Genomic DNA, 71,388 nt, shown 5'->3' with positions numbered 1-71,388 from the left:
CTTATAAAGTTGATTTGGGTCTTTTACAAACATTTCCCATGTCTCTACTAACTTTGTGAGCACAGGCAATAGTTACAATAACTTTTAATATCCTTGTCTACTAATTTTAACATTTGTGTCAGCTCTGGGTCAGTTTATTGATTGATAGACTATTCTCAATTGTGTCCTGTTTTCTACTTGGGAGGCTGAGGCGGGAGGATCACTTGAGTTCGGGAGGTGAAGACTGCAGTGAGCTGTGATTACGCCACTGCACTCCAGCCTGGGTGACAGACTGAGACTGCATCTCAAAAGGAAGGAAGGAAGGAAGGAAGGAAGGAAGGAAGGAAGGAAGGAAGGAAGGAAGGAGGTAGGTAAGGGAGGGAGGGAGGGAGAAGAAAGAAAGAAAGAGAGAGAGAAGAAAGAGAGAAAGAAAGAAAGAAAGAAAGAAAGAAAGAAAGAAAGCAAGCAAGCAAGCAAGCAAGAAAGAAAGAAAGAAGAAAGAAATACAAATAAGAAATATGCCAATGGGCGTTTATTAACAAGAGTTTTCAGTGGAAGTCATCTATAGGTGATATGTCAATGTGCTTATTTCTAAATGGGGAGATTTGTTAAGAGAGGTCATGAATGGGATATTTTGATAGATGTTTTTGAATGGGGTGCTTTTTTTTCCGCAACAGGTTCATGAATGAAAGATTTGCCAATGGGTAGATATCTCTGAAAGGGGAGATTTGCCAGTAAGGGGGTCATCAGTGGGGATATGTCGGTGGGATATTCATGAAAAGGAAAGGCTCAGAAGTGGCCATGGTAGGCAGAATTGTAGGAATGTGCCCCTATATCCCTCACCCCTGTATAAACTCCTTGATTGTAGGTAGAATCTATGAATATGATGAGATCTCACTTTGGTTATATTACATTATATAAAAAAGGGATCTTGCAGATATAACTAAGGTTGCTCATCAGTTGACCTTAAAATAGGGAGATTATTCAGATGAGCCTAATATAAGCACATGAGTCCATCATAAAAGCAGAATTTTCTCCTGCTAGCAGCAGAAGAGGAAGTCAGAGAGATTGGAAGCATGAGAAGCATTGACACGTCCTAGCTGGCTTCGAAGATGAAGAGGCCCACACGGTGAGGAACTCAGTCAGCCTCTAGGAGCAGAAAACAGCCACTGGCTGACAGCCAGCAAGGAAATGGGGACATCAGTCCTACTTACTGCAAGGAGCTGAAGTCTGCCAATAACCTGAACAAGGTTAAAAGTGGGTCCTTTCTGAGAACCTCCAGATAAGAGTCCAGGATAACAAATACTTTGACCTTGGCCTTGTGAGACCATTAAGGAGAGAACCCAATACAACCTGCCTGGACTTCTGACCTACAGAATTGTGAGATAATAAATGGGTATTGTTTTAAGCTGCTAAGTTTGTGGTAATTTGTTATACATCAATAGAAAACTAATACAGTTGGTCAGGCGAGGTGGCTTATGCCTGTAATCCTAGCACTTTGGGAGGGCGAATCACTTGAGGCCAGGAGTTTGAGACTTGCCTGGCCAACATGGCAAAACCCCGTATCTCTAAAAATACAAAAATTAGCCAGGTGTGGTGGTGTGCACCTGTAATCCCAGCTACTTGGGAGGTTGAGACATGAGAATCGCTTGAACCTGGGAGGCGGAGGTGGCAGTGAGCTGAGATTGTGCCACTACACTCCAGCCTGGGTGACAGCACGAGACTCTGTCTCAAAAAAAAAAAAAAAAAAAAAAAAAAAGAAAGAAAGAAAAAAAGGAAGAAAGAAAGAAAAAGAAAACTAATACAGTTAGTATTTGCCAGTTGGGTATTTGTAAAAGAGGACATATGTCACGCTGAGGAGAGGGGGCTCTTTAAGATAATGTTTACCAAGGGCTTAGGGATTTGCAAGTTATAGTCTTGGCAATAGTTGGCAATAGTACAGATCTTTATTTATTTACTTTTTGAAGAGATGGGGATCTCCCTATTGCCCAGGCTGGTTTCCAACTCCTTGCCTCAAGCAATTCTCCCACCTTGGCCTCCCAAAGTGGTGGGATTAGACTGTGCCCACCCCAGTAGAGATTTTTAAACCTGGAGACTTATCATGTGAGGACTGCATACTGAGGAACTGTTATGGGTTCAACTGCGTCTCCCCAAAAGATGCATTGAAGTCCTAACCCCCAATACTTTAGAATGTGAAAACAGGCACATTATCACCGGGAGAATAACTGTCCTCAGAAGTCTTTGAAATGTTGCTACTTGTCAGTGGGGAGATGTTCACACTAAAAATTAGTGTACAAGCATCATAATAAGAATGAAAACATTACAGGCTGGGCTCGGTGGCTCACTCCTGTAATCCCAGAACTTTGGGAGGCCAAGGTGGGCAGATCACTTGAGGCCAGGAGTCCGACACCAACCTGGACAACATGGCAAAACCCCATCTCTACTAAAAATACAAAAATTAGGCCAGACGAGGTAGCTCATGCCTGTATCCACAACACTTTGGGAGGCTGAGGTGGGCAGATCACCTGAGGTCAGGTGTTCGGGACCAGCCTGACCAACATGGAGAAACCCCATCTCTACTAAAAATACAAAATTAGCCAGGCGTGATGGTGCATGCCTATAATCCCAGCTATTCAGGAGGCTGAGGCAGGAGAATCACTTGAACCCAGGAGGCGGAGGTTGCAGTGAGCCAAGATTGTGCCATTGCACTCCAGCCTAGGCAACAAGAGTGAAACTCCATCTCAAAAAAAAAAAAAAAAAACAATAATTAGCCGGGCATGGTGGCGTATGGTGTATGCCTGTAATCCCAGCTACTCAGGAGGTGAAGGTTGCGGTGAGCCAAGATCACGCCACTGCACTCCAGCCTGGACGACAGAGTGAGACTCTGTCTCAAAAAAAAAGAAAACATTACAAATGAACATATTAATTTGTGACATCTTTGGGAGAGATTGTCAAAATCATTGAGTTAAAGTTGTCAATGTGAATAAAATTATTGCTACAAATATCATAAGTTGCCATTACTAAAATGTATCACTACTAAGTTATAAATTATATTTGCCACTACTACTACTAATAATAATAACTAATACAGAGAGCTGGATACGTGCCTAGCACTATTCTAAGTACTGTACATATATGACTTCACTGTCCCTCAGATTTAGGCATCATTTTTGTCCCCATTTTACAGATGCAGCAACTGAGGCATAGAGAGGTAAATATTATTTCCCCAGGGACACATAGCTAAGACAAGGCAGAAACAAATGTTTTTCCTAAAATTTAATGCAGGCACTAATTAAATTTTTTCTTTTTTCTTTTTTTTTTTTGAGACAGAGTCTCGCTCTGTCGCCCAGGCTGGAGTGCAGTGGCGTGATCTCGGCTCACTGCAGCCTCCACCTCCCAGGTTCAAGCGATTCTCCTGCCTCAGCCTCCCGAGTAGCTGGGATTACAGGAGTACGCCACCATGCCCGGCTAATTATTGTATTTTTTTTATTTTTTTGAGATGGAGTTTCGCCCGGCTAATTATGTATTTTTAGTAGAGACAGGGTTGCACCATGTTAGCCAGGATGGTCTTGAGCTCTTGACCTCGTGATCTGCCCACCTTGGCCTCCCAAAGTGCTGGGATTGCAGGCATGAGCCATCGCGCCCAGCCTAAATTTTTTTCTTAATGAGGTGGGGTGTGGTGGCTCACACCAGTAATCCCAGCACTTTGGGAGGCCAAGGCAGATGAATCATCTGAGGTCAGGAGTTGGAAACCAGCCTAGCCAACATGGTGAAACTCCGTCTCTACTAAAAAAATAAAAAAATTAGCCAGGAGTGGTGGCACACACCTGTAATCCCAGCTACTAGGGACGCTGAGACAGAATCACTTGAACCCAGGAGGCGGAGGTTGCAGTGAGCCGAGATCACGCCACTGCACTCCAGCCTGGGTGAGAGAGCAAGACTTCATCTCAAAAATTAAAAATAAAAGTAAATAAATACATAAATAAATTTTTTCTTAAAAATAATATTACAGGCCAGGCGCAGTGGCTCAAGCCTGTAATCCAGCACTTTGGGAGGCCGAGACGGGGGATCACGAGGTCAGGAGATCGAGACCATCCTGGTCTACACGGTGAAACCCCGTCTCTACTAAAAAAAAAATACAAAAAAAACTAGCCGGGCGAGATGGCGGGCGCCTGTAGTCCCAGCTACTTGGGAGGCTGAGGCAGGAGAATGGCGTAAACCGGGAGGTGGAGCTTGCAGTGAGCTGAGATCCGGCCACTGCACTCCAGCCTGGGCTACAGAGCGAGACTCCGTCTCAAAAAAAAATATAAAAAAATAAAAAATAAAAAAAATAATATTACAAAGACTCAACTTTTAAAAATACTGACCTAGTTCATATCTTTATTTTTATAATTTCCTATTTTTAAAACTTTATTGAGATGTAATTCACACACACACAATACAATTCATCCACTTAACATGACAATTAAATTAGCTTTAGAACATTCAGAGTTGTGCAACCATCACAATAGAATTTTAGAATATTTTCATCACCCCCAAGAGAAAACCAGTACCCGTGAGCAGTCACTCCATTTCTACCACCTACCCCCACCCAGTCCTAGACAACCACTAATCTACTTTTTGTTTCCCCAGTTTTGCCTATTCTGGACATTTCATATAAATGGAATTATACAATATGTGGTCTTTCCCGACTGGCTTCTTTCATTTAACATGTTTTCAAAATTCATCCACATTGGCAGAATGTATCAGCACTCATTTCTTTTTATTACTGATTAATATTTCATTTTATGAACATACCACATTTTGTGTATCATTTGATGGACATTTGGGTTGTTTCCACTTTTTGGCAAGCAGGAATAGCACTGCTATGACTGTGTTCAGGTTTTTGTGTGGACATATGTTGTCATTTCTCCCAGGTAGATACCCAAGAATGCAATTGCTGGATCACATGATACATTTATTTTTCACATTTTCAGAAATTGTCAAGCTGTTTTACAAAACAGCTGCACTATTTTACATCCTACCAGCAATGTAGAAGGTTCCAATTTGTCCACATCTTCTCCAACATTTGTTGTTATCTGTCTTTTGGATTCTAGCCATCCTGTGGGTGTGTAGTGTTATTGTGGTTTCAATTTCCATTTCCCTGATGGCTAGTTATGTTGAGCAGTTTTTCATGTGCTTACTGGGCATTTGTATATCATCCGTGGAGAAATGTCTATTTGAGTCCTTTGTCCATTTTTGTTTACAGTTATTTATTTATTTGAGATGGAGTCTCGCTCTGTCAGCCAGGCTGGAGTGCAGTGGCATGATCTCAGCTTACTGCAGCCTCTGTCTCCTGGGTTCAATCGATTCTCCTGCCTCAGCCTTCCGTGTAGCTGGGATTACAGGTCCACGCCACCACATCTGTCTAATTTTTGTATTTTTAGTAGAGATGGGGTTTCACCATGTTGGCCAGTCTGGTCTCGAATTCCTGACCTCAAGCGATCCACCCACATTGGTCTCCCAAAGTGCTGGGATTACAGGCACGAGCCACTCCGCCCAGCATTTGCCCATTTTTTAGTTGGGTTATTTATGTTTGTTTTTGTTTTTGTTTTTGTTTTTTTAGCAAAGTTTAAGTGTTCTTTGCGTGTGCTTTTTGTCCCATATCTAAGAAACCATTAAGGCACAGGATTTGAATGCATATCTGGCTCCAGCATTCATATTCTTAACCATTACACTACACTGCCTATCTAGAAACTAAATGGCTGTTAGTAACATTGCACATTAAGTTATTACAAGGGTTTCATGTTTTGAGCTAAAAAACACCCATGGGGCAGACACCCTATATTCATCCTCCAACATCAGCACGGACTTCTGAAGGATTCTGGGCTGGAACTGTGATGCCATGTATTAGGGAGAAGGAATGAGTCTCGGGTGAAAGCAGGACTGGTCCCCATGCTGCACACCGCACACCACTGTGCTCTCCATGTGCTTCCTCTCGGCCGTCACAGTCTCTCCCAAACAGAGATTCACACACAGACACCCCTAATGCTGGGAGGTGTTCACTTTAACGAATTTTCTAGCAGGGTGATGGAAGCAAATCTAGTGACTCTAAGGCTATAGATATCCTGCCAGGAGGCCACACCAGGGCTCTGAAGCAGGCAGCCTCTCTGCGGGGACTGTTTCCCCAGGGCAGCCACAGCTAAAGAGGTCTACCTGGAAGGAAGGTGCTCCCCTGCAGCCTGCCATTCCCACTGCTGTTTAATGCCCCCCAGCTGCATCCAGGGTGTGCAACAGTCCTTGGGATGGAGAAACAGTAGGAGACCAGAAAAGAGGCAAGAGGAAGCCTGAACATACCCAGGATGGAGGTAGCAAGAGGGAGGGTAAGGTAGCCTATTCCAGGCTTTGGGGAGTCACTAGAAGCAGCTTGAACAGTCTGGTTCCAGAAAATAGCTCAGGGCTGAGCAAACATGCCAGGACACTAGAAAACAGCCACAGGGACTGAGAAAGAGTCTTGCAGTGACATGAACAGCCAGAGTACAGTCCTTGTAGTTGGGACAGGTAAAGACTCTACAATAGTCAAACAGAAGAGAAAATTGTCACCACATGTCATGCAACAGTGAGAACTACCTTGGAAACAGCCAGAGAAACAAACAAACAAACAGCCGGAGGCTTAAAGGAAAAGTGTCTGGCCTTGAAGAACAGCAGGATTGTTGAACATCTGGAGACCACAAACAGTCCTTGCATTTGGAAGACAGAGGAAAAGGGGATAAGACTCCACAGCCAAAAAAGACCAAGGGACAATCCCTGACGCTCAATAAACAGTCAGAAAAAAATAAGAAAATAGCCTGAAGGCCTGGGGAACTGCCAGAGTTGAAGGAAGCATTGCTGAGATTGAAAGAACAGTCAACAAACCAGTGTAAAGAGATCAGGGAACAATAACTGCACCTCATAGAGGGTCATCAGAAACTATAGTGTCATCACAGAGATCAAAGCCACTATATTGATGACCAATGGGGATTCAATAGACAGTGTTGGCAGCTACTGTAGCATCAGCAGACATGGCTGTGGGAACACATGATGGTCAAAGACACTGTACCGGTAGCTAATACAGGATCATCTGAAACCATGACATGGTTTCATGAAGGGTAGGTTCTAATGAACCCCAGGCACTATGCCGGGGCTCATGAGGTCAGCACACTGTACTAAGGAACAATGACGCATCAGTGTGGCAGGGATGGGGCTGATACTGTGATGGAGACAAAACCACTTTAGTGGTGGCTAATCAGCAGAGTGACTAAGGGCTAATGTGGGGAGAGCAGACAATAGGCTGATTTTTTATGAAGATTGAAGACGCTGTACTTGTGACCAAGATTAGCAGACACATAGCCGGGCATGGTGGCGGGTGCCTGTAATCCCAGCTACTGGGGAGGCTGAGGCAGGAAAATTGCTTGAATCTGGGAGGTGGAGGTTGGAGTGAGCCGAGAGTGCGCCATTGCACTCTAGCCTGGGCAACAAGAGCGAAAGTCTGTCTCAAAAAAAAAAAAAAGATTAGCAGACACAGTGATGACACTAAGATAGGATTGACAGATACTGTGATTGAGAAACATGAGGCAGACTCCATAGTGGTGTCTAGTAGACGGCAGACACAGTGCTGAGGCTCATATAATCAGATTACCGGACATAGTGATGGGCTCCAATGCAGGGCAGCATGTGCTGTGATGGGGCATCATTGCATTCAAAGACATTCTATGCATGGTTGACAGAGGATCACCAGGCAGTGATGGTAGTCAATATAGGGTCAGCAAACACTGTGATTGGGTCTTATGAGAGCCAAAGCCACTGTATTCATGGCCAATGGGTGACCAGAAAGCCAAAGCTAATGTGGAATTGGCAGATACTGTACTGGGAGTTCATGGAGGTTAAAGTCTCTGTTCTTGTGACTAAGTGGGGATCAGCAGAGTGATAGTTGCTAAAGTTGGGTCAGCAAAGACATTCCTGGGGTCTCATGGGTGCTGAAGAAACTGTACTGTTGGTTAATGGGGGAGCAACGAACAGTGATAAGGGCTAATCTGGGGTCAGCAGACTCCACTGGGGCCTCAGTGGGCCAATGACACAATACTAGTGGCTAATGGGGGGATTCAGCAGACAAAATGATTGAACTACGGGAAGGACAAAAATATGGTGATGGGCCCAAAAGCAGGGCATCTGTGCTGGTGGCAAGTAAACCAGAAGACTTTCACGTACGGTCAGCAGATATACTCATGGGCTGTAATATATGGGCAGTGGACACACCGTTAGGGGCTATTTTAGGGGAAGCAGACACCACTGGGTCCTCAAGCTTAAAAACCTTGCAACCCGATAAGGGGAGATCAAAAGACAGTGACATGGTCATGTGAGTTCTGGAGATATTGTGTTGAGGCCGAAGAGGACCAAAGTCATCATTGGTAGCTAATTGGGGAACAGCCATTGGGTGCCATTGTGCTGTGCTGAGCCCACTGTGCTGTGGGCTCATGTGGCAAAGACACTGCACCCACAGCTAATAAAAAATCAGCAGAGGCCCAGCACAGTGGTTCACACTTGTAATCCCAACACTTTGGGTGGCTGAGGAAGGAGGATCTCTTGAGTCTAGGAGTTTGAGACCAGCCTAGGCAACATAGCAAGATCCTGTCTCCACAAAGAAATTTAAAAATTAGCCAGGCATGGGGGCGCATGCCTGTAGTCCCAGCAACTTGGGAGGCTGTAGCCAATGGGGAATTAGCAAACAAAATGGTGAAGCTAACATGGAGTCAACAGACACTACATTAGGTCAACAGGAAGACAAAACACAGGGCTGTGAGCTAATGGGAGTCAGCTGTCACCATGCTAAGTCTAAAGGAGGGAAGTAAGACATGATACTGACTTAATGGAAGATCATCAGACACTAAGCTGGGGGTGAAGGTTGGTGATAAGACATGATGTGAGCTAATGGTGGGTGATCAGACATCGTGCTCTGGCTTAAAGGGGTGGTAAGAACTGCTGTGAATTAATGGAGGGGTTAGTAGACACTGGACTGCTGACTCAAGGGGGTAAAAACTACTATGATGGTGGCTACTGGAGGATTGGCACAGACTATCCTTAGGCTCTTGGAGTCAAATCTACAGTGCAGTGTTGGCAAGTGAGGGAGCACCACAGATGGTGACAGTAGCTAATGAAAGTCAGTATACCCCAGACTGGGGCCTCAGAACATGTCATTTTCATGGGGCAAAACAATTTCTAAAGCCTTAGGAGGACCAAGTCGCCCACTGCCAAGAGTCTTTTATTTGCTCTAGCAATCAGTATTTCTGTTTTCCTCCCAGGCAGCCCAGACATGACTCCTGAAATGGGAACAGGGGAGTTTTATTGCTTTGTTTTCACATTTCAATTGAGATATAATTATATACAATAAAATAAATAAACTTTAAGTTTACTCACTTGATGACTATTGTATTCACACTCCAATGAAGATATGGAGTATCTCCATTGCCTCAGTAAGTTCCCTCCTATCCCTTACAAGTCAATTTTCACTCCAGAGGCAACAACTGTTCTGTTTTGTGTCACTATAAATTATCTTTATTTATGTTTGGCATATTCCATAATAAAAATTTAAAAACATCAACCAGATGCAGTGGCTCACACCTGTAATCCCAGCACTTTGGGAGGCCGATGTGGGCAGATCATCTGAGGTCAGGAGTTCAAGATCAGCCTGACCAACATGGTGAAACTCTGTCTCTACTTAAAAGACAAAAAATTAGCTGGGTGTGGTGGCACACGCCTGTAATCCCAGCTACTCAGGAGGCTGAGACAGGAAAATCACTTGAACCCGGGAGGCAGAGGTTGCAGTGAGCAGAGATCATGCCATTGCACTCCAACCCGGGCAAGAGCAAAACTCCATCTCAAAAGAAAAAAAAAGGACCGGGGGAAGCAGTGAGCTAAAGATTGGAAGTATTGATGACATGGCATCTTGATATAGTTAATTAATACTTAATAGAGTGAGGGCATACTGCACAGAAAATACAAAAAAATGTATTTTATATATATTCAAATATATGCTGTATTGTGGGGTAGCTGATGAGTAATTCAAATACCTTGGGTCGCGATAATCATTAAAGGATACTCAGGAAAAAAGCAAAAAAGTACTTAATTTTTAATTTTTTTTTTTTTTTGAGATGGAGTCTTGCTCTGTCGCCCAGGTTGGAGTGCAGTGGAACCATCCCAGCTCACTGCAACCTCCGCTTCCTGGGTTCAAGTGATTCTCCTGCCTCAGCCTCCCGAGTAGCTGGGATTACAGGCATGCACCACCAAACCCAGCTAATTTTTACTAGAGACGGGGTTTTGCCATGTTGGCCAGGCTGGTCTCGAACTCCTGACCTCAAGTGATCCACCTGCCTCGGCCTCCCAAAGTGCTGGGATTACAGGTGTGAGCCACTGTGCCCAGTCAAGTACTTAATTTTTTATCAACTTACTGTGACATAGTGCAGTGCTACCAAATAGTTAAGGTAAAGGATTCACTTTTACTTATCAAAAAAGGTATAGAGTCCCAATAAGATAAATAAGCAAGAAGGTGGGGAAGAACCATTGTTCTGAGAGATGACTAATCTAATCACAAACAACCTGCTGGCACAACAACCTGTTCCCAAATACCTTGTTCTGTGCAAAGCCCCAGCAGCACAAACTCCTTCTTCACATAGCACAACCCTATACAACTCCCTCCAGCTCTTGCCTCTTTGCAGACAGCCCCTTTCTCTGCTGTGCTGCCCATTGCCTCCTTGCAACCTACTTTCGCTCTAATAGACTTAGTTTCTTTAATTCATGACTGTCTTGGTAAATCTTTTACCACCCGCGATGCCGGCCCCAGTCACTGACAAAAGGTACAATGAAAAACTTTTTTTTTTTTTTTTTTTTTTTTTTTTTTGAGACGGAGTCTCGCTCTGTCACCCAGGCTGGAGTGCAGTGGCCAGATCTCGGCTCACTGCAAGCTCCGCCTCCTGGGTTCACGCCATTCTCCTGCCTCAGCCTCCCGAGTAGCTGGGACTACAGGCGCCGCCAACTCGCCCGGCTAGTTTTTGTATTTTTAGTAGAGACGGGGTTTCACCGTGTTAGCCAGGATGGTCTCGATCTCCTGACCTTGTGATCCGCCCGTCTCGGCCTCCCAAAGTGCTGGGATTACAGGCTTGAGCCACCGCGCCCGGCCCGAAAAACATTTTAAGACAAAACTGAGAGGCTCACCACTAACAGACTCTTACTAAAGAAAACTCTTTGGAGTATTTTTCAGGCACAGAAGAAAATGATCCTGGATGAAACGCAGAAAGTAATGAAGTGCAATCAAGGTGGTAAATATTTGGGTAAAATGAAATGAAAACTGCCCACATCAAACAAAAATGTTGTGCGGGGAGATGTGTGTGTGTGTGAGAGAGAGACACAAATATTATATATAAGTACATATATATATAAACCCCACAACATCATTATATTTAGAAATATATATGTGTATACCTGTATAAATGCAAAGCTGCTATTAAAAAATTAACTTTCATAGACAATTTCTTGGAGAAAACCATAAAATACTACTGAAGGGTAGGAAAGATGAGTTGAAAAATAAACAAAGACAGGCCAGGTGCAGTGGCTCACTCCTGCAATTCCAGCACTTTGGGAAGCTGAGGCAGGCGGATCACTTGAGGTCAGGAGTTCAAGACCAGCCTGGCCAACACAGCAAAACCCTATCTCTATCAAAAATACAAAAATCAGGTGGGCGTGGTTGTGTGCACCTATAGTCCCAGCTACTCGGAAGGCTGAGGTATGAGAATCACTTGAACCAGGAGGCAGAGGTTGCAGTGAGCCAAGATTGCACAACTGCACTCCAGCATGGGTGATACAGCGGGACTCTGTCTCAAATAAATAAATAAATAGGCCAGGTGCAGTAGCTCACGCCTGTAATCCCAGCACTTTGGGAGGCTGAGGCGGGCAGATCACCTGAGGTCAGGAGTTGAGACAAGCCTGGCCAACATGGTGAAACTCCATCTCTACTAAAAGTACAAAAATTAGCTGGGTGTGGTCATGTGCGCCTGTAATCCCAGCTACTCGGGAGGCTGAGGCATGAGAATTGTTCCATCCCGGGAGGCAGAGGTTGCAGTGAGCCGAGATCACGCCATTGCACTCCAGCCTGGGCAACAAGAGTGAAACTCAGTCTCAACAAGCAAAAAGAAAAAAGAAAAGAAAAGAGAGAGAGGGAAACAAAAAAGAAAGAAAGAAAGAAAGAAAGACAGAAAGAGAGAGAGAGAAAGAAAGAAAGAAAGAAGGAAAGAAGAAAGGAAGAAAGGAAGGAAGGAAAGAAGAGAAGAGAAGAGAAGGAAAGAACAAAAGAAAGAAAGACAAAGCACACTCATGGGAGCCAAGGCTCAAAGCCATTTCATACCTTTCAGATTGGCAATAATTTAAAGGACTGATAATAAGTGCTGCTGAATGGCAAAATGAAAACTTTCTCAAACTGCTCATGGGAATATAAATTAATACAATTCGGAAAGGAAATGCCAATACTTAATAAAGTTTAAAAAAAAAAACCTTCTGTATCAATCAGAGCCAACAAGGAGACAAAAACCACACTAGTTATTTTAACAGAGAGAACTTATAAATAATTTTAACTAGTCATGAGGTTGTAAACCAAGTAAGTGAAGAGACAAAAAGAGAACATTAAAGTTATCAGGGAGGTAGCAACTGCAGAAAACAGCTGGGCTGGCATAACAAAGGGAAGAAGTGACAATTTTTTTGGAGACAGGGTCTTGCTCTGTTGCCCAAGCTGGAGTGCAGTGGCACAATCATGGCTTACTGCAGCTTCAACCTCCAGTCTCAGACTCCCAAGTACCTGGGACCACAGGTGTGGTCCTATGCCTAGCTGATTTTTGAATTTTTTTTTTTTTAGAGATAGGGTGTCACCATATTTCCCAGGCTGGTCTTGACTCCTGGGCTCAAGCAATCCACCCACCTCGGCCTCCCAAAGTGCTGGGATTACAGGTGCGATCCACTACACCCAACCATAAGTTGAAATTACTAAAACTTAGAAGGATGGAGGAGGGGTCCCACGTGGCTAGAATTCACATCTCTAAGGAGGTGACACCAGCCAGCTGATACTTGTGTCTCAGAGGGGATGGGCTACCATCTGTGAGTGCTGGAAAGCTGCAAACTAAATTAAACCGCTGCTATGACAAGGAACTGCTGGTGTCTGAGTGAAGAAGCAATGCTGAGCAGACACTCCAATGACCAAGAGCTAATAAGAATAGAAAAAAAGGGGCCGGGCGCGGTGGCTCAAGCCTGTAATCCCAGTACTTTGGGAGGCCGAGATGGGCGGATCACGGGGTCAGGAGATCGAGACCATCCTGGCTAACACGGTGAAACCCCGTCTCTACTAAAAATACAAAAACTAGCCGGGCGAGGTGGCGGGCGCCTGTAGTCCAGCTCCTCGGGAGGCTGAGGCAGGAGAATGGCGTAAACCGGGAGGCGGAGCTTGCAGTGAGCTGAGATCCGGCCACTGCACTCCAGCCCGGGCGACAGAGCGAGACTACGCCTCAAAAAAAAAAAAAAAAAAAAAGAATAGAAAAAAAGGATCAAATCCCTTCTTCCCTCTCCAGCCCCAAAGTGTGTATCTAGTATCTCTTATTGGCAAGGCCCAACAGGGAGCAGTTGGCAAGGCCAAAATGTAGTTGTAGAGTCACAAAGCACAGTCAAGAAGGGTGGGTTTGGAGCTGGGACACAATAGCTTAATAACCAGCACATTGCCTAAATCCTATGACCCATCAGTTCCACTTCTAGATTTAGACACTAAACTTGAAAAAGATACAAATGTCTTTTGCTACGGGAATGGAGAGATAAATGACTAGTCAGACCTATACTTATCAACAAGGAAAGATGTTGGAAAGCTAACATTACATGAAAAAAGCAAGCTGCAGAACTTTAAATACAGTGTGATCCCATTTATGTAAAATTATATAAAGACAATATAGTAGTATGTATTGCACACTTCATGCTATACCAAAAAAACTCACAGGAGATTGAAATTCTAAATGTTGAAAGGAAAACCTTAGAGGAAAGTATAGGAGAATATTATCATCTTGAAACTGATAATATTAAAAACATAAACTTTAGCCAGGCACAGTGGCTCACACCTGTAATCCCAACACTTTTCAGAGGCCAAGGTGGGTGGATCACCTGAGGTCAGGAGTTAGAGACCAGCCTGACCAACATGGTGAAACCACATCTCTACCAAAAATACAAAAATCAGCCAGGCATGGTGGTGCACACCTGTAATCCCAGCTACTCAAGAGACTGAGGCAGAAGAATCACTTGAACCCGGGACGCAAAGGTTGAAATGAGCTGAGGTCATGCCATTGCACTCCAGCCTGGGCCGCAGAGTGAGACTCCATCTCAAAACAAATAAAAAATAAATAAATAAATAAATAAAACTTCAGCAGAAGAAAACAGATGACAAAATTTAAAAACCAATGACAGTCTGGGAGAAGATATTTGCAACACACATGACTGGAAAAAAAAGGATTTTTATATTCTCATATGTAAAAAACAACAACATTTAAACCAAAAAGCAAGAGATGAACAGCCCATTTGAAAACAATGAGCAGAGGACATGCACAGTCAATGCACAGAAAAAAAAACCCAAATAGCCAATCAACAGATAGGATGTTCACACACCACTAATTAGGGAAATCCGAATAAAAGCAATGAGCTATCCCCTAGGGGATCAGGACATATTTGATACAAATGTAGGTGCCAAATTTTCACAGGCTCACTGTGTGCCCTAGTGATCATATGCCCCAAGGAGCTTGATCCAATAGTGAGGGAAGTCTTCAGACAGAGGCTTTCTTCATTGTACAACGCCAGGACCGGCCTATGTGAGTTCTCTGATGTTCTGTGAGATGTGCTTTCCGGCAGAAAGCTTTCCCCATTCGTGACACTCAAAGGGTCTCTCCTGTGTGAATTCGCTGATGCTCAATGAGGCGTACTTCACATAAAAGGCATTTCCACATTCACTACATTCATAAGGTTTCTCTCCTGTGTGAGTTCTCCGGTGTTGACAGAGGGATTTCTTCATACTGAAGATTTTCCCACATTCACTACATTCATAGGGTTTCTCTCCTGAATGCATCCTCTGATGTTCAATTAGGCGTGCTTTCACATAGAAAGCATTACCACACTCGTTACATTCATAAGGTTTCTCTCCTGTGTGAATTCTCTGATGGATCCCAAGAGATGAGTGTACCCTGAAAGATTTCCCACATTCATTACACTGGTAGGGCTTTTCACCTGTGTGAGTTCTCTGATGATTATTGAGAGTCATCTTCATTCGGAAGAATTTCCCACATTCACCACACTCATAGGGTTTCTCACCTGTGTGAATTCTTTGATGCTGATTTAGGGATTTCTTTGCACGGAAGTTTTTCCCACACTCCCCACATTCATAAGGTTTCTCCCCTGTGTGAGTTCTGTGGTGTTGGGTAAGGGATATCTTTACACGAAATGTTTTCCCACATTCACTACATTCATAGGGTTTCTCCCCTGTGTGAGTTCTCTGATGAATTGTGAGGGTTGCCTTCTCAGAAAAGGTTTTCCCACATTCAGTACATTCATAGGGTCTCTCTCCAGTGTGTGTTCTTGTATGTAGGATGAGTTGTGACTTCCTGCCAAAAGATTTTCCACATTCATTACATTCAAAGGGTCTCTCCCCTGTGTGAGTTTTCTGATGAGCAATGAGGTATGATCTTGCACTGAAGGTTTTTGCACATTCACCACATTCATAGGGTCTCTCTCCTGTGTGTATTCTCAGATGTTCAACAAGGTTTGATTTCCTGCAATAAGCTTTCCCACATTCATGACATTCAAAGTTTTTACCTCCTGTGGGTGTTCTTTTACGTCTAACAAAGCCTGTTTTCTCATGGAAGCCTTCCCGCATCCATTATATTCAACATTTTGATCCAATGTTTGAATCTTCTGATGGTGAAGAAGGTCATTATCATGCCTGAGGGCATTATCCCCAACAGAACCATTGCCACACAGCAGTGAGAGAGATCCTTTAAAAACAAATCACAGCATGTCACTCGTTTATGTAAAATCCCAAACTGGCTTCTCTTGTCACAGTATAAAATTAAACTCCTTAACACAACCTTAAAACTCTATTCCAGCCGGGCACAGTGGCTCATGCCTGTAATCCCAGCACTTTGGGAGGCCAAGGTGGGCAGATCACTTGAGGTCAGGAGTTTGAGATCAGCCTGCCCAACATGGCAAAACTCCATCTCTACTAAAAATACAAAAATTAGCTGGCCATAATGGTGCCCGCCTGTAATCCCAGCTACTTGGGAGGCTGAGGCAAGAGAATCACTTGAACCCAGGAGGTGGAGGTTACAGTGAGCCGAGATCGTGCCACTGCACTCCAGCCTGGGTGACAGAGTGAGACTCTATCTGAAAAATACAAACAAACAAACAAAAACCTCTATTTCCTAAAAGCACATATCAATATCTATCCTTCTTACCTTGCACTGATTTTCTTTTCACCATCAAACATATGATGTTTTGTTTGTTTCTGGTCACTTTCCCCTACTATATTGTAATCTCCAAGAGAACAGAGATATTATTTTATTCACTACCAGTTTCCCACACCTAGAACATACCCGGCATATAACTGATACTCATTTAAAGTTTCATGGATGACTAAATGAATATATGAACGAATGCCTGATAACAGAAAGCATCCAAGGCAATGGAGGGAAGGAAGAATAAATGTTGCCAGGCATGGTGGCTCATACCTCTGACCCTAGCACTTCCGGAGGCCATGGCAGGTGGATCACTTGAGCCCAGGAATTCAAGACCAGCCTGGGCAACATAGTGAGATTCTGTCTCTACAAAAAAAATAATAATAATAATACAAAAATCAGCCAGGCATGGTGGTGTGCGCCTGTAGTCCCAGCTACTAGGGAGGCTGCCCTGGAAAAGTCACTTAAAATGGGGCAGTTGAGGTTTTAAGTTGAGGTTGAACCATGATTGCACCGTTGCACTCCAGCCTGGGCAACAGAGATACTCTGTCTCAAAAAAGTAAAGAATAAATGCTTAAGATGAGGCAGAGATAAATAACAGTGGTAAATAACTTAAAAATCAAGATAAAGGCCAGGTGTGGTGGCTCATGCCTATAATCCCAGCGCTTTGAGAGGCCAAGGTAGGTGGATCACTTGAGGTCAGGAGTTCGTGACCAACCTGGCCAACATGGTGAAACCCTATCTCTACTAAAAGTACAAAAATTAGCCAGGCGTGGTGGCACACACCTGTAATCCCAGCTGCTTGGGAGGCTGAGGCAGGAGAATTGCTTGAGCCCAGGAGGCGGAGGTTGTGGTGAGCTGAGATCACACCACTGCACTCCAGTCTGGGTGACAGAGTGAGACTCCATCAAAAAAAAAAAAAAAAAAATCAAGATAAAACAGGAGAAAGCACTGAAGTTTGAGTGTGATATTAAGATGTGTGACTTTAGTATCTGAAGCATGTAGACCTTCCGTCCTTATTTTCAAAGAGCTAGGACCTCTAAAAAGAGATTCCTAGAAAGTGTTGCACCCTTTGACCTGAATTTCCAGGCTCTTATTTCCCCTGTTTTCCATATGTCCAGTTCTTGCCCACTTACCTGAGTAACCATGGCCTGAGGATTCCTCCTCTAATATCCACAGCTCTTCTCCTCGCTCCAACTTGAAGATCATCTCTGGTTTGGCCACGCAGAAGCCTGTTAATGGGAAATGGCACAGGACGTGGGCCAAGTTGTCTGAGCTCTAGGGCCTCTGATGGAGGAGGAAGGTGCATCTTCATGAGCTGCACAAGGAAGGGGGCCCATTTAAAGCTTTCATTGGGGAAGTAAGAACACACACATTTTTCCTGGTGCCCTAAACTGATTACTCATCTGTGACTCTCAATATCATTAAACCCTCACAAGGCTGCACATGTTACAGCAACCAAGAAAGGAAACACATGCTCCTAGGAGTTACATGGACAATCATCCTCACCCACAGATGCCAGGTTGCTGTAGGTCTCCAGCATCACATCCTTGTGCATGGTCCTCTGAGCAGGGTCCAGTCTGTGCCACTCCTGTCGGGTGAAATCCACAGCCACGTCCTCGAATGACACGGACCCCTGTAATAACAATCTCCAGTGATCAGAATGGGATGCATGAAAAAGATGTGCAGGAACTAATCTTCTCAATGGAGCCCTGTTGAAAGTTGACTAAAAAGAGCTACACTGGATACCTGATTTCGTGTCTTGCTTGATATACTTTTGGGGTGGGGGGTACCCAGAACAGCTCTGTTACTGTGTTAATTTATTAATACATGAAGAAAAGATCGCTGCACTCCTGAGTTAACACTATGTGCCTCAGTAAGCATATTTCTGGAAAACCAATAAAAAAACAAACAAACATTATGTGTCCAGACATGTGCAAGTTGCTGGGTTAAAAAATGAAGAAGCAGGCTGGGCGCAGTGGCTCACACCTGTAATTCCAGCACTTTGGGAGGCCAAGCTGGGCAGATTGCCTGAGGTCAGAAGTTCAAGACCAGACTGGCCAACATGGTGAAACCCCATCTCTACTAAAAATACAAAAATTAGCTGGGCTTGCTGGTGCACATCTGTAGTCCCAGTTACTCAGCAGGCTGAGGCAGGAGAATCGCTTGAACCCAGGAGGCGGAGGTTGCAGTGAGCCAAGATCACACCACTGCACTCCAGCTTGGGTGACAGAGCAAGACTCTGTCTTAAAAAAAAAAAAAAGAAGAAGCAGCAGCAGCAGCAGCTGGCTGGGCATGGTGGCTCACGCCTGTGATCATAGCACTTTGGGAGGCCAAGGCAGGCAGATCACTTGAGGTCAGGAGTTCAAGACTAGCCTGGCCAACATGGTGAAACCCCATCTCTACTAAAAATAAAAAATAAAAAATAAAAATTAGCCAGGCGTGGTGGAGGGTGCCTGCAATCCCAGCTACTCAGGAACCTGAGGCAAGAGAATCACTTAAACTCAGGAGGTAGAGGCTGCAGTGAGCTGAGATTGCGCCACTGCACTCCAGCCTGGGTGACAGAGAGACCCTGTCTCAAAACAAACAAACAAAATATATTTATACTTATAAACAATACAGAAGTGCTGTTCTGTGGAGAAAGGGAGACAGTATTGCTCCCAGGATAACTGCATGAACAGCTGGGATGAGGCTGGAGCCATATATAGACATTAGCAAAACAGGATAGACAATGAGTTGATGGAAGAAAAATTGAGATTGACTTTAGAGTGTTTATGGAACACACTGACGGAGATGTCCAGCTGGAGCTCAGGAGAGAAGGCTAGCAGAGGCCAAGGTTTGGGGAGGGTAAGATCATTTCAGTACCAGCTGAAACCACCAGAATAAATTGGATAGCTAAGAAAGAGCACAGTTTGAGAGAAGCACCAAGTACAGAGTTTGAGGGAGCACCAATATGCTATGAAGGTTGCAGAGTAAATTCTTGATATGGTTTGGATCTGCGTCTTCACCCAAATCTCATGTTGAATTGTAATCCCCAATGTTGGAGGTGGGGCCTGGTGGGAGGGGATTGGATCATGGGGGTAGTTCTCACAGTTTAACACCATCCTCCCTTGGTACTGTCATTGCCATAGTGAGTTCTCATGAGATCTGGTTGTTTAAAAGTGTATGGCACCTGGGCCCCAATTCCTCCCGCTCTGGCCATGTAAGATGTGCCTGCTGTCTGGGCACAGTGGCTCACACCTGTAATCCCAGCACTTTGGGAGGCTGAAGCAGGCGGATAGCTTGAGCCCAGGAATTTGAGCAGACTGGGCAACATGGCGAAATCCTGTCTCTACAAACAAACAAAAATTAGCTGGGCATTGTGGTGCATGCCTATAATCCCAGCTACTTGGGGGACTGAGGCAGGAGGATCACTTGAGCCCAGGAGGTCGAGGCTGCAGTGAGCCAAGATGACACCACTGCACTCCAGCCTGTATGACAGAGCGAGATCCTATCTTACACACACACACACACACACACAAAGATATGCTGCCGGGCATGGTGGCTCATGCCTGTAATCCCAGCACTTTGGAAGACCGAGGTGGGTGGATCACCTGAGGTCAGGAGTTTGAGACCAGCCTGGCCAACATGGTGAAACCCCATTTCTACTATAAATACAAAAATTAGCGGGGCGTGGTGGTGCACACCTGTAATCCCAGCTACTCAGGAGGCTGAGGCAGGAGAATTGCGAATCACTTGAACCCAGGAGGCGGAGGTTGCAATGAGCCGAGATCATGCCCTTGCACTCTAGCCTGGGTGACAAGAGTGAAACTCTGTCTAAAAAAAAAAAAAAAAAAAAGTTATTTCTTCCTCTTGCCTTCTGCTGTGGATTGGAAGTTTCCTGAGGCCTCCCCAGAAGCCATTATGCTTTTTGTACAGCTTGCAGAACCATGAGCCAATTAAATCTCTTTTCTTTATAAATTACCCAGTCTCAGGTATTTCTTTATAGCAATGCAAGAACAGACTAATACAATTATTAGATGGTAGAAATAGAACCAGGAAAGTGTGGGGTCTTGGAAGGTAGGAGGAGAGACAGTTTCAAGTAACAGTACCATTTCCAGCTTAAAGTGATAGGTAAGAAATGAGCCAGGTATGGTGGTGCAGGCCTATAATCCTAGCTACTCGGGAGGCTGAGGCAGGAGAATTGCTTGAACTCAGGAGGTGGAGGTTGCAGTGAGCCAAGTTCCATCTCAAAAAAAAAAAAAAGAAAGAAAGAAAGAAAAGAAAAGAAAAGAAATGGGGGCCGGGCGCGGTGGCTCAAGCCTGTAATCCCAGCACTTTGGGAGGCCGAGACGGGCAGATCACGAAGTCAGGAAATCGAGACCATCCTGGCTAATACGGTGAAACCCTGTCTCTACTTAAAAATACAAAAACTAGCCGGGCGACGAGGCGGGCGCCTGTAGTCCCAGCTACTCGGGAGGCTGAGGCAGGAGAATGGCGTAAACCCGGGAGGCGGAGCTTGCAGTGAGCTGAGATCCGGCCACTGCACTCCAGCCTGGGTGGCAGAGCAAGACTCCGTCTCAAAAAAAAAAAAAAAAAAGAAAGAAAGAAAAGAAATGGAAGATATATTACTATATACCCCCAACGACATTAAAATGAGAATAAGAGAATGCCACAAACATCTTTATTCACATAAATTCACCAACTTAGATGAAATGGACCAATTCCATGAATATATAAAACACCAAAACTTACCCAAAGAGAAACTGACAACTGAATGGAATATCAATTACAGATACTGAATTTGTGGTTTAAAACCTTCCAAAAAAGAAATTCCCAGGCCTTGATAGTTTCACTAGTAAATTCTACCAAATATTTAAGGAATACATCAGTTCTATACAATCCTTCCTCTTCCATTTTCTAGACAAGGACACTTCTCATTTTATGAGGCCATCATTATCCTGATTACAACATCAGACAAAGACATGACAAGAAAAGAAAATTGCAGTCCAATATCCCTTATAAACATAGAAGTAAAAAGCCTCAACAAATATTAGCAAATCAAATCCAGCAACATATGTAAACACATAGCATGATCAGTTGGTGTTTATCCAGAGAACGCAAGGTTGGCTGAACATTTTTAATCAATCAATATAATCCACCATGTTAAGAAACTAAAACAGAAAAACCACACAATTATCAATTGATACAGAAAAGTCATTTGACAAAATTCAACATTCATTCCTGACAAAAACTCTCATCAAAGTAGGAATAGAAGGAAACTTCTTTAACCTGCTAAAGATCATCTACCAAAACCTACAGCTAACATCATACGTAATGAAAAAGACTGAATGCTTTCCCTAGAAGATCAGGAAAAAGGCAAGAGACGTCCGCTTTTACGAATCCTATTTGAAATCAAAATCCTACTCAAAGTCCTACTTTAGTGAAATCAGGCAAGAAAAAGGAAATAAAAGGCATATAACCAGTTGGAAAGAATAAATAAAACTGTCTCTGTTCTCACACAATATGATTGTCTATGTAGACAATCCCAAGGAATCTACAAAGAAGCTCTTAGCAAGACTGCAGGACACAAAGTCAACTCATCTAAGTCAATCATGTTTCGGCTGGGCATAGTGGCTCACACCTGTAATCCCAGCACTTTGGGGAGCCCAGGCAAGCATATCACCTGAGATCAGGAGTTCAAGACCAGCCTAGCCAACATGGCGAAACCCTGTCTCTACTAAAAATTTTAAACTTAGCCAGGTGTAGTGGTGCGTGCCTGTAATCCCAGCTACTCAGAGGCTGAGGCAGGAGAATCGCTTCAACTGGGGAGGCCAAAGTTGCATTGAGCCAAGATCGTGCCACTATACTCCAGCCTGGGTGACAGAGTGAGACTCTGTCTCAAAAAAAAAAAGAGAGAGAGAGAGAAAGAAATACAGTAAATGTAATATATACACACAGTAATTACAACATAAAATAAAATGAGAGAATTGAGACCAAGCTTAACAGTAATGCGAATAAATACAAATGGGCTTAATTCACTTATTACAAGAAAAAGGGGGACAAATGTGGTGGCTCACACCTATAACCTAGCACTTTGGGAGGCTGAGGCGGGAGGACTGCTTGAGGCCAGGAGTTCAAGACCAGCCTGGCCAACACAGGAAGACACCATCTCTATTTATTTAAAATAGTAACAATAATATGTTTAATAAAATATTAAAGCTAAGCTATGAGGACACAAAGGCATAAGAATGATACGATGGACTTTGGGGACTGAGAAGAAAGGTGGGAGGGGGGTGAGGGACAAAAAACTACACTTGGGTATACAGCTTGGGTGATGGGTGCACCAAAATCTCAGAAATCACCACTATAGGACTTATTCATGTAACCAAACACCAACCATTCCCCAAAACTTATTGAAATAAAAAAGAAACTGAAAAATAAAAATGAAAAAACCTAAAAATACGTAAAAGCTATGTTTTCCATGTAAAGTCAGCAAAGTATCAAAGACAACTGCATTTAATTACTATTACATATGTCTGGCTGGGCTATTCTGTTGACGGGTCAGCAATATTTAGATGAATAATAAAATAAAAACATATACAATCAAAAAATAAATAAATAAAATAAAAAGGGTTTAACATTGCCTCATAAAGCAAAGCCCAGCACTATGCTGCATACAAGAGACATGCTTAAAAACATTCATGCAAAATGCTAAAATTAAAAGGGTTGGACAAAAATTTACCAAATGCCTAATAAACCTGCACATGTTCCTGATGTGGTTTGGCTCTGTGACTCCATCCAAATCTCATGTTGAATTACGATCTTCAGCGTTGGAGGAGGGTCCTGCTGGAAAGTGATTGGAACATAGGGTAGATTTCCCTCTTGTTCATATATATATATTTTTTAAGACAGAGTTTTGCTCTTGTTGCTGAGGCTGGAGTGCAGCGGCGCCATCTTGGCTCACTGCAACCTCCACCTCTGGGGTTCAAGCGATTCTCCTGCCTCAGCCTCCTGAGTAGCTGGGATTACAGGCGCATGCCACCATGCCCAGCTAACTTTTTGTATTTTTAGTAGAGATGGGGGTTTCATCATGTTGGCCAGGCTGGTCTCGAACTCCTGACCTCAGGTGATTCACCCACCTTGGCTTCCCAAAGTGCTGGGATAACAGGTGTGAGCCACCATGCCCAGCCTCCCCCTTCTTCTTGTGATAGTGAGAGTTCTCACAAGATCTGGTTGTTTAGTGTGTGGCACTTCCCCCTTTGCTCTCTCTCTCCTGCTGCCATGTGAGACATGCCTTGCTTTTTTTTTGAGACGGAGTCTCGCTCTGTCGCCCAGGCTGGAGTGCAGTGGCCGGATCTCAGCTCACTGCAAGCTCCGCCTCCCGGTTTACGCCATTCTCTCGCCTCAGCCTCCCGAGTAGCTGGGACTACAGGCGCCCACCATCTCGCCCGGCTAATTTTTTGTATATTTTAGTAGAGACGGGTTTTCACCGTGTTAGCCAGGATGGTCTCGATCTCCTGACCTCGTGATCCGCCCGTCTCGGCCTCCCAAAGTGCTGGGATTATAGGCTTGAGCCACCGTGCCCGGCCCACCTTCCACCATAATTGTAAGTTTCCTGAGTCCTCCCCAGAAGCAGAAGCCTGTTCAGCCTGTGGAACCATAAGTCAATTAAATCTCTATTCTTTTATTTTTTTTTTATTTTGAGATGGAATCTCGCTCAGTTGCCCAGGCTGGAGTGCAGTGGCGCGATCTCGGCTCCGCCTCCCAGGTTCACACCATTCTCCTGCTTCAGCCTCCCAAGTAGCTGGGACTACAGGCGCCCGCCACCACGCTCGGCTAATTTTTTGCATTTTTAGTAGAGACGGGGTTTCACTGTGTTAGCCAGGAAGGTCTCGATCTCCTGACCTCGTGATCTGCCCCCCTCGGCCTCCCAAAGTGCTGGGATTACAGGCTTGAGCCACCGCGCCCAGCCTAAACCTCTATTCTTTACAAACTACCCAGGTCGTTCTGTATAGGAGTGTGAGAACAGACTAATACAGTACCCAAATCTAAAATAAAAGTTAAAAAAATTTTTTTTAATAAATAATAAATAAAGTCAAGACAATAGAGAATAAGAATAATATCCAGGACACTTGGTTAGGAATTAGAGAAAGCTAAAAGTGAGCTGAGATCACATCACTGCACTCCACCCTGGGCAACAGAGTAAGACTCTGTCTCAAAAAAAAAAAAAGAATGCAAGAAGAAATATAAATATTCTCTAAAGGGAGACTTTTAACATACCATTCACAGAATGAGACAGATTAAATGGACAAAATATGAGTAATAATATAAAGGACCTAAATCACATAATCAGTAAGGTGATCTTTTGGATGTATTATATTGAACACCACACCCTGATCATATAGAATATACTTTTTCTCACGTGCACATAAAATATTCACAAAACTTGGTCAAATACTAGGGCACAAAGAAAACAACCTCAGAAGGTTCCTTAAGATATATATATTACAAACAACACTGATCACAATCAATAAAACAAAATTAATAATTAGAAATTGACAAGCTGCTTCTAAAATTCATATGGAAATTAAAAGGGCCTAGAACATGGCCGGGCGCAGTGGCTCAGGCCTGTAATCCCAGCACTTTGGGAGGCCCAGGCGGGCGGATCACGAGGTCAGGAAATTGAGACTATCCTGGCTAACACGGTGAAACCCCTCTACTAAAAAATACAAAAAAACTAGCCGGGCGAGGTGGCGGGCGCCTGTAGTCCCAGCTACTCGGAGGCTGAGGCAGGAGAATGGCGTAAACCCGGGAGGCGGAGCTTGCAGCGAGCCGAGATCCGGCACTGCACTCCAGCCTGGGCGACAGAGTGAGACTCCGTCTCAAAAAAAAAAAAAAGGGCCTAGAACAGCCAAAGCAATTTTGAAAAGGAAGAAAAAAGCTAGAGGATTTATAGCACCTAATTTCAACACTTACTATAAAGCTACAGTTCTCGGTCAGGCATGGTAGCTCTTGCCTGTAATCCCAGAACTTTGAGAGGACAAAGCAGGAGGACTGCTTGAGCCCAGGAGTTCAAGATCAGTAACATAGTGAGGCCCTATCTCTCCAAATATAAAAAATTAGTGGGTGTGGTGGTGCACACCTGTGGTCCTAGCTACCTGGGAGGCTGGGTGGGAGGTTCGCTTGGGGCAGGAAGATGGAGGCCATAGTGAACTGTGATTGTGCCACTGCACTCTTGCCTGGGCAACATAGTGAGATCCTGTCTCAAAAAACAAAAAACTGAAGAGCAAGTTAGGACTGATTTACATACAATAGTGACATACATGACCAACAGAGGTGGTTGATAAATGCAACAAAAATCCAAGGACCCCCTCAAATGGTGAAATTCTTAGGAATAACCTGGGCAGGATCCACCCCTAACTCCCCAACCAACAAAAAAATGAACTGCTGTCACTGCCTACTACCCCTGGTACTACGCGAGAAACACAGTACCTAATCAGGTTACTTGTCATTTGCAGGATGCATGTTTCACATCTGAGAATATTGCTAGCTTCCCTCCATTAAACAACACAAAAGAAGTCCACATTTAAGCAGGCTATGTCTGAATTGCAAAGAGCAGAAGCTCTCTTGATGCTTTTGAGCACTTATATAAGATCCACAGGCAGACATGATTTTGAAAATGTCTGCAACTTGTATTTATAGAGACTGGAGATTGTGGCAAAAGCCCATGAGTGCTACCCAACAGCAATGGCTGAGGTTTTGGATCAGAGAATTTCCAGATGTGGTGGTATGGTGATTTTTTTGTGAATGAAAGATATAAAATAATCTTGAAACCTGAAATACCCATAATGTCCTAGGTGATGTCAGAGAAACATTCTAATAAAGAAGGCAATGCCCAGAAGAGTTCCATAATATAATGGAAACAGTTTATACGAGAACATGCTACTGGAGGATTACAAGGCAGTACTCATCGTATTCAGCATTTCCTCTACGGCCAACTTTGAAACCACCAGAGGAACTGACAGCTCCTACTGCCACATGGATGGCACCCTATGAACAGCTCTCATGACTGAGCACAGGGTCTCATGCCTGTAGTCCCAGCACTTTGGGAGGCCGAGATGGGAGGACCGCTTTAGGCCAGGAGTTCAAGACCAGCCTGGAGAACACAGGGAGAATCCATCTCTACAAAAAATACAAAAAATTAGCCAGGCATGGTGGCACATGCCTGTAGTCCCAGCTACTCAGGTGGCTGAGGCAGGAGAATCACCTGAGCCCAGGAGGTTGAGGCTGCAGTGTGCCCTGATAGCACCACTGCTCTCTACCTTGGTTACAGAGCAAGGCTCTGTCTTGAAAAAGAAAGAAAAGAAACAGAATATACTATACCAATTTAGACTGCCATGTTACATTTCTTCAGATCAAGGAACACACCTTACAGCACATAGTATCCAACAATGGGCAAAAAGATAAAACATCAAATGGACATATTATATTGCATATCATCCTCAGAGTTGTAGTTTGGCACATAATAGGAATGGACAGTTGAAACATTTGTCAAAGGCTGGGTGCAGTAGCTCATGCCTATAATCCTAGCACTTTGGGAGACCGACTTGGGAGGATCCCTTGAGCCCAAGAGCTTGATATGAGCCTTGGCAACATAGCTAGATCCTGTCTCTAAAATAATAATAATAATGAGAGAGAGAGAGAAAGAGAGAGAGAGAGAGAAAAGGCCGGGCACAGTGGCTCATGCCTGTAATCCCAGCACTTTGGGAGGCCAAGGCAGGCAGATCACCTGAGGTCAGGAGTTCAAGACCAGCCTGACCAACATGGCAAAACAGTCTCAACTAAAAATATAAAAATTAGCTGGGTGTGGTGGTGTGCAACTATAGTCCCAGCTACTTGGGAGGCTGAGGCACGAGAATCACTGGAACCCGGGAGGCAGAGTTGTGGTGAGCCGAAATCGCTACTGCACTCCAGCCTGGGTGACAGAGCAACCCTATCTCAAAAAAAAAAAAAAAAGAGAGAGAGAACAGAAAGTGGTCACGTGGCTCACGCCTTAATACCAACATTTGGGAGGCTAAGGCGGGAGGATCACTTGAGCTCAAGAATCTGAGGCCAGCCTGGGCAACATAGGGAGACCACATCTCTACCAAAAAATACAAAAATTAACTAAGCATGATGGTGTACGCCTGTAGTCCCAGCTACTCAGGAGGCTGAAGTGGGAGGATGGCTTCAGCCCTGGAGGTTGAGGCTGCAGTGAGCCAAGGTCACACCACTGCACTGCAGCCTGGGCAACAGATCCAGACCCTAACTCAAAAAAAAAGAGAGAGAGGAACATGGCCTAAAGAGCTGGCTTACACACTTCCCAAGTTTGTGCTCACAGTCACATGAGCAGAATCAATGGAACATTCTTATTAGATAGATTCCGAGATTCCTCCACTTTTCTGAAAGATGAGGTGTAAAGGTGATGGGGGAGGATGCTAATATGACTATACAATTCTCCCCTATATTACCTAAACTTTCTTTCTTATTGCTTGTTGCAATGGTTCCAGGACCAGGGCTACAACTGTGGGTGCTGGAAGCAGATATGATCCTCAGCAAGAATCTGTAACTATACTTTAAAAATATATATGCCAAAATTCCTATGGGCCTAATGAGATAGATCGTGCCTTCACCCCATCTGACAAAATTGGGGTTGACAGTGAATCCAGATGCACTGTCTAGTGTTGAGATACCCCATGAGTTCAGTACCAATATAACCATATGCTATATGAAGGGGAAAAGACCAACGGGGAGGCATTTGCTAGATCAATATTGCTGCCAGCAACCTGGACCAGAAGTGTGTGGGTAGAAATCAATGACAAATAGAGAGAAACAGAAGGAACAGGCCAGACGTGGTGGCTCACACCTGTAATCCCAGCACTTTGGGAGGCTGAGGCGGGCAGATCACCTGAGGTCATGAGTTCAAGACCAGCCTGGCCAACATGGTGAAAGCCTGTCTCTACTAAAAATACAAAAAGTAGTGGGCGCCTGTAACCCCAGCTACTCGAGAGGCTGAGGCAGGAGAATCACTTGGACCTGGGAGGCAGGGGCTGCAGTGAACTGAGATCGCACCATTGCACTCCAGCCTGGGCGACAAGAGTGAGACTTCGTCTGAAAAAAAAAAAAAAAATACAAAAATTAGCCGGGTGTGGCAGCACGAGCCTGTAATCCCAGCTACTCGGGAGACAAAGGCAGAAGAATTGCTTGAAGCCATGAGGTGGAGATTGCATTGAGACAACATTGTGCCACGGCACTCCAGCCTCCAGCCTGAGAGACAGAGTAAGACTCTCTCTTAAAAAAAAGAAAAGAGGCCGGGCACGGTGGCTCAAGCCTGTAATCCCAGCACTTTGGGAGGCCGAGACGGGCGAATCACGAGGTCAGGAGATCGAAACCATCCTGGCTAACACGGTGAAACCCTGTCTCTACTAAAAATACAAAAAAATTAGCTGGGTGAGGTGGCGGGCGCCTGTAGTCCCAGCTACTCGGGAGGCTGAGGCAGGAGAATGGCCTGAACCCGGAGCGGAGCTTGCAGTGAGCTGAGATCCGGCCACTGCACTCCAGCCTGGGGCAGAGCAAGACTCTGTCTCAAAAAAAAAAAAAAAAAAAGAAAAGAAAAGGAAAGAAAAGAAATAATAGCTGAAAGTAAAGGAATGAATACATGGTTATGCAACAAAGGAAATCCACCATCATGGTATTCCACAAGCATTGCTTCTGACCAAGGAACTTATTTCATAGCAAAAGCAGTGGGGCAATGGGACCATGTTCATGGAATTCACAAGTCTCACCATGTTCCCCACCATGCTTTTTGAAGACTCAGTTACAGTGCCAACTAGGTGACAATACCTTGCCGGGCTGGGGCAATGTCCTGCAGGAGTCTGAATATTCTCTGAATCCACATTTAATATATGGTGTGATTTCTCCCATAGCCAGGATTCACAAGTCCAGGAATCAAGGGGGCAAATGCAAATGGCTCCCAGCTACTCCGGAAGCTGAGGCAGGAGAATCACTTGAACCCGGGTGGCAGAGGTTGCAGTGAGCTGAGGTCACGCCACTGCACTCCAGACTGGGCAACAGAGCAAGACTCCGTCTCAAAAAAAAACCCACAAAAACAAACAGAAATGCAAATGGCACTACTCACTATTACCCCTAGTAACCCACTAGCAAAATTTTTATTTCCTACCTTCGTGATCTTATGCTCCACTGGTGTAGGGGTCTTTGTTCCAAAGGGAGGAAAGCTTTCACCAGACACACAACAGTGATTTCATTGAACTGAAAGCTAAGACTGTCACATGGCCACTTGAGGCTTCTCATGCCTCTGAGGTAACAGAAAAGAAGGGAGTTGCTGTATTGGCTGGAGCATCTGATCCTAACTACCAAGATTAAATTGACTTGCAGCAGGGCACGATGGCTCACGCCTGTAATCCCAGCACTTCGGAAGGCCAAGACAGGCAGATCACTTGAGGTCGGGAGTTCTAAGCTACCCTGGCCAACATGGTAAAACTCCGTCCTTACTAAAAATACAAAAATTAGCCAGGCGTGGTGGCAAGCACCTGCAGTCCCAGCTACTTGGAAGGCTGAGGCAGGAGAATCCTTGAACCCAGGAGGCGGAGGTTGCAGTGAGCCGAGATCACGCTGCTGCACTCCAGCCTGGGTGACAGCAAGACTCCATCTCAAAAAAAAAAAAAAAAAAAGTAGGCAGGCATGGTGGCACATGCCTGTAATCCCAGCTACTTGGAGGCTGAAGCAGGAGAATCATTTAAACCTGGGAGGCAGAGGTTGCAGTTAGCCAGATCGCATCACTGCACTTCAGCCTGGGCAACAGAGTGAGACTCCATCTCAAAAAAAGAAAAAAGAAAGAAAGAAAGAAAAAAGACATTGGGTTGCTATTAAACAATGAAGATAAAGAAGAGTAGGCCTGGAATACAGAGGACCCCTTAAAGCACACTACAATGCCCTGTGATTAAAGTCAATTGAAAACTACAACAACCTAATTCAGGCAGGACTAACAGTAGCCGGCTGATATAATTTGGCTGTGTCCCCACCCAAATCTCAGAAATTACGTCTGTATATAAATATATAATTTTTTTTTTTTTGAGATGGAGTTTCACTCTTGTTGCCCAGGTTGGAGTGCAATGGCACGATCTTGGCTCACTGCAACCTCTGCCTCCTGGGTTCAAGCAATCCTCCTGTCTCAGCCTCCTGAGTAGCTGGGATTACAGGCATGCACCACCACATGCAGCTAATTTTTGTCTTTTCAGTAGAGATGGGGTTTCACCATGTTGGTTGAAGTGGGTAGAAATCAGTGACAAATAGAGAGAAACAGAAAGAATAGGCCAGACGTGATGGCTCACATCTATAATCCCAGCACCATGGTCAGACTGGTTTGGAACTCCTGACCTCAGATGATCTGCCCGCCTTGGCCTCCCAAAATGCTGGGATTACAGGCATAAGCTACCGCACCCGGCCAATATATATTTTTTTTAGAGGCAAAGTCTTGCTATGTCACTCAGGCTGGACTGGATCCTCTTCCCTCAGTCGCCTAAGTAGCTGGGACTACAGGCATGCACCACTGCCCCTGGCTATAGGACTGTAATTTTTATGAGTATTTCTTCCTTATTTTGTTAGGCATATGGTGTAGATATATAACTATATGCATGTACATCACAAGTATTTGTTTTGTTCCCTCTCTTATCCTCTTATCATCTAACATAAAATCTATTAATAATTAACTTTGTAGTATGATATTTATTTTTTGAGACAAGGTCTCGCTCTCTCACCCAGGCTGGAGTGCAGTGGCTCAATCACAGCTCACTGCAGTCTCGACCTCCAAAGGCCCAGGCGGTCCTCCCACCTCAGCCTCCTGAGTAGCTGGGACCACAGGCACACACCACACACCTGTCTAATTTTTGCATTTTTTATAGAGATGGGTTTTCACCATGTTGCCCAGGCTGGTCTCAAACTCCTGACCTCAAGTGACCCTCCCACCTCGGCCTCCCAAAGTGCTAGATTATAGGTGTGAGCCACCACTCCTGGACCACAATATTTATTTAAGTTACAGGACATGAGGGGAAAGTGTGAGCATCGCCCACTGACTTTGTCTCCTCTTCTGAGGAAAAGAAGGTGTTTTTAGTTGTATATTTGACAATTGCATCATGTTAGACAGAAGTATGAGCTTGTTATATTTATTTAGAGATTAAGTATGATTTAAAGAGATGTGTATAGGTGCCAAGATAATGAGGGGTGGACTGCAATAATCAATTTGATGTGTCGATTGGACTGGATATATGCCCCAGTTATTCAATCAAATACTAATCTAAGTGTTGCTGTGAAGATATTTTGTAGATGTGATTAACATCTGTAGCCCCAGCTATTCAGCCACACCTGTAGCCCCAGCTATTCAGGACGCTGAGGCAGGAGGATAGCTTGAGCTCAGGAGTTCAAAACCAGCCTGGGCAACATAGCAAGATGCCCATCTCTTGAATAAAAAAATCTAGCCAGGAGCAGTGGCTCATGCCTATATTCCCAACACTTTGAGAGGCTGAGACAGGAGGATTTCTTGAGCCCAGGAGTTTGAGCAATGCCTCGGAAACATGGCGATACCTCCACCCCTGTAACCCCAGCATTTTGGGAGGCCAAGGTGGACGGATAGGTTGAGCCCAGGAGTTCAAGACCAACCTGGGCAACATGGTGAGACCCCGTCTCTACAAACAAAAATACAAAAAGTTAGCTGGACATGGTGGTGTGCGTCTGTAGTCCCAGCTACTTGGGAGGCTGAGGTAGGAGGATCACTTGAGCCTGGGAAGTCAAGGCTGCATTGAGCTGAAATCACACCACTGTACTCCATTCAGCCTGAGCAATAGAATGAGATCTTTCCAAAAAAGAAAACAAAATAAAACAAAACAAAAACACTGCTGAGGAGGGCTCAGAAGGAAGGAAGTAACACAACTAAGAAAGCTTCTATCATCTTACAAAATACAAACATCATCCTGCACAAAATGTTGGAAATATGAATGTAAAAGTGCTTCTAGTTTGACTCAGAAGGAAATGAGGAATGTGATATTGGAAACTAGATGAAAACCCATCCTTGTTATATAATGGCAAAAAACTTAACAGAATTTTATTCTGGAAATACCCAGAGGTACTTTCCATACAAATACTTCGGTATTTATTTAGCTGAGAGATTTTTGAGCAATGTGTTTGAAGGGGCGGCCTGGTTTTTTCTTACAGCTTACAGAAAAAAGTGAGACATAAGAGATACATTGAGTAAGAAACTGCTAAGCAAAAAGGAACCAGCACTTGATGATTTGGGAGATTCTCAGCCTATCCAGATTGTAATAGATGCTAAAATTAGAAAACTCATTGTTGGCCAGGTAGAGTGGCTCATGCCTATAATCCCAGCACTGTAGGAGGCCAAGGTGGGAGGATCACTTGAGCTCAAGAGTTCAAGACCAGCCTTGGCAACAAAGTGAGACCCCATCTCTACAAAAAATAACAGAATTAGCCAAGTGCCTGATTGGGGTTGGAACTTTGAGCCCCACACTCAACCTCCTGAGAGGGGAGAGTGGCTGAAGGTTGACTCGATCACCAGTGGTCAATGGTTTAATCAATCATGCCTAGGTAATGAAGCCTCCATAAAAAACAAAAGGGGTGCAGTGGCTCACGCCTGTAATCCAGCACTTTGGAAGGCCAAGGCAGGCGGATCACGAGGTCAGGAGATTGACACCATCCTGGCTAACATGGTGAAACCCTGTCTCTACTAAAAATACAAAAAATTAGCTGGGCATGGTGGCACACACTGTAGTCCCAGCTACTTGGGAGGCTGAAGCAGGAGAATCACTCGAACCCAGGAGGCAGAGGTTGCAGTGAGTCAAGATCTCGCCGTTGCACTCCAGCCTGGACGACAGAGCAAGACTTTGTCTCAAAAAAAAAAAAAAAAAAAAAGGAGGGGGGACGCTGGGGGTGGTAGCTCACGCCTATAGTCCCAGCTACTCAGGAGGCTGAGACAGGAGGATAGCTGGGCTGGAGCCCAGGAAGTTGAGGCTGCAGTGAACTGTGATCATGCCACTGCACTACAACCTGGATGACAGAGTGAGACCTTGTCTCAAAAAGAAAAAAAAGAAAATTCACTGTTGGGAAAGCATGCTCTTTTCCTGGAAAGATTAGATATGTGACTCAAGGATCTGATGACCCATTTCAGCAGAATCAGGAATAGAGATGGGATTATCCAAGAAAGCTCTGTGGATGGCCTTCTTGTCTAATAGGAACATACACAGGAGAGTGACAAGGCTTTTGAGAATGTTATAGCAGTACAAACACTGCCAGCTTAAACAGAAAGAAACAGAGAAAAGACAAAATGACAGAAGGCTGTCAGACTTCCAAAATTTTACAGGCAGGAAATGGGCTAATCGAACTATCTGGTTATAAACATGTGCTACCTTCAAGAAAAAGGAAGAATGACTCCAAGGGCAGAACCACAGGTGCAGAGGCATGGGTGAGGCAGAGGCCAAGAGAGCAAAGCAACAGGAGATTTTTTTTTTTTTTTTTTTTTTTGGAGACAGAGTCTTGCTCTGTCCCCCAGGCTGGAGTGCAGTGGCAGGATCTCAGCTCACTGCAACCTCCGCCTCCCGGGTCCAAGCGATTCTCCTGCCTCAGCCTCCTGAGTAGCTGGGATTACAGGGGTGCGCCAGCCATGCCTGGCTAATTTTTGTATTTTTAGTAGAGACAGGGTTTCACCATGTTGGCCAGGCTGGTCTCGAACCCCTGACCTCAGGTGATCCACCTGCCTCAGCCTCCCAAAGTGCTAGGATTACAGGCGTGAGCCACCATGCCGGCCTCAACAGGGGATTCTTTTCAGGCCTTAATCTAACGATATTTTCCCTACTGGGTTTCAAACTTGATTGGGATCAGTGAACCCTTTATGACTTCCAATTTCTGCCTTTGGAATGGGAATATCTACCCTATGCCTATCCACCATTGTAGTTTTGGAAACAGGTAACTTGTTTTCCAGTTTCACAGATCCACAGGCAGAAACTGATGCCGTAATGGGTTAAGACTTTGGGGCATGTTGGGATGGGATGAATGTATTTTGCATGTGGGATGGACATAAATTTGGAGGCTAGAGGACAAACTATAGTATTGAATGGTGTGCTACCCCAAAAGATATATCCACATCCTAACACCCAGGCATGGTGAATGTTATCTAGGTGTTATTTGGAAAAAGGATCTCTGCAGATGTAGTTAAGGATCTGAGTTGAGATCATTCTGGATTAACTGGGTAGCCCCTAAATGAAATGACAAGTGTCTTTTCCAGAAGAGGAGAGGGGAATGATGCTATACTTCCAGGGCACCATTCAGGTCGCCATCACAGTGGCCAAGAGTAGCGTCACAGTTGTCATAGTGTCATGGCAGCTAATGATAAACAGCCTACACAGATGGCTGCAGGTTAGGAAGATGACAAAGTGACAGAAGCATCCTCAAACAGTTCTGTTGCTATTAAAATCAATACAGGTTCAGGGCCGGGCGCTGTGGCTCATGCCTGTAATCCCAGCACTTTGGGAGGCCGAGGCAGGTGGATCACGACGTCAGGAGATCGAGACCATCCTGGCTAACACGGTGAAACCCCGTCTCTACTAAAAATACAAAAAATTAGCCAGGCATGGTGGCAGGTGCCTGTAGTCCCAGCTACTCGGGAGGCTGAGGCAGGAGAACAGCACGAACCTGGGAGGTGGAGCTTGCAGTGAGCCGAGATCCCACCACTGCATTCCAGCCTGGGTGACAGAGCACTCCCTCTCAAAAAAAAAATCAATACTGTTTCAGTATCCCCAATCCAAACATCCAAAATCTTGGCCAGGTGTGGTGGCTCACGCCTGTAATCCCAGCACTTTGGGAGGACGAGGCGTGTGGATCACCTGAGGTCAGGAGTTCAAGACCAGCCTAGCCAACACAGTGAAACCCAGTCTCTACTAAAAATACAAAATTAGCCGAGTGTGGTGGCACATGCCTATAGTCCCAGCTACTCAGGAGGCTGAGATAGGAGAATAGCTTGAACCCAGGAGGCAGAGGTTGCAGTGAGCCGAGATCGTGCCACTGCACTCCAGCCTGGGCGAGACAGAACAAGAGTCCAAAAAAAAAAAAAAAAAAAGCCGGCGCGGTGGCTCAAGCCTGTAATCCCAGCACTTTGGGAGGCTGAGAAGGGCGGATCACAAGGTCAGGAGATCGAGACCATCCTGGCTAACACGGTGAAACCCCATCTCTACTAAAAATACAAAAAACTAGCCGGGCGAGGTGGCGGGCGCCTGTAGTCCCAGCTACTCCAGAGGCTGAGGCAGGAGAATGGCGTGAACACGGGAGGCGGAGCTTGCAGTGAGCTGAGATCCGGCCACTGCACTCCAGCCCGGGCGACAGAGCAAGACTCCGTCTCAAAAAAAAAAAAAAAAAAAATCCAAAATCGGAAATGCTCCAAAATACAAAATCTTTTGAGCACCAACAGGATGCTCAAAGGAAATGCTCATTAAAGCATTTTGGATTTGGATTTTCAGATTAGGGATCCCGAATCAGTGAATATAACTCAAACGTTCCAAATAAGAAAAAAAAAATCTGAAACACTTCTGGTCCCGAGTATTTCAGACAAGAGAGTAACAAAAGATGCACTAACTAAAAATTGAAACATGAGTTGCAAATGGGAGCCAGTCAGAAAGTTTAGTAACTGTTTCATCCCTCATTTGAAAGCAGTAACACTTCGGAAAACTTTCAGTGCAGAAACGTTGAGTTTTGTGATACACCACCTACCTCTCCTGACACAAAGTCATATATATTAAACAAGAGGAAACAGATCAGGGCATGTCATTGACTCAAATGGAGCTTAGAGGAAGGTCAAATCAAAGACCTACCAAGAACCTCACTGTCAGAGTGAACAGACTAAGACTAACCAAAATACTTGAAAAGGTAAGTGGAAGAACACAGAGATCAAAGGGGAAATTGAGAAGGAAAACTGAAAGAGAAATGCTGGATATCAAAAGAAACAGGAACAATCGACAAAAAGAATGTAAGAACAAAGAAACGGGAAAGGCAGAATATAGGGCGGCAGAATATAGGGCAGCTGAAAGACATATGAAACAGACAACCACATGGAATCACGCAGGGTGCTGCTCATTTCACAAAGACCAGAAAAAGAGAGAGAGAGACAGAGACAGAGACAGAGACAGAAGCTGCTAAAGCTGCTGTTCTGCTAAAAACAGGCAGAAATGGAATTCAAGAGGAAAGTTTTTTTTTTTTTTTTTTTTTGAGACGGAGTCTTGCTCTGCCACCCAGGCTGGAGTGCAGTGGCCGGATCTCAGCTCACTGCAAGCTCGCCTCCCGGGTTTACGCCATTCTCCTGCCTCAGCTCCCGAGTAGCTGGGACTACAGGCGCCCGCCTCGTCGCCCGGCTAGTTTTTTGTATTTTTAAGTAGAGACAGGGTTTCACCGTATTAGCCAGGATGGTCTCGATCTCCTGACTTCGTGATCCGCCCGTCTCGCCTCCCAAAGTGCTGGGATTACAGGCTTGAGCCACCGCGCCCGGCCTTTTTTTCTTTTGAGACGGAGTTTCGCTCTTGTTGCCCAGGCTAGAGTGCAATGGCAGGATCTCAGCTCACTGCAACCTCCTCCTCCCAGGTTCTAGCTATTCTCCTGCCTCAGACTCCTGAGCACCTGGGATCACAGGCATGTGCCACCACGCCCGGCTAATTTTGTATTTTTAGTAGAGACGGGGGTTTCTCCATGTTGGTGAGGCTGGTCTCGAACTACCGACCTCATGTGATCCGCCCGCCTCGGCCTCCCAAAGTGCTGGGATTACAGGCGTGAGCCACTGTGCCTGGCCCAAGAGGAAATCTTATGCAAGAGAAAGAAGCACTACTGCGGTCATTCAATTCTGCTGTCCTTTTGGTGGTTCTCCCTTCACAAATCAGTTTCCCTTTGGAAGCTCTTAAGAAGCAGCACAGCAGTTTGAGGCACAGATAGGAAGACTGACTATATCCAAGGTATGCTCTTCCCATGGGGACATTGGGTCCCTGTTGGGAACAATACTTCATCCTTCCTAGTCATCTGGATATTGACTAGCACTTCCTTATTTAGTAATACTCCTCCCACAGACTTATTCGAGAACAAAATCATCAGAAAACTCAAATTGTGCATCATCTACCAACTCAGAAAAAAATAGAACCAGCCAGAAGAAGAGTGTTGGAAAAGCATGAAGACATTAAAAAGGAAGGTAGATAGACTGAAGATTCAGAGGTGGTAAAGATGAAAACACATGGAATGCAAATTCTAACTCAGATGTATCGAGACAAGTATAGTACAGTATGCAATAACCACGGCTTCCTTTTATTTTTCTTCGAGACAGGGTCTCCCTCTGTCGCCCAGGCTGGTGTGCAGTGGCGTGATCTTGTATCACTGCAGCCCCAAACTTCTGGACTCAAGCAATACTCCCACCTTAACCTCCCAAGTAGCTGGTACTACAGGCATGTGCCACTACACTCAACTAATTTTTGTATTTTTAGTAAAGACGGGGTTTCGCCAAGTTGACCAGGCTGGTCTCGAACTCCTGACCTCAAGTGATCTGCCCACCTCGGCCTCCCAAAGTGCTGGGATTACAGGCGTGAGCCACTGTGCCCACACTTCATCCTGTAGTTTTTAAATCTTACTTAAAAACTGAATGATGGCCGGGCGCAGTGGCTCACGCCTGTAATCCCAGCACTTTGGGAGGCCAGGACGGTGGATCACGAGGTCAGGAGATCGAGACCATCATGGCTAACACGGTTGAAACCCCGTCTCTACTAAAAAATACAAAAAACTAGCCGGGCGAGGTGGCAGGGCCTGTAGTCCCAGCTACTCGGGAGGCTGAGGCAGGAGAATGGCGTGAACCAGGAGGCGGAGCTTGCAGTGAGCTGAGATCCGGCCACTGCACTCCAGCCCTGGCGACAGAGCGAGACTCCGTCTCAAAAAAAAAAAAAAAAAAAAAAAAAAAAACTGAATGAGACCAAGGAGGGAGGATCACTTAAGCCAAGAGTTCGAGACCAGCCTGGGAAACATAGAGAGACCTCCTATCTACAAGAAATAAAAAATTAGCCAGGTACGGTGACGTGTGCCTATAGTCTCAGCTAGTCGAGAGGCTGAGGTGGGAAGATCTGCTGAGCCTAGGAGATTGAGGCTGCAGTGAGCTGTGATCAGGCCACTGCACTTCAGCCTGGCCAGCAGAGCAAGACTCTGTCTTGAAAACAAAGTTAGTGGCTCCCAGTTACTTGGAAGGCTGAGGCAGGAGAATCACTAGAACCCTGGAGTCAGAGGTTGCAGTGAACTGAGACCTGCCATTGCACTCTAGCCTGGGTGACAAAGCAAGACTCTGTCTCAAAAAAAAAGAAAAAAGAAAAAAAAATTGATGAAAAAATATTTTCAAAAAGACAAACAGCCACAGAAGACCTGTAATATCACTTATGAAAAGGGTGTCATTGAAAATATTGTTTCCGGGCCGGGCGCGGTGGCTCAAGCCTGTAATCCCAGCACTTTGGGAGGCCGAGACGGCGGATCACGAGGTCAGGAGATCGAGACCATCTGGCTAACACGGTGAAACCCCGTCTCTACTAAAAAATACAAAAAAACTAGCCGGGCGAGTGGCGGGCGCCTGTAGTCCCAGCTACTCCGGAGGCTGGGGGGAGAATGGCGTGAACCCGGGAGGCGAGCTTGCAGTGAGCTGAGATCCGGCCACTGCACTCCAGCCCGGGCAAGAGCGAGACTCCGTCTCAAAAAAAAAAAAAAAAAAAAAAAGAAAATATGTTTCCGGCCGGGTGGTGGTTCACACCTGTAGTCCCAGCACTTTGGGAGGCTGAGGGGGATGGATCTCTTGAGGTCAGGAGTCGAGACCAGCCTGGCCAACATGGTAAATCCCTGTGTCTTACTAAAAATACAAAATTAGACAGGCATGGTGGTGCACACCTGTAATCCCAGCTACCTGAGAGGCTGAGGCAAGAGAACTGCTTGAACCTGGGAGGTGGAGGTTGCAGTGAGCTGAGATTGCACCGCTGCACTCCAGCCTGGACAAAAGAGCAAGACTCCAGCTCAAAAAAAAAAAAAAAATAGAAAAAGAAAAGAAAGGCCGGGCGCGGTGGCTCAAGCCTGTAATCCCAGCACTTTGGGAGGCCGAGACGGGCGGTCACGAGGTCAGGAGATCAAGACCATCCTGGGTAACACGGTGAAACCCCGTCTCTACTAAAAATACAAAAAACTAGCCGGGCGAGGGGGCGGGGCCTGTAGTCCCAGATACTCGGGAGGCTGAGGCAGGAGAATCGCGTGAACCGGGAGGCGGAGCTTGCAGTGAGCTGAGATCCGGCCACTGCACTCCAGCCTGGGCGACAGAGCAAGACTCCGTCTCGAAAAAAAAAAAAGAAAGAAAATATTGTTTTCATCATCCACATGAAGATTTTTTTTTTTTTTTTTTTTTTTTTTTTGAGACGGAGTCTCGCTCTGTCGCCCAGGCTGGAGTGCAGTGGCCGGATCTCAGCTCACTGCAGCTCCGCCTCCCGGGTTTACACCATTTCCTGCCTCAGCCTCCCGAGTAGCTGGGATTACAGGCACCCGCCACCTCGCCCGGCTAGTTTTTTGTATTTTTTTAGTAGAGACGGGTTTTCCCAGTTAGCCAGGATGGTCTCGATCTCCTGACCTCGTGATCCGCCCGTCTCGGCCTCCCAAAGTGCTGGGATTACAGGCTTGAGCCACCGCGCCTGGCCGACATGAAGATTTAACAAAGATTTCTTTTTTTTTCACATGTGGGGCATTGTTCAGGGAGAGGTCACAAGTTTTGTGCCCCTCATCACAATGACCCCAGATTCCCATTGGGTGTGTTGTAAACAGAGGAAGCATTCTTCAGGCCCCGTGCTCTGAGCACACCCCAGAAGATTTCCTGATACTCAAGTATTAGCAACTGCCGCATGCAGTGGTTCACACCTGTAATCCCATCAACTCAGGAGGCTGAGGCAGGAGGAGTGCTTGAGGCCAGGAGTTCGAGACCAGCCTGGACAACATAGTGAGATTCTGACTCTACAAAAATAAAAATTAAAAAATTAGCCAGGCATGTTGGTGTGCACCTGTGGTCCCAGCTATTTGGGAGACTCAGGTGGAAGACTCTGACTGAAAAAAAAAAAGAAAAAAAAAAAAAAAAAAAAACATAGCCAGGCACAGTGGTCAGGCCTAGAATCCCAGCAGTTTGGGAGGCTGAGGCAGGAGGATGACTTGAGCTCAGGAGAGTTCAGGACCAGCCTGGGCAACACAGACCTCATCTCTACTAAAAATTAAAAAAAATTAGCTGGACGTGATAACAAGCACCTGCAGTCCCTGCTACTCAGGAGGCTTAGGTGGGAGGATCATTTGAGTGCAGCAGTTCGAGGCTGCAATGAGCTATGATTGTGCCACTGCACTCCAACCTGGGAGATGAAGCAAGATGCTGTCTCTAAGAATAATAATAATAAGGTAATAAAAAATTAAGTATCGGAACTCTCCACTATAAAGGAATTATTGATTTCTCTGTATAAGTATTTTAATTTTTTTTTTTTTTTTTTTTTTTTTGAGACAGAGTCTTGCTCTGTCACCCGGCTGGAGTGCAGTGGCACAATCTCAGCTCACTGCAAACTCTGCCTCCTGGGTTCAGGTGATTCTCCTGCCTCAGCCTTCCAAGTAGTGGGATTGCACACATGCGCTACCACGCCTGGCTAATTTTGTATTTTTAGTAGAGATGGGGGTTCTATCATGCGCCACCACGCCTGGCTAATTTTTGTATTTTTAGTAGAGATGGGGGTTTTTACATTGGCCAGGCTGGTCTCGAACTCCTGAGACCACCTGCCTCCCAAAGTGCTGGGATTACAAGTGTGAGCCACCATGCCTACTGAGGCATTGTAATTCTTGATTGCAGCTCCTGCTCTGCTGTGTCTTCCTAGAATATACAGATTAAGCAAGACTTCGGACCAGGCATGGTGGCTCACGCCTGTACTCCCAGCACTTTGGGAAGCTGGGGTGGGTGAATCACTTGAGCTCAGGGTTCAAGACCACCCTGACCAACATGGTGAAATCCCATCTACTAAAAATACAAAATCAGGCTGGGCACGGTGGCTTATGCCTGTAATCCCAGCACTTTGGAAGGTCGAGGTGGGCAGATCACCTGAGGTCGGGAGTTCAAGACTAGCCTGACCAACATGGAGAGACCCCATCTTACTAAAAATACAAAACTAGCTGGGCATCATGGTGCATGCCTGTAATCCCAGGCTACTCGGGAGGCTGAGGAGGAGAATCACTTGAATCCGGGAGGCGGAGGTTGCAGTGAGCTGAGATTGCCCCACTTGTTGCCAGCCTGGGCAAGAAGAGCGAAACTCAACTCAAAAAAAAAAAAAAAAAAAAATTGCAGGGCATGGTGGTGCACACCTGTAGTCCAGTACTTGGAAGGTTGAGGGACGAAATTGCTTGAACAGAGGTTGCAGTGAGCCAAGATCATGCCACTGCACTCCAGTCTGGGTGACAGAGTGAGACTCCATCTCAAAAAAAAAAAAAAAAGACTGCAAAGTTTTTTCTTGTTTGGTAAGTTCAGTAGGATTGTTGACACGCATGCCTACTTTCTAAAACTTGTATTGATATTTTCTTCTTTTTTTCTTCCTTTTATTCTAATATTTCTTTATACCTAGAAGCATCCTAAAATACACAGGAAACAAAGGCAACAAGCAAATAAATAAAAAATAAATAAAGGGCAGATTGGGAGCCGCGCGGGTGGCTCACGCCTATAATCCCAGCACTCTGGGATTATGGGCGGACCACTTGAGGTCCGGAGTTCAAGACCAGCCTGGCCAACATGGTGAAACTCCACCTCTACTAAAAATACAAAAATTAGCCCGGTGTGATGGTGCACGCCTCTGGTCCCAGCTACTTGGGAGGCTGAGGCAGGAGAATTGCTTGAACCTGGGAGGCAAAGGTTGCAGCAAGCCGAGATCGCACCACTGCACTCCAACCTGGCGACAGAGCAAGACTCCATCTCAAAAAAGAAGTCACATACTGTATAATTTCATTTATATAACAGTCATGAAATGATAACATTCTAGAGATAGAGAACAGATTAGTGTCGGGGTTAGGAACCTGGAGGGGATAGATGGCCGCATAAGGGTAGCAGGTCTGGTTGTGAAATGGCAGCAGGAGACATCCCGGGGTTGTGTCAATGGCCACATCCTTGTTGTGATGTTGGGATGTTGTTCTGGAAGGTGTCACCATTGGAGGAAACTGGATAAAGTGCACATAGGATCTCTCGTATTATTCCTACAATTGCCTGGGAATTGATACTGATCTCAAAATCAAAGTAATTTTTAAAAATGCATAGCTCACCTAGGATGGTTGTGTAACTGCTTTAGACTGTGGCTACGCAGTAGTAACCAGAGAGTGTCGAGAACAAGGTCGGGTAGGAGGGAAATCTCTGGAACAGAAGAGAACAAGTAAGAACATGGTGGTGGGAGCCACGCTGCCTGGGTTCGAATCTTGGCTCTGACTCATGCTTGTGCTGTTCCTCTGGCTAAGTTACTGCCTTCCTCTGAGCCTCAGTCTTGTCATCTGTGAAATTTGGGTGAATTCATATGTGGAATCAAGGCCAGGTGCAGTGGCTCACACCTGTAATCCCAGCATTTTGGGAGACTGAGGCAGGTGGATCACCTGAGGTCAGGAGTTTGAAACCATCCTGGCCAACATGGTGAAATCCGTCTCTACTAAAAATACAAAATTTATCTGGGCGTGGTGGTGTGCACCTGTAATCCCAGCTACTCAGGAGGCTGAAGCAGGAGAACGGCTTGAACCTGAGAAGTGGAGGTTGCAGTGAGCCAAGATCACGCCACCTCACTCCAGCCTAGACAACATGAGAAGACTCTATCTCAAACACACACACCAACACACACCACAAACACACCACACACGGAATCGCTTAGGGGCAGCACCTGAACAGAGCTAGCACTCAAGAGTTTGTTATGAGAAGAATTACATTTGTAAATACTTAATACTATTATTTAATTAAATCTTCAAAGAGTTATGAAAGGCAAAGAAGGACCCTTCTCAACTGAATAACACTAAAGTGATGACAAGTAAATGCTAAACATAATCCTAAATTGGATCCTGTTGCTATAATGGATGCTATTGGGACGTCCAAACACGACTCAGTCCATTAGCCTTGGAACTGCCATCCACAAACCAAGCATCTTTTTGTTGGTCAGTTGAGAGCTAGAGCATTGTCCAATCGATGATAGAACTGACCAACTCCTCCTTCATCAGTCCTGGCGGAAAAGAGTCTACCTGGTTGTGAAAACTGCTAACTCTGCACTCCCCTGGCAGCATATTCTTGTACGAACCATTTCCATGTAATTATGGAACCCCTCTGGGCACTGCACTCCTATTGGAGCTTTACACTATCACCCAAGACATCATGGATATTTTAGGTTTCAAAATTATTTTATGTCCTTCAATCATAAGGGCACTTTCAATTAATGTCTAATCCAAGCTCAACTGGAAATTCTCTAGTCCAAAGTCCCAGATTACCACTAGGAGGCGCTCTTAGGCTGTTGCCATAAACGCCGGTCTCTGTTCCACAAAGGGCTATTGTACAGATAATCTGTCTGTGCCGGCACCCCAGGTTCTATTCTATACTTCGTAGGCTTGGGCAATCTTATTGGTTTCCATTTAGCACGTCCAAGTAATACTGCTTGAAGGGTGGATTTACAATACTAGAGAGGGGAAACATTCCACAGTCATACAATTTAAATCTCCATAATATATGAGGTAAAAGAGATGCAACCTTTTCAAATTAAGCTGTTCAAATCTTTAAATTTTCCAAACTTTCACTTAATCCCATCAACCCTTACATTACTCCATTGGGATTTCATCAACAGGTTTGAGTGTTCACAATACTAGTTAGAGGAAGTGTTCCCTGTCAGTCATAACATCCATTCCCATTAAACATTCAGGTAAAACCTGTTTGTTTTTATTTTTTAAAAAAAACTATTTATTAGGCCGGGCGCGGTGGCTCAAGCCTGTAATCCCAGAACTTTGGGAGGCCGAGACGGGTGGATCACGAGGTCAGGAGATCGAGACCATCCTGGCTAACACGGTGAAACCCCGTCTCTACTTAAAACTACAAAACTAGCCGGGTGACGTGGCGGCGCCCGTAGTCCCAGCTACTCGGCAGGCTGAGGCAGGAGAATGGCGTGAACCCGAGGCGGAGCTTGCAGTGAGCTGAGATCCGCCACAGCACTCCACCTGGTGCAGAGCGAGACTCCGTCTCAAAAAAAAAAACCTATTTATCTATTTATTATTTATTTATTATTTGAGACTGAGTCTCGCTCTGTCGCCTAGGCTGGAGTGCAGTGGCGCGATCTCGCTGACTGCAGCCTCCCCCTCCCAGGCTCAAGCGATTCTCCTGCCTCAGCCTCCCAAGAAGCTGGGACTATGGGCACATGTCACCACACCAAGCTAATTTTTTTTTTTTTTTATTTTCAGTAGAAACAGGGTTTCACCATGTTAGGCAGGCTGGTCTCGAACTCCTGACCTCAAGTGATCCACCTGCCTCGGCCTCCCAAAGTGGTGGGATTACAGGGGTGAGCCACCGCACCCAGCCACAAAGTCTGTTTAAACACATTCCGGCCGGGCGCGGTGGCTCAAGCCTGTAATCCCAGCACTTTGGGAGGCCGAGAGGGCGGATCACGAGGTCAGGATATCGAGACCATCCTGGCTAATACGGTGAAACCCTGTCTCTACTTAAAAAACTAGCCGGCGAGGCGGGCGCCTGTATTCCCAGCTACTCGGGAGGCTGAGGCAGGAGAATGGCGTAAACCCGGAGGCGGAGCTTGCAGTGAGCTGAGATCTGGCCACTGCACTCCAGCCTGGGTGGCAGAGCAAGACTCCGTCTCAAACAAAAAAAAAAAAAAAAAAAAAAACACAAAAACAAAATAAACACATTCCAATTTTCACCCAATGTATACCTTAATCCTATCAACTGTTACATTTCTATATTCTCCCAATCTAGTTGTAGCCCGTGTTACAGTTTCACTAATGGATTTTGGTACCTCCATATATGAGGCTTCCATGTAAAGGAGTCCCAGAAAGTTCTCTTTTCCTCCCATCTTACCCAGAGACTTCTCTTCGCCACCCATTTTATGTGCATAAAGCTTTGGGTCCCCATCCCGGGGTGGAGCCAAAGAACCTTTGCCCTTGGTCTTTTTTATTTTATTTTATTTTGTTTTATTTTATTATTATTATTTTTTTTTTTTCTGAGACAGAGTCTCGCTCTGCCCATAGGCTGGAGTGCAGTGGTGTGATCATGGCTTACTGCAGGTTTGACCTCCCCAGCTCAAGTGATTCTCCTACCTCAGCTTCACAACAGCTGGAATTACAGGCGTGCACCACCATGCTCAGCTAATTTTTTTTTTTTTTTTTTTTTTGGTAGAGATGGGATTTTGCTATGTTGCCCAGGCTGGTTTTGAATTCCTGGGCTCAAGCGATCCACCTGTCTCACCTCCCAAGTGCTGGTTACAGGCCTGAACCACAGCTCCCGGACTGACCTTGGCCATATTTTTTTTTTTTTTTTTTTTTTGAGACAGAGTCTGGCTCTGTCGCCAGGCTGGAGTGCAGTGGCACGATCTCGCTCACTGCAAGCTTCGCCTCCCGGTTCATGCCATTCTCCTGCCTCAGCCTCCTGAGTAGCTGGGACTACAGGCGCCACCACCACGCCCGGCTAGTTTTTCTATTTTCAGTAGAGACAGGGTTTCACCATGTTAGCCAGGATGGTCTCCATCTCCTGACCTTGTGATCCGCCCGGCTAGTTTTTCTATTTTCAGTAGAGACAGGGTTTCACCATGTTAGCCAGGATGGTCTCCATCTCCTGACCTTGTGATCCGCCCGCCTTGGCCTCCCAAAGTGCTGGGATTACAGGCGTGAGCCACAGCGCCAGCCGGCCAATCTCGACCAATCTGCCTGACTAATGCCCCAGGCAGTTGATGGCGGAGTTCCCATGGTAATCTTTGCCTTTCCAGCTTTTTTAAATTCCTCCACACTGTGATAAATGGAATCAACTTGTTAAGGACCCTTTAATGTTTGGGGACTAAGGAGGATCCCTTTGGCCCACCCAACCTTGATGGTGCTGTTTTAAGACTTCTGTTTCAACATCATCATGTTTCCATTTTATTCATCCCCCTTTTTTTTTTTTTTTTTTTTTTGAGACACGGAGTCTCGCTGTGTCACCCAGGCTGGAGTGCAGTGTGTGATCTTGGCTCACTGCAACCTCTGCTTCCCAGGTTCAAGCGTTCTCCTGCCTCAGCCTCCCAAGTGCTGGGACTACAGGCATGTGCCACCATGCCCAGCTAATTTGTATTTTTTAGTAGAGACAGGGTTTCACTATATGTTGGCCAGGCTGGTCTCGAACTCCTGACCTCAGGTGATCTGCCTGCCTGGGCCTCCCAAAGTGCTGGGATTACAGGCATGAGCCACCAAAGCCCAGCCATCCCATTTCTTTTTTCTTTTTTTTCTCTTTCTTTTTTTTTTTTTTTTGAGACTGAGTCTCTCCCTGTCACCCAGGCTGGAGTGCAGTGGTGCGATCTCGGCTCACTGCAACCTCTGCCTCCCGGGTTCAAGCAATTCTCCTGCCTCAGCCTCCCGAGTAGCTGGGACTACAGGCACCCGCCACCACGCCCGCTAATTTTTTTGTATTTTGTATTTTTTAGTAGAGATGCGGGTTCACCATATTAACCATGCTGTCTTGAACTCCTGACCTTGTGACTGCCCACCTCAGCCTCCCAAAGTGCTGGGATTACAGGCATGAGCCACTGCGCCCAGCCATCCCATTTCTTAATAGCTACTGAGAGATTTCCACTTTGCTGGTAGACTTGACTCTTCCCTAGGTTTCTCCTCATTTTCGCGTTGACTTAATGTTTTCATTAGCAGCTGTGGGATCCCTGAAGGGAAGCTGAGGCAGCAAATTCAATGAGGTTTTTGGGACTATTGCTGTATTTTGCAGCTGTAAGATTACATGAGGTGCCTATGCAAAAAGACCCCTTAACCATAGCTGAATATGGCCTGGGTAATGGGCATATTCAGTAGGTGAATATCACAGGCACCATAAAGGCAGTCCATCATATCAGCTGCTTCATCAGGGGTGCTCCTCTTGGCATACGTTACACAGTCCCGTACTTAGGGTTGTGAAAGAAAAATAAATCTCGGGACTCCAAAATCATTAAGCCAAGGAGTGTTAGGCAAACCTGCTTCACATTTTATTCCCAAGTAAGATAGCTACAAAGATTTAAAGAAAAAAAAAAAAAAGGCCGGGCGCGGTGGCTCAAGCCTGTAATCCCAGCACTTTGGGAGGCCGAGACGGGTGGATCACGAGGTCAGGAGATCGAGACCATCCTGGCTAACACGGTGAAACCCCGTCTCTACTAAAAAATACAAAAAACTAGCCGGGCGAGGTGGCGGGCGCCTGTAGTCCCAGCTACTCGGAGGCTGAGGCAGGAGAATGGCGTAAACCCGGGAGGCGGAGCTTGCAGTGAGCTGAGATCCGGCCACTGTACTCCAGCCTGGGCGACAGAGCGAGACTCCGTCTCAAAAAAACAAAACAAAACAAAACAAAACAAAAAAAAGGCTACAGGCCTCCCTCACAATTTGCGCCCAAGAAAATACCTTGTGGCCTCAAGACCTTTACCTTAAATGTTCTAGGCTGGGCGCGGTGGCTCACACCCATAATCCCAGCACTTTGAGAGGCCGAGGTGGGCGGATCACGAGGTCAGGAGTCCGAGACCAGCCTGACCAACATGGTAAAACCCCGTCTCTACTGAAAATACAAAAATTAGCTGGGCATGGTGATGCGCGCCTGTAATCCCAGATACTTGGAGGCTGAGGCTGGAAAGTCGCTTGAACCCGGGAGGCAGAGGTTGCAGTGAGCCGAGATCACGCCACTGCACAGCCTGGGCGTCTCAAAAAAAAAAAAGTTCTGTTGAATTTCACCCTGGCAACGTAAATTGATAGCTTATCTTCACAGGTGCAGGATGACAAAGGACACACAGAACTCAATGTCCTCCCTCTGCTCGCCTGAGACAAAAGGATATCTGATTGCTTCCTCTGCCCTGTTGTTTCATTAGGCAGATTATTCTATCCCCTCTCACATGTAAATTATGTATTCAGTGAAAAGCTGATCAAAGATCCAAGAGAATGCAACCTTTTGTCTCTTATCTACCTATGACCTGGAAGCCCCCACTTCAGTTGTCCCGCCTTTCAGAACCGAATCAATGGACATCTGACACATACCTTGGGCACCGGTTCTTAGTATCTCCTGCGTGCTGTGTCACTGCCATTGGTCACTCATATTTGGTTCAGAATAAATCTCTTCACATATTTTACAGAGTTTGAGTCTTTTCGTCGACAGGGTAAACACACTTTACAGTGGCTTTGGGCGAGTCTGCATGCTAGGTCTTCCCTCATGAATAACTTCTTGTGTTTTTGTGTGTCTGGCTCAAGTATAGCCATCTGTGATTGGTCACTATGAGCTGTGGGTCCTGCATCAACCCAGACATGCTCTTCCACTCTACAGCATTCAAAATCAAACATACTACCACTATGAATTAGCTACTCTCACAATCCATTTCAGTAAAGAATTTTCTGGCACTATTAAGTGATTGTAGTAAAGTCACAGGATACAGGCTTAATAAAAGTCAATTGTTTTCCTATATACCCAAAATGAACAATTGATATTTGAAATTAAAAACACAATACCATTTACGTTAGCACCAAAAAGATAAAATATACATAAACCTAACAAAATATCTAGAAGGCATACATGAGGAAAACCAAACAAAATTTGACATGAAATATATCAGAAAATATAAGTAAACAGAGAGATAGTGTATGTTTATTGACAAAAATGTTAGAGTAGTTAGACAGTTATCTTAGGTAGTTAGACATGAGCAGAGCAGGAGAGCACCACCCCCCAAATCCCACCAGGAGGTGATGGTCAGGCAGTTAAAACTGTTTCTCTAAAATAATAATTGCTCCCTGCTCCTCCTCCTTCTCTTCCTCCTGCTCCTCCTCCTGCTCCTCTTCCTCCTCCTGCTCCTCCTCCTCCTGCTGCTTCTTCCTCCTCCGACGCTCCTCTTCCTCTGCTGCTCCTCCTCCTGCTGCGAGCTTCTCCTCCTCCTGCTCCTCTCCTTCTGCTCCTCCTCCTTCTGCTCCTCCTCCTTTCTCTTTCTCCTCCTCCTCCTCCTGCCCTCCTCTTTCTCTCCTCCTCCTGGCTCCCTCCTCTTTCTCCTCCTCCTCCTGCTCCTCCTCTTCTTCTCCTCCTCCTGCTCCTCCTCTTTCTCTTCTCTCCTCCTCCTGCTCCTCCTCCTTTCTTTCTCCTCCTCCTCCTGTTCCTTCTCCTTCTCTTTCTCCTCCTCCTCCTGCTCCTCCTCTTTCTCCTCCTCCTTTTTCTCCTGCTCATCCTCCTCCTCCTGCTCCTTCCTGTTCCTCCTAAAAAAAAAAAAGAAAAAAAAACAATAAAAATAAAATAATAATTGATTGCAGCTGGCGCCAGGGAAAGGCAGGCTCTCAATAGATACAATAAAACCTGAAACTGGTGATCAGCAGCTTCCCAATAAGATCTCAGAAGTTGGGCCAGTGGGCTCAAGACATGTGCACTACGATGCAAAATTGCCGAGTTTAACTGGTATGTAACCTTCCTTTAGGAACACTCCACTGGTAACGGAAAAACTCCTCAAGTGAGCATGCGTACAACTTCGGTAACCACAATGTGCATGCAGCCCCTTCCCAAGCGCTGACAAGCCACTGCATATGTGGACAGCCCACCCCAAGGTAAGAATCAGAGGAGTAATTAGACCCAGGAAGCATAAAACCCCAAGTCAAAGGTCAAACCGCACATTTGATCTCTGAAGTCGCCTGCTTGACCCTCTTCCAAGTGTAGTTTGCTTCCTTTCATCCCTGCTCTAAAGCTTTTACATAAACTTTCACTACAACTCTAAAACTTGTCCCGGTCTCTCACTCTGTCTTATGCCCCTCAAATTCTTTCTTCTGAGTAGGCAAGAATTGAGGTTGCTGCAGACCTATGGATTCTCTGCTGCTAAACGGAAGACTCAATACTGTTAACATGTCAGTTGTCCCCACCTTGATCAGGAAATTCAACATAATCCCAATCAAATTCCCACCAAATTATTTTGTGGCTATCAACAAACTGATTCTAAAGTTTATATGGAAAGGCAAAAATCCAAAAAAGTCAACATAGTACTAAACAAGAACAAAGTCAGAGGACCGAGACTAACCCAACTCCATGACTTACTATAAAACTAGAGTAATCAAGGCAGAGGTATTGGTGAAGAATAGGCAAATAGATCAAGGAATAGAATAGAGAGCCTAGAAATATGTATACACACAAAAACAGTCAACTGATCACTGACAAGAAGCAAAAGAAATTCGGTGAAGAAATAAGTCTTTTCAACAAATGGTGCTGGAACAACTGGACATCCACATGCAAAAATAATAATAATCTAGACACAGTCCTTATATGTTTCACAAAAATTAACTCAAAACTGTGAGGCCAATGTGGCGGATCACTTGAGGTCAAGAGTTCGAGATCAGCCTGGCCAACATGGTGAAACTCCGTCTCTACTAAAAATACAAAAATTAGTCGGCTGTGGTGGTGTGCACCTGTAGTCCCAGCTACTCAGGAGGCTGAGGCAGAATTGCTGGAACCCAGGAGGCAGAGGTTGCAGTGAGCCGAGATCACACCACTGCACTCCAGCCTGGGTGACAAAGGCTGGAATGCAGACCCTGTCTCAAAAAAAAAAAAAAAATTAACTTAAAATGGATTATAGACCTACTTGTAAAATGAAAACTATAAAATTTCTATAAGATAACAAAGAAGAAAATCCAAGAAACCTTGGGTTGGGTGATGAGTTTTTAAATACAACACCAGGCAAGTGCAGTGGCTCGTGCCTGTAATCACAGCACTTTGGGAGGCTGTGGTGGGTGGATCGCTTGAACCCAGGAGTTCAAGACCAGCCTGGGCAACCTAGTGAGACCCCATCTCTATAAATATATATATGTATATGAATACAACACCAAAAGTATGACCTGTGAAAGAAAAAAGTAAAGTATGTTGTACATTATTAAAATTAGAAACTTCTCTTCTGTGAAAGACACTGCTGACAGAATAGACAAGCCACAGACTGGGAGAAATATTTGCAAAACACTTATCTCATAAAGGACTTGTATTGAAACCACTGTTGTAAAATTATAATGAGAAAATTATTACAGTGAAAGAGATCCAACCTAAACCAACTCCATCTTGCTGCTAACCTTCAAACTGTCTTTGTTCATTCCTGGGCACAGACCAAACTAACTTTGAGAGGAACTTAGTTTTGTTTTTTGAGATGGAATCTGGCACTGTCTCCCAGGCTGGAGTACAGTGGCACGATCTCGGCTCACTGCTACCTCTGCTTCCTGGGTTCAAGCGATTCTCCTTCCTCAGCCTCCCGAGTAGCTGGGATTACAGGTGCAGGCTACCACACCTGGCTAATTTTTGTATTTTTGTAGAGATGAGGTTTCACCATGTTGGCCAGGCTGGTCTCAAACTTCTGACCTCAGGTGATCCACCTGTGTGAGCCTAAGTGCTGGGATTATAATCATGAGAGGAACTTGGCAATAACAGCCCTTTCCCAAAACAAACGCCCTTCCTGTCTGGGGACTAGCCTGCCTTTGTAGGACTAAGAAATTAGTCACAAGATTAGAAATAATGGTTTAGGAGTCATGCAACTAGAGGCTACAAGATTCTGACTCTACCCAAATTGTTCCTGGGAATAACATCACAATTGTAAAACCTACGATTAGTGCTTGAGATATTTTGCAGACGCTGAACTTAATTGATCAGTTGGCACCACCCAGATCCATAAACTGGCTCATCTGGTCTTGTGGCCCCCACCCAGGAAGTGACTCAGCACAAGAGGACAGCTTCAACTCCTATGATTTGATCCATGACCTGACCAATCAGCACTTCCAACTCACTAGCCCCTACCCACCAAATTATCCTTAAAAACTCCAATCCCCGACTTTTCAGGGAGACTGATTTGAGTAATAATAAAAATTCCAGTATCCCCTATAGCTGGCTCTGCGTGAATTACTTTTCTCTATTGTAGTTCCCCTGTCTTGATAAATCAGCTCTGTCTAGGCAGCGGGCAAGGTGAACCCATTGGGAGATTACAGTATCCAAAACATACAAAGAACTTTTAAACTCAACAATAAGAAAACAAACTACTCAATTAAAGGGCAAAAGATCTGAAAACATAACCTCATCAAAGACATTCAGATGGTAAATAAGCATATAAAAAGGTCCTCACATCATGTCACTAGAGAATTGCAAATTAAAACAAGGCTATACGACCACACACCTATTAGAATGTTTTTTTAAAAAAAATGGGTGGGCACGGTGGCTCCTACCTGTAATCCCAGCACTTTGGGAAGCTGAGGCAGGAGGATCATTTGAGGCCAGGAGTTCAAGACCAGCCTGGGTAATATGGTAAAACCCCATCTCTACTAAAAATACAAAAATTAGCCAGGCATGGTGGCACATGCTTGTAGTCCCAGCTACTCTTGGGAGGTTGAAGTAGGAGGATCACCTGAACCCGGGGAGGCTGAGGCTACAGCGAGCTGTGATCATACCACTGCACTGTCTCAAAATAATTAATTAATTAATTAAAAAGCTGAGAATACCAAATGCTAGTGTAACCGCCTAATGGGTTCACCTTGCCTGTTGCCCAGACACAGCAGATTTATCATGACAGAGAAATTGCAATAGAGAAAGAGTAATTCACACAGAGTAATTCGCAAAGACCCGGAGTTGTATTAATACTCAAATCAGTCTCCCCAAGCATTTGGGGATCAGAGTTTTTAAAGGATAATTTGCGTTGGCCGGGCACGGTGGCTTAAGCCTGTAATCCCAGCACTTTGGGAGGCCAAGACGGGGGATCACGAGGTCAGGAGATCGAGACCATCCTGGCTAACACAGTGAACCCCGTCTCTACTAAAAATACAAAAAAATAGCCGGGCGAGGTGGTGTGCGCCTGTAGTCCCAGCTACTCGGGAGGCTGAGGCAGGAGAATGGCCGTGAACCCGGGAGGCGGAGCTTGCAGTGAGCTGAGATCCGGCCACTGCACTCCAGCCTGGGCCACAGAGCAAGACTCCGTCTCAAAATAAAAATAAAAATAAAAATAAAATAAAGGATAATTTGGGGGTTGGGGGGCGGAGAGGTAGTGTAAGCCGGAAGTGCTGATTGGTCAGGTCAAAGATGAATTCGTAGGGAATCAAAGCTGTTTTCTTGTGCTGAGTCAGTTCCTGGGTGGGGGGCCACAAGATCAGATGAGCCAGTTTATCGATCTGGGTGGTGCCAGCTGATCCATCAAGTGCAGGGTCTGCAAAATATCTCAAGCACTGATCTTAGGAGCAGTTTAGGGCGGGTCAGAATCTTGTAGTCTCCGGCTGCATGACTCCTAAACCATAATTTCTAGTCCGGTGGCTAATTTGTTAGTCCTACAAAGGCAATCTAGTCCCCAGGCAAGCAGGGGATTTGCCTTGGGAAAGGCCTGTTACCATCTTTGTTTTAAACTATAAACTAAGTTCCTCCCTAAATTAGTTCAGCCTACGCCCAGGAATGAACAAGGACAGCTCGGAGGCATGAAGCAAGATGCAGCTGATTAGATCAGATCTCTTTCACTGTCTCAGTTACAATTTTGCAATAGTGGTTTCACTGGTGAAGATGTGGAGCAACAGTAATACTCATTCATTGCTGGTGGGAATGCAAAATGGTGAAAAACTTGGGAAGACAGTTGGGCAGTTTCTTTCTCTCTCTTTTTCTTTTTTTTTTTTTTTTTGAGACGGAGTTTCACTCTTGTTGCCCAAGCTGGAGTACAATGGCATGATCTCGCCTCACTGCAACCTCTGTCTCCCGGTTCAAGCCATTCTCCTGCCTCAGCCTCTCAAGCAGCTGGGATTACAGATACCTGCCACCACACCCAGCTAATTTTTTGTATCTGTAGTAGAGACGGGGTTTCACCATGTTGACCAGGCTGGTCTCGAACTCCTGTTCTCAGGTGATCCACCCACCTCAGCCTCCCAAAGTGCTGGGATTATAGGCATGAGCCATCGTGCCCCGCCTGGGCAGTTGCTTATAAGCTTATATGACATAGCAATTATGCTCCTAGTTATTTAGCCAATTGAGTTCAAAACATATTCACACAAAAATCCGCACATGAAATGTTCATAGTAGCTTTTTTCATCATTGCTAAAACCTAAAAACAATGAAAGTGCCCTTCGGTAGGTGAAGGAATAAGCAATCTGGCACTGCAATCCATGGAACTATCAAACCACAAAAAAACATGGAGGAACCTTAAATACAAATTGCTAAGTGAAAGAAGCCAGTTTGAAAAGACTACATACTCCATGATTCCAACTATATGACATTTTAGAAAAGGCAAAACTAGACCTGGCATGATAGCTCACACCTGTAAATCCCAGCACTTTGGGAGGCTGAAGTGGGCAAATTGCTTGAACCCAGGAGTTCAAGACCACACTGGGCAACATGGTAAAATTGTGTCTCTATAAAAAATACTAACAATTAGTCAGATATGGTGGCATGTGCCTGTGGTCCTAACTACAGGAGGCTGAGATGGAAGGATCACCTGAACCTGGGAGGTGGAGGCTGCAGTGAGCAGTGATCACACCGTGGCACTCCAGCCTGGGCCACAGAGTGAGGCACTGTGTCCAAAAAACAAAAAAAAAAGGCAAAACTACAAAGACAGTAAAAAATGAGTGGTTGATAGAGGTTCAGGCAGAGGGAAAGGCAGGATGAATCGCTGAAGCACAGGTGAAACAGAATGAAACTATGAATCTGCACTGGTGGATATTATAATAATCTATTTGCCAAAAAACCCTATGTACAACACAAAGCAGTGAGCCTTACTGTAAACTGTAGGCTATAATTCATAGTAATATATCACTATTGGTTCATTAATTTTTACAAATGTACCACACTAATGCAAGATGTGAATAATAGGGAAAACTGCGGGGTTGAGGAGGTGACAGTACATGGAATTATAGGTAGTATCTTAACTTTTCTGTACCTCTAAAACTGTATAAAAAATGGGCCGGGCGCGGTGGCTCAAGCCTGTAATCCCAGCACTTTGGGAGGCCGAGACGGGCGGATCACAAGGTCAGGAGATCGAGACCATCCTGGCGAACACCAGTGAAACCCCGTCTCTACTAAAAATACAAAAAACTAGCCGGGCGAGGTGGCGGGCGCCTGTAGTCCCAGCTACTCTGGAGGCTGAGGCAGGAGAATGGCGGGAACCCGGGAGGCGGAGCTTGCAGTGAGCTGAGATCCGGCCACTGCACTCCAGCCTGGCGACAGAGCAAGACTCCGCCTCAAAAAAAAAAAAAAAAAAAAAAAAAAAAAAAAAAACTGTATAAAAAATGATTGTCGGCCGGGCGCGGTGGCTCAAGCCTGCAATCCCAGCACTTTGGGAGGCCGAGAAGGGCGGATCACAAGGTCAGGAGATCGAGACCATCCTGGCTAACACGGTGAAACCCCGTCTCTACTAAAAATACAAAAAACTAGCCGGGCGAGGTGGCGGGGGCGCTGTAGTCCCAGCTACTCCGGAGGCTGAGGCAGGAGAATGGCGTAAACCCGGAAGGCAGAGCTTGCAGTGAGCTGAGATCGGCCACTGCACTCCAGCCTGGGCGATAGAGCGAGACTCCGTCTCAAAAAAAAAAAAAAAAAAAGATTGTCGGCCAGGCGTGGTGGCTCACACCTATAATCCCAGCACATTGGGAGGCCGAGGTGGGTGGATCACGAGGTCAAGAGTTAAAGGCCAGTCAGGCCAACATGGTTAAACCCCATCTCTACTAAAAATACAAAAATTAGCCAAGCGTAGTGGTGCACACCTGTAGTCCCAGCTACTCGGGAGGCTGAGGCAGGAGAATTACTTGAACCCGGGAGGCAGAGGTTGCAGTGAGCCAAGATCATGCTACTGCACTCCAGCCTGGGTGACAGAGCAAGACTGTCTCAAAAAAAAAAAAAAAAAAGATTGTCAACCGGGCTCCGGGCTCACGTCTATAATCCCAGAACTTTGGGAGGCTGAGGCAGGTGAATCACCTGAGGTCAGGAGTTCGAGACCAACCTGGCCAACATCGTGAAACCCTGTGTCTACTAAAAATACAAAAAAATTAGCCGGGGCCGGGCGCGGTGGCTCAAGCCTGTAATCCCAGTACTTTGGGAGGCCAAGACGGGCGGATCACGAGGTCAGGAGATCGAGACCATCCTGGCTAATACGGTGAAACCCCGTCTCTACTAAAAAAATACAAAAAACTAGCCGGGCGAGGTGGCGGGCGCCTGTAGTCCCAGCTACTCGGAGGCTGAGGCAGGAGAATGGCATGAACCCGGGAGGTGGAGCTTGCAGTGAGCTGAGAACTGGCCACTGCACTCCAGCCCGGGCGACAGAGCGAGACTCCATCTCAAAAAAAAAAAAATTAGCCGGGCATGGTGATGGGTGCCTGTAATCTCAGCTACTTGGGAGACTGAGGCAGGAAAATGCTTGAACCTGGGAGGCGGGGGTGGCAGTGAGCCGAGATTGTGCCACTGCACTCCCCTGGGTGACAGAGATTCCATCTCACCAAAAAAAAAAAAAAAAAAAAGTTGGGTGTGGTGGCTTACGCCTGTAATCCTAGCATTTTGGGAGGCCAAGGCAGATGGATCATCTGAGGTCAGGAGTTAGAGACTAGCCTGGCCAACGTGGTGAAACCCTGTCTCTACTAAAAATATAAAAATTAGCAGGGTGTGGTGGTGGGCACTTGTAATCCTAGCTACTCGGGAGGCTGAGGCAGGAGAATCACTGGGCCCGAGAGGCAGAGGTTGCAGTGAGCCAAGATCACGTCACTGCACTCCAGCCTGGGTGACAGAGTGAGTCTCAAAAAAAAAAAAAAAAAAAGATTGTCTATTAATTCTGTTCTATATGCACTTGGCATATAATCCCGCAATTGTCCTCGCATGCATTTACCCCACTGTGTAGGAGTAGAAATACAAACACAGTTCTCCTACTAGACTCTCATAACATGCTGTGACAACAGATGAGGGAGGAATTTTCTTCACACATCAAGCAAGAGGTCAATTCTGCAGTAGACAACAGCTGGGTGTCCTCCAATTCAATTCCATTCTGACACTATCTGCCAGGACATAGCATCAGGTCCCACAGGTTGAGGGCTCAGTTCTGAAGACTACCCCCACTTCAGACTCCAGAGCTTCTTACTGACCAGCTACAAGTCAAGCTTCCCACAATCCCTTCCTAGGGTTCAATTTATTTGCTAGAGTGGCTCATAGAACTCAAGGAAAGGCTGGGAGTAGTGGCTCATGCCTGTAATGCCAGCACTTTGGGATGCTAAGGAGGGATGATTCATTGAGGCCAGGAGTTCAAGATCAGCCTGGGAAACAAAGTGGCACCTCATCTGTACAAAAAAAATTTTTTTAATTAGCTGGGCGTGGTGGCACACACCTGTGGTCCTAGCTACTTGGAAGGCTCACTTGAACCCAGGAGGCTGAGGCTGCAGTAAGCTGTCACTGCACTCCAGCCTGGGCGACAGAGAGACTTTGCCTTTAAAAAAAAAAGTTCAGGGAAATGTGCAGTCCTAATTAGGGAAAAGGAGTTGGTCCAGGACATATAAACAAAAAGAAGACACAGGTAAGTTTAAGTTATGGCTCTGTCTTTCTTTATGGCCCAGGACATATAGTCCTCTTGAGCAAATAACGTACATAACTCACAAACTTCCTGCTTATCATCAAACACTCCAATTCATCATCAAACACCTCGGCTGATAGAAGAATGCAAGTTAGCTCCCTGCTACCTTGGCGTTATCAAACAGATCAAGAACCATCCTATAAAATCTCCAGCAAGCTTTCATTTCCTCGAAGTCAGTTCCTCTTTTGCTGATTCTACCCGTTGCTGTCTTGCAATGTATTTTCCTACTTTCTCTAATAAATCTGCCTTTCCTTACCTACAACTATTGTGGTAAATTCTTTTACCTGTGAGCCACCGGCCCAGACAGTGGCTGCTTACCCTCAACAGGAAACACAAAACTGACTATGTTTACTGATTTATTATAAAGGATTTGTTTTTTAAGACAGATTCTCACTCTTTTGTCCAGCCTGCAGTGCAGTGGTGTGACCTCGGCTCACTGCAACCTCCGCCTCACTGGTTCAAGTGATTCTCCTGCCTCAGCCTTCCAAGTAGCTGGGATTACAGGTGCCCGCCAACACACCCAGTTAAATTTTGTATTTTTAGTAGAGATGAGGTTTTATCGTGTTGGTCAGGCTGGTCTCGAACTCCTGACCTCAAGCAATCCTCCCACCTCAGCCTTCCAAAGTGCTGGGATTACAGGCATGAGCCATCGTGCCCCACCTGTTTATTTTTGTAGTGATGAGGTCTCACTTTGTTGCCCAGGCTGGTCTTGAATTCCTGGACTCAAGCAATTCTCCAGCCTTGGCCTCCCAAAGTTCTGGGATTACAGGCATAAGCCACCTCTCCCACCAATAAAGGATATTTTAAAGAATACAAATTCAGGCCAGCGGGGTGGCTCACACCTGTAATCCCAGCACTTTTGGAGGCCGGGCAGGCGGATCACCTGAGGTCAGGAGGTTTGAGACCAGCCTGACCAACATGGAGAAACCTCATCTCTATTAAAAATACAAAATTAGCTGGGCGTGGTGGCATATGCCTGTGATCCCAGCTACTCAGGAGGCTGAGGCAGGAGAATCGCTTGAATCTGGGAGGTAGAGGTTGCAGTGAGCCGAGATCACACCATTGCACTCCAGCCTGTGCAACAAGAGCGAAACTCCATCTCAAAAAAAAAAAAATACAAATACAAATAAATCACAGTCAAATAAAGAGATACATAGGGCAAGGCATGGGGGAAGGGGCCTGGAGTCTTCATGCCCTCTCTGGGTGCACCACCCTCCAGGAATCCCCATGTGTTCGGCTACCCAGAAGCTCTCCAAAGAGAGCTTATTCTTTTGGAGTTTTAGGGGGCTTCATTATGTAGGCATGATTGATTAAATCATTTGCCCTTGTGGATCGACTTGACTGTCAGCACCCTCTCCCTCCCAGATGGTTGGAGGGTCCCAACCCTCTAAACCTACCTTAGTCTTTCTTGTGACCGCCCCATTCAGAAGCTGCCTAGGGACTGCCAGGCATCAGTCAACTCATTAGCATACAAAAAGACGCTTTAGTACTTTAGAGATTCTGAGGATATTAGGAGTTGTTTGCCAGGAAAGACCAATTATATATTTCACAATATCACATCCCTACAAAAACCTTACACAAACTATCATAGGATCTTTATTCATAATATCCAACAACTAGAAACAACCAGGATGTCTTTCAACCAGTGAATGGTTACACTGTGTGGTACATCCACGCCATGGAAAAGTATCAGCAGAAAAAGGAATGGGCAGGGCACAGTGGCTCACGCCTGTAATCCCAGCACTTTGGGAGACTGAGGCAGGTGGATCACGAGGTCAGGAGTTAGAGACCAGGCTGGCCAACATGGTGAAACCCCGTCTCTACTAAAGACACAAAAAATTAGCCAGGTGTGGTGGCGCACACCTGTAATACCAGCTACTTGGGAGGCTGAGGCAGGAGAATAGCTTGAACTGGGGAGGCAGAGGTTGCAGTGAGCCAAGATCGCACCATTGCACTCCAGCCTGGGTGACAGGGCGAGACTCTGTCTTAAAAAAAAAAAAAAAAAGGAATGAACTATTGATATACTGTTAGCTATTGATATCTCCACAGAATTTTGCTGAATGACGAAAGCCAGTCCCAAAGGTACATACTGTACAATCTGAATAAACAACAGTATCTCGTTTTTGTCCTTTTTTTTTTTTTTCCCTTTCATGGAGAACAGGGTCTCATTATATTGCCCAGCAGGTCTCAAACTCCTAGGCTCAAACTATCCTCCCGCTTCTGCCTCCCTAAGAGCTGGGATTACAGGCATGAGCCGCCATGCCCAGCAAATACAACATTTTTTTTTTTTTTTTTTTTTGGTGACACAGGGTCTCACTCTGTCACCCAGGCAGAGTGCAGTGATGTGATCTCGGCTTACTGCAACCTCCGCCTCCGGGTTCAAGCAATTCTCTGGCCTCGACCTCCTGAGCAGCTGGGAGTACAGGTGCACACCACAACACTCAGTTAATTTTTGTATTTTTAGTACAGACAGGATTTCACTATGTTGGCCAGGCTGGTCTCAAACTCTTGGCCGCAAGTGATCCACCCACCTTGGCCTCCCAAAGTGCTGGGATTACAGGTGACAGGCGTGAGCCACTGCGTCCAACCACAACATTCTTGAAATGAAAAAATTATACTATTGGAGAACAGATTAGTGGTGCCCCGGAGTTAAGAGGGGAGTGATGGAGGAAGTGAAGTGGTTGTGTCTGTTTAATGACAACATGGGGGATCCTTGTGAGGATGGAAATGCTCTGCATGTCAATATCCTGGGTATTACAAGATGTACTACTGGGGACAAAAACTAGGTAAACGGTACATTGCATTTGAATCTACAATTATCTCAAAATATAAATTTAACTAAAAATAGATAAACTAAAACAACATATAGGAAAAAAAAATAGGATCCTCCTCCTTACCTCAAAAGATCTGCCAGGTTCTCCCGGAATCAGGGCAGGGAATCCCTGGGGTGATGTCTCATTAGCTGGCATGTTCACCCTGGGCTTCAGGCCACCTTCCATGCTGGACAGCTGTCTGTGTGTAGAGGGTCCTGCAGCCTCCAGTAAGGGGTAAGGCTCAATGGCTCCACAGGGACGCCAAGAAATCCTAAAAGGACGTATCCGTATCATCAGTGTCATCCCACATTCATGCCACAATGTTCAGCATCCCCAGAGCATTAGCCAAGGTGGATTATGAAATGATCAAATTTGGAGCCAAATTAATGAGCTTAGGGTCTCTTCTTGAGTGGCTCTACCAGGTGCTTCACTTGCTACTCAGCCAGCCTACACCTCAGTTCAAGTTCAAGGCAGATCTGGGTTTAGGAGAAGTAGAACCGGGGCAGTGCTAAGGGTGCTTAAGGCCCATGGGGTAGGCAGGTGATGGGCATGTTCAAGAGGACCTGGTGGGTGACTGTGAGGGCAGGAAATCTGGAAAGCTGATAATCTAAATGAAAGGAAATTGGCCGGTCATTTCTTCTGCCTTCTTTTTTTTTTTTCCACTTAGATGAAATATCCCTCTTAAATTCTTCTGTTGGGAAGCTTTTAGCCTCTTCTTTCCAGAAAAAAAATGGTTCAATCTTAATAATGTTATGTTTTTTCTTTTTTTTTTTTTTTGAGATGGAGTTTCGCTCTTGTCACCCAGGCTGCAGTGGAATGGTGCAATCTCTGCTCACAGCAACCCCCGCCTCCCAGGTTCAAGGAATTCTCCTGCGTCAGCCTCCCTAGTGGCTGGGATTACAGGCGCCCGCCACCACACCCAGCTAATGCTGGTATTTTTAGTAGAAACGGGTTTTCACTATGCTGGTCAGGCTGGTCTTAAACTCCTGACCTCAAGTGATCCTCCCACCTCTGCCTCCTAAAGTGCTGGGATTACAGGCGTGAGCCACTGCGCCTGGCCTAATGCTATGTATATTACATCAACAAATTACAGGGGGAAACACTCTGCTATTAACTTACACCAAAAAAGCATCTAACGCAATTCAGCAGCCATTACTAATGTAAGCTCAGACTGAAATCAGGGAAGAAGGAAATCACTTAAATGCCACAAAAATCAATTATGAAACATAACCCTGAAACACCATGCTAAAAAGTAAAATGATGAAGCTATTGCCATAAAATTAGTACTGTCTGCTGTAACCCAAAATTGTTTTGTGGGCTCTAGCTCACACAAGAGAAGATGAAATAATTAGAGTAGGCTGGGCACAGTGACTCATGCCTGTAATCTCAGAACTTGGGAGGCCAAGACAGGAGGTTGCTTGAGTCCAGGAGTTCGAAGCCAGCCTTGGCAACAAAGTGAGACCCGTCTTTACAAGAAATGAATAATCCAAGTGTGGTGGTCCATACCTGTAGTGCCAGCTACTAAGGAAGCTGAAGCAGAAAGATAACTTGAGCCTGAGAGGTGGAGGCTGCAGTGACCTCTGATGGCGCCACTACACTCTAGCCTGGGTGACAGAGCAAGAATTTTTCTCTAAAAGAAAAAAGAAAGAAAGAAAGAAAAGAAAAATAATAATCAGGCTAGGTACAGCGGCTCGTGGCTTTAATCCCAACACTTTGGGAGGCTGAGGCAAGAGGATCCCTTGAGCCCAGGTGTTCAAAACTAACCTGGACAATATGACAAAACCCAGTATCCTTAAAAAACAAACAAACAAACAAAAACCACACACAGAGTTGCAGTGAGTTGAGATCACTCCACTACACTCCAGCCTAGGCGACAGAGTGACACCTTGTCTCTATTAAAGAAAAAAAAAAGAGGCCGGACGAGGTGGCTCACGCCTGTAATCCCAGCACTTTGGTAGGCCGAGGCAGGCTGATCACCTGAGGTCAGCAGGTCAGAAGTTCGAGACCATGGTGAAACCCCGTGTCTACTAAAATCACAAAAATTAGCTAGACATGGTGGCAACACACCTGTAATCCCAGCTACTCAGGAGGCTGAGGCAGGAAAATTGCTTGAACTTGGGAGGCAGAGATAGCAGTTGAGCTGAGATTGTGTCACTGCACTTCAGCTGGGCGACAGAGCAAGACTCTACCTCAAAACAAACAAAAAAAAAAGGCAGAAAGAAAAAAGAAAAAATAATTAGGGTGAACATGAACATTGGGAAGAAATGAAAATGAAAATGAGCCGGGCGTGGTGGCTCAAGCCTGTAATCCCAGCACTTTGGGAGGCCGAGACGGGCGGATCACGAGGTTAGGAGATCGAGACCATCCTGGCTAACACGGTGAAACCCCGTCTCTACTAAAAAAATACAAAAAACTAGCCGGGCGCAGTGGCAGGCGCCTGTAGTCCCAGCTACTCGGGAGGCTGAGGCAGGAGAATGGCGGGAACCCGGGAGGCGGAGCTTGCAGTGCGCTGAGATCCGGCCACTGCACTCCAGCCTGGGCGACAGAGCAAGACTCCGGTCTCAAAAAAAAAAAAAAAAAAAAAAAAAAAAAAAAAAAAAAAAAAAAAAAAAAAAAAAAAAAGAAAATGAAAATGAAAATGAAAATGTAGCTTTCTTGCCAATAAGATGATTTTATACATAGAAAACCTACCAGACTGCTAAAAGACTACTAAATTCATAGGGTATAATATAATGTAAGGGCTGGATACAAGGTAAAATTATAAAAGCAGACAGCTCTTTTTTTTTTTTTTTTTTTTTTTTTGAGATGGAGTCTCACTCTGCCACCCAGGCTGGAGTGCAGTGGCGCAATCTTGGCTCATTGCGACCTACGCCTCCCTGCGACCTCCACCTCCCAGGTTCAAGCGATTCTGAGATTCTGCTGCCTCAGCCTCCTGAGTAGTCGGAATTACAGGCGAGCGCCACCACGCCCGGCTAATATTTGTATTTTTATTTTTTTATTTTTTTATTTTTTTTTTATTTTTTTATTTTTTTTTTTGAGACGGAGTCTGGCTCTGCCGCCCAGGCTGGAGTGCAGTGGCGGATCTCAGCTCACTGCAAGCTCCGCCTCCCGGGTTCACACCATTCCTGCCTCAGCCTCCGAGTAGCTGGGACTACAGGCGCCCACCACCTCGCCCGGCTAATTTTTTTGTATTTTTAGTAGAGACGGGGTCACCGTGTTAGCCAGGATGGTCTCGATCTCCTGACCTCGTGATCCGCCGTTATTCGGCCTCCCCAAGTGCTGGGATTACAGGCTTGAGCCACCGCGCCCGGCGGTATATTTGTATTTTTAGTAGAGACGCGGTTTCACGATGTGATCAGGCTGATCTCGAACTCCAGACCTCGTGATCTGCCCGCCTCGGCCTCCCAAAGTGCGTGGATTACAAGGATGAGCCGCCGCGCCTGGTCAAAAGCAGACAGTTTCTCTCTACTAATAACAATGAGCCAATGGAAACAAATTGCATAAATAATGATAGCAAAAACTATGTAAAATACGTAAGTGTAACTTTGTTATTTTTTTTTTTTGAGACAAGGTCTCCCTCTGTCATCCAGGCTGGAGTGCAGTGGTGCAATCAAGGCTTTCACAATCAGGCGATCTTTCCACCTCAGCCTTTTTTTTTTTTTTTGTACAGACGGCAGTCTCCCTGTGTTGCCCAGGCTGTTCTCGACTCCTGGACTCAAGCAATCGCCCTCCTCGGCCTTCCAAAGTGCTGGGATTACAGGGGTAAACCACCGCGCCCGGCCAGAATAAACATTTTAAGGAGGTGGGCCTATACGATTACAAAAAGAAAAAAATTTTGACTAATATAAAATAGTCGGCCTGGCGCGGTGGCTCACGCCTGTAATCCCAGCACTTTGGGAGGCCGAGGCGAGTGGATCGTTTGAATCCAGGAGTTCTAGACCAGCCTGGGCAACATGGCGAAACCCCATCTCCACTAAAAATATAAAAATTAACCGAGCTTGGTGGCACGCGCCAGTAATCCCCCCCAGCGACTCGGGAAACCGAGGCATGAGAATCGCTGGAAACCGGGGAGGCGGGGTTGCAGTGAGCTGAGATCGCGCCACTGCCCTCCAGCCTGAGCGACAGAGTGAGATTCCGTCAAAAAAAAAAAAAAAAAAAAAGACGGGGTATACAACATATTCTTGATTGCAGCTAAAGAGATTCTTTTTTTTTTTTTTGAGACGGAGTCTTGCTCTGCCACCCAGGCTGGAGTGCAGTGGCTGGATCTCAGCTCACTGCAAGCTCCGCCTCCCGGGTTTACGCCATTCTCCTGCCTCGCTCCCGAGTAGCTGGGACTACAGGTGCCCGCCTCGTCGCCCCGGCTAGTTTTTTGTATTTTTAAGTAGAGACAGGGTTTCACCGTATTAGCCAGGATGGTCTCGATCTCCTGACCTCGGGATCCCCCGTCTCGGCCTCCCAAGTGCTGGGATTACAGGCTTGAGCCACCGCGCCCGGCCTTTTTTTTTTTTTTTTTGAGACAGAGTCTTGCTCTGTCCCCCAGGCTGGACTGCAGTGGCCGGATCTCAGCTCACCGCAAGCTCCGCCTCCCGGGTTTACGCCATTCTCCTGCCTCAGCCTCCCGAGTAGCTGGGACTACAGGCGCCCGCCACCTCGCCCGGCTAGTTTTTTTTTTTTTTTTTTTTTGAGGCGGAGTCTCGCTCTGTCTCCCGGAATGGAGTGCAGTGGCCGGATCTCAGCTCACTGCAAGCTTCCGCCTGCCGGGTTTACGCCATTCTCCTGCCTCAGCCTCCCGAGTGGCTGGGACTACAGGCGCCCGCCACCTCGCCCAGCTAGTTTTTTGTATTTTTAGTAGAGACGGGGTTCACCGTGTTAGCCAGGATGGTCCTCGATCTCCTGACCTCGTGATCCACCCGTCTCGGCCTCCCAAGTGCTGGGATTACAGGCTTGAGCCACCGCGCCCGGCCTTTTTTGTATTTTTAGTAGAGACGGGGTTTCACCGTGTTAGCCAGGATGAGTCTCGATATCCTGACCTAGTGATCCGCCCGTCTCGGCCTCCCCAAGCGCTGGGATTACAGGCTTGAGCCACCGCGCCTGGCCAGAGATTCTTAAGGAAAAAGGCATGCTCTTAAAAATTTTTTAACAAAGAAAGGCTGAGCATTAATGAATTAACATTCATTTAAGAAGTTAGATAAGAGAAAACAGTACAGATAGAGCAGAAATTAAAGAAATAGAAAACAAAGGTACATCAGAAGAGATATGTGATCAGAGGAGCAACAAGGTCAAAAGTTTGTTTTTGGAAAGGCTAATAAAATTAGCAAACCTCTGGGAATACTGATAAAGGAAAAACCCAAAGTGCACACTATTAAGGCTGGACATCAAGACACAGCAGGGGCCGGCGCGGTGGCTCAAGCCTGTAATCCCAGCACTTTGGGAGGCCGAGGACGGGCGGATCACGAGGTCAGGAGATCGAGACCACCTGGTAACATGGTGAAACCCGTCTCTACTAAAAATACAAAAAACTAGCCGGGCGACGAGGCGGGCGCCTGTAGTCCCAGCTACTCGGGAGGCTGAGACAGGAGAATGGCGTGAACCCGGAGGCGGAGCTTGCAGTGAGCTGAGAGCCGGCCACTGCACTCCAGCCTGGGCGGCAGAGCAAGACTCCGTCTCAAAAAAAAAAAAAAAAAAAAAAAAAAAGACACAGCAGGGAATCTAAAACCTGACTACTCCAAAGGCCCTCATCCCTGACACTCATAGATTCCATTCATTAGTTCTTTATTTCCCCACCAGTTGACACCACAACTGCCAATGCATCATCCCCCGAAGCCAACAAAGCTTCAAAATCACCTGAGCGACTATCACGCCATAAAACCTCGGCACTGGCATTTAGCGTCGCGCGCCAAGAAGACTTAAACGGCCTCTGAGGGGGATTTCCGTTTCCTGTCCTCACCCCGACACTGCACCTTCTAGGGCTGTTGATTTTGCACACGATCAGAACTGAGAGGTTGTAGTCTACTCACTGAATACAGCCCTGTTACGGATCGGCGGAGACTTGGTTCATGAGTGCGTTGTCAGGCAAGGAATATGGCTGCGCTATGTCGTGTCTCATGGGGGCGGCCATCTTAGCACCCATTCCGTACAGTGAGCTGTTCCACAGAAGGGGGGGCGAGAGGGCGTTCACGGGTAGAATTCTTCTAGGGGCAAGATTCTGGGAGAAGTGGTCTTTGGAACTTGGTTTTATAAGTTTGGGCAAAGTTTAAAGAAGCAGAGGTGCGCCTCCTACCCAGGGAGGATGGGGCGTGTTCTGATGTTCAAGGAATCCACTACTGGGCAAGAGGGGGAAGAAGTCAGGATGGTACAATCCCCCCCTTGGCGATACCACTGGGAAGAGGGGGAGAAATCAGGTTAACACAGGTGCCCGTCGTGGGCGATACCACTGGAGAAGAGGGGAAAGGAGTCAGGGTGTACAATCTCCCGATATGCTGCGGTTACCATGGAGAAGACTTGAACTCCCCCATCTCCGTTACCCTCCTTGCCCCACTACAATGATAGTAGTTAGGAATAATAATAATAATAATAGCTTTGATATGGACAACCAATGGTTTTTCTTTCCTTTTTTTTTTTTTTGAGATGGAGTTTCACTCTTGTGCCCAGGCTGGAGTGCAAGGCACGATCTCAGCTCTCCGCCACCTCCGCCTCCCGGGTTCAAGCGATTCTACTGCCTTAACCTCCGGAGTAGCTGGAATTATAGACATGCCCCGCCACGCCCAGCTAATTTTGTATTTTTAGTAGAGACGGGATTTCTCCATGTTGGTCAGGCTGGTCTCGAACTCCCGACCTCAGGTAATCCACCCGCCTTTGCCTCCCAAAGTGCTGGGTATAGGCGTGAACCACCGCGCGGGCTATGGACAACCAATGTTTTTCAGCAAATTATCAATAGAAAAATGCTTAAAGCCCAGGCGCGGTGGTTCACAGCTCTAATCCCAGCACTTTGGGAGGCTGAGATAGGCGGATCACTTGAGATCCAGAGTTCGAGACTAGCCTGGGCAACATGATGAAACTCGTCTCTACTAAAAATACAAAAATTAGCCGGGTGTGGTGGCACACACCTGTAGTCCTAGCTACTCAAGAGGCTGAGGTGGGAGGATCGCTTCAGCCCAGGAGTTAGAGGCTGCAGGGAGTTATGATTGCACCACTGTACTCCAGCCTGGGTGACAGAGTGAGACCCCATTTCAATTTTTTTTTTTTTAAAGAAAAATGCTTAGAAAATGGCCAGCCGCGGCCAGGTACGGCGGTTCATGCCTGTAATCCCAATACTTTGGGAGGGGACGCAGGAGGATCACTTGAGATCAGGAGTTCAGGACCAGCCTCAGCAAAATGGCAAAACTCGTCTCTACCAAAAATACAAAACTTAACGGGTGTGGTGGTGTGCATATGTAGTCTCAGCTCCTCAGGAGGCTGAGGTGGGAGGATGGCTTGAACCTGGGGGGCGGTGGTTGCAAGTGAGCAGAGATCGCAACAGAGCACTCCACCCTGGTCAACAGAGTGATACCCTGTCTAAAAAAGAAAGGAAAGAGAAGAGAAGAGAAGCCTGGCGCCATGGCTCAGGCCTGTAATCCCAGTACTTTGGGAGGCCAAAGTGGGTGGATCCCCTGAGGTCAGGAGTTTGAGATCAACCTGGCTAACATGGTTGTGGGGAAAAGAAAGAGAGATCAGCCTGTTACTGTGTCTATATAGAAATAAGTAGACATAAGGCCGGGCGCGGTGGCTCAAGCCTGTAATCCCAGCACTTTGGGAGGCCGAGACGGGCGGATCACGAGGTCAGGAGATCGAGACCATCCTGGCTAACACGGTGAAACCCCGTCTCTACTAAAAATACAAAAACTAGCCGGGCGAGGTGGCGGGTGCCTGTAGTCCCAGCTACTCGGAGGCTGAGGCAGGAGAATGGCGTAAACCCGGGAGGCGGAGCTTGCAGTGAGCTGAGATCTGGCCACTGCACTCCAGTCCGGGCGACAGAGCGAGACTCTGCCTCAAAAAAAAAAAAAAAAAGAAAAGAAATAAGTAGACATAAGAGACTCCATTTGTTCTGTATTTGAGATGCTGTTAATCTGTGACCCTACCCCAACCTGTCCTTGCAAGAGACATGTGCTGTGGTGACTCAAGGCTTAATGGATTTTGGGCTGTGCAGGATGTGCTTTGTTGAACAAGTGCCTAAAGGCTGCTTGCTGGTTAAAGGTCATCACCATTCTCTTAATCTCAAGTAAGAGAAAAGCATTTGTCTCTGCCCGTGCCTGGGCAATGGAACATCTCCATGTAAAACCCGATTGTATGCTTTGTTTACTGAGCAAGGAGAAAACTGCCTTTAGGAATAAGGTGGGACTTGCTGGAGCAATGCTGCTAAAAGGTTTATGGAGATGTTTGCATATGCCTCTAAGGCACAGCATTTTCCTTTAAACTTATTCATGTCACAGGGATTTTTGTTCATATGTCTTATCGCTGATTTCCTCCCTACAATGATCCTATTGTCCAGCCACTCCCTTATCTTTTTGATGGTAAAGATAATTATCAATAAATATTAAGGGAACTCAGAGACCGGTGCTGGCATGGGTCCTCTGTATGCTGAGCACCGGTTCCCTGGGCCCCACTTTTCTTTCTCTATACTTTGTCTCTGTGTCTTATTTATTTTCTCAAGTCTCTCCTTCCACCTAACGAGAAACACCCACAGGTGTGGAGGGGCAGGCCACCCCTTCACATGGTGAAACTCTGTCTCTTGTATAGTAAAATATCAAAATTAACCGGCCGTAGTGGTGCGTGTCTGTAATCCCAGCGACTCAGGAGTCTGAGACACGAGAATAGCTTGAACCCGGGAGGTGGAGGTTGCAGTTAGCCAAGTTCACATCACTGCACTCCAGCCTGGGTGAAAGAACGAGACTCCATCTCAAACAAACAAAAAATGTTATTGATCTTGGCTGGTCGCGATAGTCCACGCCTGTAACCCCAGAATTTTGGGGAAGGCCGAGGTGGCAGATCACTTGAGACGAGCCTGAGCAACATAGTGAGACCTCATCTCCGCAAAAATAACAAAATTAGTTGTGCATGGTGACGTGTACCTATAGTCCCACTACTTAGGAGGTGAGGAGGTGGGAGGATCTCTTGAGCCTGGGAGGTCCAGACTGCAGTGAGCCATGATTGCACCACTGCACTGCAGCCTGAGGGACAGAGTGAGACACTGTCTCAATCAATCAATCAATCAAATGGTATCGATCTTGATTACTGAGTTTGTTTGTTTTTTTTTTTTTTTGAGACGGAGTCTCGCTCTGTCACCCAGGCTGGAGTGCTGTGGCCGGATCTCAGCTCACTGCAAGCTCCGCCTCCCGGGTTCACGCCATTCTCCTGCCTCAACCTCCCAAGTAGCTGGGACTACAGGCGCCGCCACCTCACCCGGCTAGTTTTTTTTTTTTTGTAGTTTTTAGTAGAGACGGGGTTTCACCATGTTAGCCAGGATGGTCTCGATCTCCTGACCTCGTGATCCGCCCGTCTCGGCCTCCCAAAGTGCTGGGATTACAGGCTTGAGCCACGGCGCCCGGCCGATTACTGAGTTTTTTTAATACCCCCTTACATTTTACACTTAAGGCAAATGCCTCCCTCACCTTACCCTAGTCCTAGCCCTGCAGAGAAACCTTGTTCTCTAAAATCATAGACTACGGAAATTTTCCTGTTTGAAACAATATCAATAAGAATAAAACCTCCTACTCTTCCCTGGAGGATCTAAGCTACTGTGACACAGAGAAATAGCCTTGATTTCTGACCCAGGTGCAGAGCTTCAGATAATGGGTATCTGAAGTCAAAACTTCACATCTATGTTTAGTGTTTATTTTTTTTCTTTTCTTTTTCTCTTTTCTTTTCTTTTTTTTTTTTTTTTTTTTTTTTTTTGCTGAGATAGGGTCTCACTCTGTCACCAGGCTGAAGTGCAGTGGCATGATCATAGCTCACTGCAACCTCAACCTCCTGGACTCAAGTGATCCTCCCACCTCAGCCTTCCAAGTAGCTGACAGACTACAGGCACACACCACATCACCCAGCTACCTTTGTTCGTTTTTTGTAAAGACAAGATATTACTATGTTGCCCTGGCTGGTCTTGAACTCTTGGGCTCAAGGGATTCGCCCACACTCAAGTGAGGATTACAGGCC

General features: G+C 45.9%; 2 protein-coding genes, 1 long non-coding RNA gene and 1 other non-coding gene across 4 annotated transcripts; all 4 read right to left on the bottom strand.

Moving 5' to 3' along the window:
* Window positions 1-14,493: 14,493 nt before the first annotated feature.
* On the bottom strand, window positions 14,494-16,149 carry ZNF157 (zinc finger protein 157). Its single transcript, XM_033201596.1, has one exon. It carries the CDS (start codon window positions 15,932-15,934, stop codon window positions 14,873-14,875), a length of 1,062 nt encoding a protein of 353 aa, XP_033057487.1. The 5' UTR covers window positions 15,935-16,149; the 3' UTR covers window positions 14,494-14,872.
* A 1,415-nt stretch (window positions 16,150-17,564) lies between these two features.
* LOC117077775 (zinc finger protein 157-like) lies at window positions 17,565-26,018 on the bottom strand. Its single transcript, XM_033201397.1, has 3 exons — window positions 25,999-26,018; window positions 18,021-18,223; window positions 17,565-17,743 (listed from the first exon to the last, which is right to left on the bottom strand). Exons 1-3 carry the CDS (start codon window positions 26,016-26,018, stop codon window positions 17,565-17,567), a joined length of 402 nt encoding a protein of 133 aa, XP_033057288.1.
* A 14,308-nt stretch (window positions 26,019-40,326) lies between these two features.
* On the bottom strand, window positions 40,327-40,454 carry LOC117078669. The gene has a single exon (XR_004435104.1). It is a non-coding gene; the product is annotated as a small nucleolar RNA SNORA11 (small nucleolar RNA).
* A 9,554-nt stretch (window positions 40,455-50,008) lies between these two features.
* Window positions 50,009-67,521, bottom strand: LOC117078088. The gene is made up of 3 exons (XR_004434920.1): window positions 67,045-67,521; window positions 61,285-61,471; window positions 50,009-50,063 (listed from the first exon to the last, which is right to left on the bottom strand). It is a non-coding gene; the product is annotated as an uncharacterized LOC117078088 (long non-coding RNA).
* Between the last annotated feature and the right edge of the window lie 3,867 nt (window positions 67,522-71,388).

Source organism: Trachypithecus francoisi, unplaced genomic scaffold, assembly GCF_009764315.1.
Source record: "Trachypithecus francoisi isolate TF-2019V2 unplaced genomic scaffold, Tfra_2.0 Lachesis_group6, whole genome shotgun sequence".
NCBI lineage: Eukaryota > Metazoa > Chordata > Mammalia > Primates > Cercopithecidae > Trachypithecus > Trachypithecus francoisi.
The sequence above is the reverse complement of the archived record's forward strand: the minus strand, read 5'-3'. Positions and strand labels throughout refer to the sequence as shown.

Excerpts from the sequence above, each read along its gene's own strand:
- ZNF157 (XM_033201596.1), bottom strand. The coding sequence starts at position 15,934 with ATGCGGGAAGGCTTCCATGAGAAAACAGGCTTTGTTAGACGTAAAAGA.
- LOC117077775 (XM_033201397.1), bottom strand. The coding sequence starts at position 26,018 with ATGCATCCTGCAAATGACAA. Across the intron at positions 18,224-25,998 it reads ATGCATCCTGCAAATGACAA|GGCTCCATTGAGAAGATTAG; the intron begins GTAACCTGATTA and ends AACTTTCAACAG. Across the intron at positions 17,744-18,020 it reads CAGCAACCTGGCATCTGTGG|GCTTCTGCGTGGCCAAACCA; the intron begins GTGAGGATGATT and ends TCCCATTAACAG.